This window comes from Mustelus asterias, unplaced genomic scaffold (assembly GCF_964213995.1).
Source record: "Mustelus asterias unplaced genomic scaffold, sMusAst1.hap1.1 HAP1_SCAFFOLD_2212, whole genome shotgun sequence".
Lineage (NCBI taxonomy): Eukaryota > Metazoa > Chordata > Chondrichthyes > Carcharhiniformes > Triakidae > Mustelus > Mustelus asterias.
In genome coordinates, this window is record NW_027592157.1 from 1 (window position 1) to 62,197 (window position 62,197).

The 62,197-nt window shown below is 60.2% G+C and overlaps 2 protein-coding genes across 2 annotated transcripts; one reads left to right on the forward strand and one right to left on the reverse strand.

Moving 5' to 3' along the window:
* Positions 1 to 1,388: 1,388 nt before the first annotated feature.
* Positions 1,389 to 45,521, reverse strand: LOC144489465 (solute carrier family 12 member 6-like; the record flags this gene model as incomplete). Its single annotated transcript, XM_078207328.1, has 3 exons — positions 45,039 to 45,521; positions 4,934 to 4,978; positions 1,389 to 1,516 (listed from the first exon to the last, which is right to left on the reverse strand). Coding segments are annotated over exons 1-3 (306 nt in total), but the record flags the coding sequence as incomplete, so codon positions are not given.
* A 190-nt stretch (positions 45,522 to 45,711) lies between these two features.
* Positions 45,712 to 55,284, forward strand: nop10 (NOP10 ribonucleoprotein homolog (yeast)). Its single transcript, XM_078207327.1, has 2 exons — positions 45,712 to 45,843; positions 55,008 to 55,284. The coding sequence occupies exons 1-2, from the start codon at positions 45,790 to 45,792 to the stop codon at positions 55,146 to 55,148; spliced, it is 195 nt and encodes a 64-aa protein (XP_078063453.1). The 5' UTR covers positions 45,712 to 45,789; the 3' UTR covers positions 55,149 to 55,284.
* Positions 55,285 to 62,197: the final 6,913 nt, after the last annotated feature.

The following is a 62,197-nucleotide window of genomic DNA, read 5'->3' on the forward strand; positions in this document are numbered from 1 at the left end:
CACAAAGGGTGGTGAGTGTCTGGAACGAGCTGCCAGAGGCAGTAGTAGAGGCGGGTACAATTTTGTCTTTTGAAAGCATTCAGACAGTTACATGGGTAAGATGGGTATAGAGGGATATGGGCCAAACGCGGGCAATTGGGATTAGTTTAGGGGTTTAAAAAAGAAGGGGGCAGCATGGACAAGTTGGGCTGAAGAGCCTGTTTCCATGCTGTAAACCTCTGACCCAGAGACCCCCCCCTCACTCCCAACCGAGAGACCCCCTTCATTCACAACACAGAGACCTCCTTCGGAGCCCCCTTCCCATACAACCCCAATCCCCCCCCCCGCAGACTGCTTCCCGAATGCCCCCATCCCCAACACCCTCTGCAGACCACCCTGCCCATGCAAGCCCACCCAGACCAGTGTGAGAGTCCGACCCCACCCCCCCCCCCCCGCCACCTCCCTCCCGCCAGCCCGGCACCCTCCCCTCCGCCCACCCCCCGCCACCTCCCTCCCGCCAGCCCGGCACCCTCCCCTCCCTCCCGCCAGCCCGGCACCCTCCCCTCCCCTCCCCCCCCCGCCACCTCCCTCCCACCAGCCCGGCACCCTCCCCTCCCTCCCACCACACCAGCCCGGCACCCTCCCCTCCCTCCCCCTGCACCACCCCCCCCCCCCCCCCCCGCCACCTCCCTCCCGCCAGCCCGGCACCCTCCCCTCCTCCCCCCCCCCCCCCCCCCCCGCCACCTCCCTCCCACCAGCCGGGCACTCCCCCCCCCCCCCCCCCCCCCCGCCACCTCCCTCCACCAGCCCGGCACCCTCCCCTCCCTCCCACCAGCCCGGCACCCTCCCCCCCCTCCCCCTGCACCCCCCCCCCCACCCCGCCACCTCCCTCCCGCCAGCCCGGCACCCTCCCCTCCCTCCCACCAGCCCGGCACCCTCCCCTCCCTCCCCCTGCACCCCCCACCCCGCCACCTCCCTCCCACCAGCCCGGCACCCTCCCCTCCCTCCCCCTGCACCCCCCACCCCCCCCCCCCCGCCACCTCCCTCCCGCCAGCCCGTCACCCTCCCCTCCCTCCCACCAGCCTGGCACCCTCCCCCCCCCCCCGCCACCTCCCTCCCGCCAGCCCGGCACCCTCCCCTCCCCCCCCCCCCCCCGCCACCTCCCTCCCACCAGCCCGGCACCCTCCCCTCCGCCCCCCCCGCCACCTCCCTCCCACCAGCCCGGCACCCTCCCCTCCCTCCCCCTGCACCCTGCACCCCCCCCCCCCCCCGCCACCTCCCTCCCGCCAGCCCGGCACCCTCCCCTCCCTCCCACCAGCCTAGCACCCTCCCCCTCCCTCCCCGCACCCCCCCCCCCCCCCCTCCTCCCACCAGCCCGGCACCCTCCCCTCCCTCTCCCCCCATTCCACCTCCCAGCGGCAGGGGTGCGGGACGGTCCCCAGACTTACCTCGAACAGCGCCAGGTTCCTGTCGCAGTAGTCATCGCCCTCGTAGTCTCCGCTGAAGAAGATGCTGTGTTCTTGCTTGTGTCCATCGCCTGGGGGAGGGAAGAGGCCGGGATTGCGGGGGTGAGGGTGGGGGTGGGGCAGGTGCAGAATGGGGGGGGTGGAAATACAACGGGAGAGACATAAGATCAGGAGAAGCTCATATTCTTGGCAGACAATTAATTGCCCTTCCCTCGTTGCCCCCCGTGGAGAAGGTGGCGGGGGAGCCGCCATCTTGAACCCGCTGCAGTCCCCGTGTGTGGTGTAGGTACACCCACGGCGCTGTTAGGGAGGGAGTTCTGGGATCCTGACCCCAGCCACAGTGAAGGAACGGCCGATATATTTCCAAGTCAGGGATGGTGAGTAACTCGGAGGGGGAACCTCCAGGTGGCGGGTGTCCCCCAGGTATCTGCTGCCCCCCCCTCCCCCCCCTTGGCTTTCTAGGTCTATGAAGAGGTGGAGTCTCCCCCTCACTGCCCTCCGTGTCCGTCCTGGCTGGTCCCTGCGTCCTTTCCTCGTTCAACAACATCCTCCTCGGATTCCCCGCTCTCTCTCCACCAACGGGGTGTTCTGGCCCTCACCCAACCCCCAGGATCCATTCTGATCTGTCCAATCACAGTAAGAAGTTTAACAACACCAGGTTAAAGTCCAACAGGTTTATTTGGTAGCAAAAGCCACACAAGCTTTCGGAGCTCTTGCTGGAGAAGGTGGCTTTTGCTACCAAATAAACCTGTTGGACTTTAACCTGGTGTTGTTAAACTTCTTACTGTGTTTACCCCAGTCCAACGCCGGCATCTCCACATCCTGTCCAATCATAGCCAGAGAAACACCAGTGATGGATTCCGTACCTGTTCCTGCACCCTTACCCCTGGGGAGGCCCCCTCCCCGCCGAGGATCCATCCCTCCCACCCCCCCCCCCGACCCCGAGGATTCATCTCCACCTCCACCCCCCCACCGAGGATCCATCCTCCTCCCCTCCCCACGCGGCCCCCCCACCCCGAGTATCCATCCCTCCCACCCCCCAACACCAAGGATCCATTTCCACCTCCCCCCCCCACCAAGGATCCATCCTCCTCCCACCCCGTCTTCCCCCCCCCAAAATAAATAAGAACAGTAGAACTAGGAGCAGGAGTGGGCCACCTGGCCCCTCGAGCCTGCTCCGCCATTCAATAAGATCATGGCTGATCTTTTCATGGACGCAGCTCCACTTACCCGCCCGCTCACCATAACCCTTAATTCCTTTACTGTTCAAAAATCTATCTATCCTTGCCTTAAAAACATTCAATGAGGTAGCCTCAACTGCTTCACTGGGCAGGGAATTCCACAGATTCACAACCCTTTGTGTGAAGAAGTTCCTCCTCAACTCAGTCCTAAATCTGCTCCCCCTTATTTTGAGGCCATGCCCCCTAGTTCTAGTTTCACCCGCCAGTGGAAACAACTTCCCTGCTTCTATCTTATCTATTCCCTTCAGAATCTTGTATGTTTCTATAAGATCTCCCCTCATTCTTCTGAATTCCAATGAGTATAGCCCCAGTCTACTCAGTCTCTCCTCATAAGCCAACCCTCTCAACTCTGGAATCAACCCAGTGAATCTCCTCTGCACCCCCTCCAGTGCCAGTATATCCTTTCTCAAGTAAAGAGACCAAAACTGTACACAGTACTCCAGGTGTGGCCTCACCAGCACCTTATACAGCTGCAACATAACCTCGCTGTTTTTAAACTCCATCCCTCTCGCAATGAAGGACAAAATTCCATTTGCCTTCTTAATTACCTGCTGCACCTGTAAACCAACTCCTTGAGATTCCTGCACAAGGACACCCAGGTCCCTCTGCACAGTCCCGAGGATCTATCCTCAGCCCCTCTCCTCTGAGGGCCTACCATCAGCCTCCCTCCCCTCCTATTTCTCATCCACACAAAGACCCTCTTCGACACCATCCGAGGGACAGCGCTAACTTTCACATGGACAAGTTGGGCCGTACCCGAACGACGGGGTGGCACAGTGGGTTAGCGCTGCTGCCTCACAGCTCCAGGGACCCGGGTTCGATTCCCGGCTTGGGTCACTCTCTGTGCGGAGTCTGCACAGTCTCCCCGTGTCTGCGAGGGTTTCCTCCGGGTGCTCCGATTTCCTCCCACAGTCCGAAAGACGTGCAGGTTAGGTGGATTGGCCGTGCTAAATTCTCCCTCAGTGTTACCCGAACAGGCGCCGGAGTGCGGCCACGAGGGGATTTTCACAGTAACTTCATTGCAGTGTTAATGTAAGCCTACTCGTGACACCAATAAACAAACGTTTTTCAAAAGGCTCAGCTCCAGCCTCACCCCTACCCCCTCCCGGGACCACCTCCCGCTCTCTATAAACTATCGGACCCCCAATCCCACCCTCACCAACAGGAATTCCCTCCCGTTGAATATCGGAAAGGCTGAAGCCATCGTACCTCGAACAGCTCCCAATCCCAATGGACCCAAACCCCTTCCCGTTCACTCCCACTGTACACAATCCCAATCCCCTTCCCGTTCACTCCCACTGTACACAATCCCAATCCCCTTCCCGATCACTCCCACTGTACACAATCCCAATGGACCCAAACCCCTTCCCGTTCACTCCCACTGTACACAATCCCAATCCCCTTCCCGATCACTCCCACTGTACACAATCCCAATCCCCTTCCCGATCACTCCCACTGTACACAATCCCAATGGACCCAATCCCCTTCCCGTTCACTCCCACTGTACACAATCCCAATCCCCTTCCCGTTCACTCCCACTGTACACAATCCCAATGCCCTTCCCGATCACTCCCACTGTACACAATCCCAATCCCCTTCCCGATCACTCCCACTGTACACAATCCCAATGGACCCAATCCCCTTCCCGTTCACTCCCACTGTACACAATCCCAATCCCCTTCCCGTTCACTCCCACTGTACACAATCCCAATCCCCTTCCCGTTCACTCCCACTGTACACAATCCCAATCCCCTTCCCGTTCACTCCCACTGTACACAATCCCAATGGACCCAATCCCCTTCCCGTTCACTCCCACTGTACACAATCCCAATCCCCTTCCCGATCACTCCCACTGTACACAATCCCAATGGACCCAATCCCCTTCCCGTTCACTCCCACTGTACACAATCCCAATCCCCTTCCCGATCACTCCCACTGTACACAATCCCAATCCCCTTCCCGATCACTCCCACTGTACACAATCCCAATGGACCCAATCCCCTTCCCGTTCACTCCCACTGTACACAATCCCAATACCCTTCCCGTTCACTCCCACTGTACACAATCCCAATCCCCTTCCCGATCACTCCCACTGTACACAATCCCAATCCCCTTCCCGATCACTCCCACTGTACACAATCCCAATGGACTCAAACCCCTTCCCGTTCACTCCCACTGTACACAATCCCAATCCCCTTCCCGATCACTCCCACTGTACACAATCCCAAAGGCCCTATTCTCTCATACCGAGTAGTTTGATGTGTTCACCAGTGATGGAGTTCTGATTTCTCTCTGTAACGAGAATAAACACAGGGTGAACAGAGAGAGATCAGGGGAAATTATCACTGGCAACAAGCCCAAAGCAACTGACTGCAATCTTTCCATCACTCTCTCAGGGAGATATCTGTACACTGACTGGTGTCTCTCAGTCCCCTCTCTCTCTCAGGGAGATATCTGTACACTGACTGGTGTCTCTCAGTCCCCTCTCTCTCTCTCAGGGAGATATCTGCACACTGACTGGTGTCTCTCAGTCCTCTCTCTCTCTCAGGGAGATATCTGTACACTGACTAGTGTCTCTCAGTCCCCTCTCTCTCTCACGGAGATATCTGTACACTGACTGGTGTCTCTCAGTCCCTCTCTCTCTCAGGGAGATATCTGTACACTGACTGGTGTCTCTCAGTCCCTCTCTCTCTCAGGGAGATATCTGTACACTGACTGGTGTCTCTCAGTCCCCCCTCTCTCTCAGGGAGATATCTGTACACTGGCTGGTGTCTCTCAGTCCCCTCTCTCTCTCTCTCAGGGAGATATCTGTTCACTGACTGGTGTCTCTCAGTCCCCCCTCTCTCTCTCACGGAGGTGTCTGTACACTGACTGGTGTCTCTCAGTCCCCTCTCTCTCTCTCTCAGTGAGATATCTGTTCACTGACTGGTGTCTCTCAGTCCCCCCTCTCTCTCTCAGGGAGATATCTGTACACTGACTGGTGTCTCTCAGTCCTCTCTCTCTCTCTCAGGGAGATATCTGTACACTGACTGGTGTCTCTCAGTCCTATCTCTCTCTCTCAGGGAGATATCTGTACACTGACTGGTGTCTCTCAGTCCCCTCTCTCTCTCTCTGGGAGATATCTGTACACTGACTGGTGTCTCTCAGTCCCCCTCTCTCTCTCTCAGGGAGATATCTGTACACTGACTGGTGTCTCTCAGTCCCCTCTCTCTCACTCAGGGAGATATCTGTACACTGACTGGTGTCTCTCAGTCCCCCCTCTCTCTCTCAGGGAGATATCTGTACACTGACTGGTGTCTCTCAGTCCTCTCTCTCTCTCAGGGAGATATCTGTACACTGACCGGTGTCTCTCAGACCCCTCTCTCTCTCTCTCACGGAGGTGTCTGGACACTGACTGGTGTCTCTCAGTCCCCTCTCTCTCTCTCTCAGGGAGGTGTCTGTACACTGACTGGTGTCTCTCAGTCCCCTCTCTCTCTCTCTCACGGAGGTGTCTGTACACTGACTGGTGTCTCTCAGTCCCCTCTCTCTCTCTCTCACGGAGGTGTCTGAACACTGGCTGGTGTCTCTCAGTCCTCTCTCTCTCTCTCTCACGGAGGTGTCTGTACACTGACTGGTGTCTCTCAGTCCCCTCTCTCTCTCTCTCTCTCACGGAGGTGTCTGAACACTGGCTGGTGTCTCTCAGTCCCCTCTCTCTCTCTCTCACGGAGGTGTCTGTACACTGACTGGTGTCTCTCAGTCCCCTCTCTCTCTCTCAGGGAGATATCTGTACACTGACTGGTGTCTCTCAGTCCTCTCTCTCTCTCTCTCTGGGAGATATCTGAACACTGACTGGTGTCTCTCAGTCCCCTCTCTCTCAGGGGGATATCTGTACACTGACTGGTGTCTCTCAGTCCCCTCTCTCTCTCTCTCTCAGGGAGATATCTGTACACTGACTGGTGTCTCTCAGTCCCCTCTCTCTCAGGGAGATATCTGTACACTGACTGGTGTCTCTCAGTCCCCTCTCTCTCAGGGAGATATCTGTACACTGACTGGTGTCTCTCAGTCCCCTCTCTCTCAGGGAGATATCTGTACACTGACTGGTGTCTCTCAGTCCCCTCTCTCTCTCTCTCAGGGAGATATCTGTACACTGACTGGTGTCTCTCAGTCCCCTCTCTCTCTCAGGGAGATATCTGTACACTGACTGGTGTCTCTCCGTCCCCTCTCTCTCTCAGGGAGATATCTGTACACTGACTGGTGTCTCTCAGTCCCCCCGCTCTCTCTCTCAGGGAGATATCTGGACACTGACTGGTGTCGCTCAGTCCTATCTCTCTCTCTCAGGGAGATATCTGTACACTGACTGGTGTCTCTCAGTCCGCTCTCTCACTCAGGGAGATATCTGTACACTGACTGGTGTCTCTCAGTCCCCTCTCTCTCTCAGGGAGATATCTGTACACTGACAGGTGTCTCTCAGTCCTCTCTCTCTCTCTCTCAGGGAGATATCTGTACACTGACTGGTGTCTCTCAGTCCCCTCTCTCTCAGGGAGATATCTGTACACTGACTGGTGTCTCTCAGTCCCCTCTCTCTCTCTCAGGGAGATATCTGTACACTGACCGGTGTCTCTCAGTCCCCTCTCTCTCTCTCTCACGGAGGTGTCTGTACACTGACTGGTGTCTCTCAGTCCTCTCTCTCTCTCAGGGAGATATCTGGACACTGACTGGTGTCTCTCAGTCCTCTCTCTCTCTCAGGGAGATATCTGTACACTGACTGGTGTCTCTCAGTCCCCTCTCTCTCTCTCAGGGAGATATCTGTACACTGACTGGTGTCTCTCAGTCCTCTCTCCCTCTCTCAGGGAGATATCTGTACACTGACTGGTGTCTCTCAGTCCCCCCTCACTCTCACGGAGGTGTCTGTACACTGACTGGTGTCTCTCAGTCCTCTCTCTCTCTCAGGGAGATATCTGTTCACTGACTGGTGTCTCTCAGTCCCCCTCTCTCTCTCTCAGGGAGATATCTGTACACTGACTGGTGTCTCTCAGTCCCCCTCTCTCTCTCTCAGGGAGATATCTGTACACTGACTGGTGTCTCTCAGTCCCCTCTCTCTCTCTCAGGGAGATATCTGTACACTGACTGGTGTCTCTCAGTCCTCTCTCTCTCTCAGGGAGATATCTGTTCACTGACTGGTGTCTCTCAGTCCCCCCTCTCTCTCTCAGGGAGATATCTGTACACTGACTGGTGTCTCTCAGTCCTCTCTCTCTCTCAGGGAGATATCTGTACACTGACCGGTGTCTCTCAGACCCCTCTCTCTCTCTCTCACGGAGGTGTCTGGACACTGACTGGTGTCTCTCAGTCCCCTCTCTCTCTCTCTCACGGAGGTGACTGTACACTGACTGGTGTCTCTCAGTCCCCTCTCTCTCTCTCTCAGGGAGGTGTCTGTACACTGACTGGTGTCTCTCAGTCCCCTCTCTCTCTCTCTCACGGAGGTGTCTGTGCACTGACTGGTGTCTCTCAGTCCCCTCTCTCTCTCTCTCAGGGAGGTGTCTGTACACTGACTGGTGTCTCTCAGTCCCCTCTCCCTCTCTCTCACGGAGGTGTCTGTACACTGACTGGTGTCTCTCAGTCCCCTCTCTCTCTCTCACGGAGGTGTCTGAACACTGGCTGGTGTCTCTCAGTCCTCTCTCTCTCTCTCTCAGGGAGATATCTGAACACTGACTGGTGTCTCTCAGTCCCCTCTCTCTCAGGGGGATATCTGTACACTGACTGGTGTCTCTCAGTCCCCTCTCTCTCTCTCTCTCAGGGAGATATCTGTACACTGACTGGTGTCTCTCAGTCCCCTCTCTCTCAGGGAGATATCTGTACACTGACTGGTGTCTCTCAGTCCCCTCTCTCTCAGGGAGATATCTGTACACTGACTGGTGTCTCTCAGTCCCCTCTCTCTCTCTCTCAGGGAGATATCTGTACACTGACTGGTGTCTCTCAGTCCCCTCTCTCTCTCTCTCAGGGAGATATCTGTACACTGACTGGTGTCTCTCAGTCCCCTCTCTCTCTCAGGGAGATATCTGTACACTGACTGGTGTCTCTCAGTCCCCTCTCTCTCTCAGGGAGATATCTGTACACTGACTGGTGTCTCTCAGTCCCCCCGCTCTCTCTCTCAGGGAGATATCTGTACACTGACTGGTGTCGCTCAGTCCTATCTCTCTCTCTCAGGGAGATATCTGGTCACTGACTGGTGTCTCTCAGTCCTCTCTCTCACTCAGGGAGATATCTGTACACTGACTGGTGTCTCTCAGTCCCCTCTCTCTCTCAGGGAGATATCTGTACACTGACTGGTGTCTCTCAGTCCTCTCTCTCTCTCTCTCAGGGAGATATCTGTACACTGACTGGTGTCTCTCAGTCCCCTCTCTCTCAGGGAGATATCTGTACACTGACTGGTGTCTCTCAGTCCCCTCTCTCTCTCAGGGAGATATCTGTACACTGACCGGTGTCTCTCAGTCCCCTCTCTCTCTCTCTCACGGAGGTGTCTGTACACTGACTGGTGTCTCTCAGTCCTCTCTCTCTCTCAGGGAGATATCTGTACACTGACTGGTGTCTCTCAGTCCCCTCTCTCTCTCTCAGGGAGATATCTGTACACTGACTGGTGTCTCTCAGTCCTCTCTCCCTCTCTCAGGGAGATATCTGTACACTGACTGGTGTCTCTCAGTCCCCCCTCACTCTCACGGAGGTGTCTGTACACTGACTGGTGTCTCTCAGTCCTCTCTCTCTCTCAGGGAGATATCTGTTCACTGACTGGTGTCTCTCAGTCCCCTCTCTCTCTCTCAGGGAGATATCTGTACACTGACTGGTGTCTCTCAGTCCTCTCTCTCTCTCTCACGGAGATATCTGTACACTGACTGGTGTCTCTCAGTCCCCTCTCTCTCTCTCAGGGAGATATCTGTACACTGACTGGTGTCTCTCAGTCCCCTCTCTCTCTCAGGGAGATATCTGTACACTGACTGGTGTCTCTCAGTCCCCTCTCTCTCTCTCTCAGGGAGATATCTGTACACTGACTGGTGTCTCTCAGTCCCCTCTCTCTCTCAGGGAGATATTTGTACACTGACTGGTGTCTCTCAGTCCCCTCTCTCTCTCTCAGGGAGATATCTGTACACTGACTGGTGTCTCTCAGTCCCCTCTCTCTCTCAGGGAGATATTTGTACACTGACTGGTGTCTCTCAGTCCTCTCTCTCTCTCAGGGAGATATCTGTACACTGACTGGTGTCTCTCAGTCCGCTCTCTCTCTCAGGGAGATATCTGTACACTGACTGGTGTCTCTCAGTCCCCTCTCTCTCAGGGAGATATCTGTACACTGACTGGTGTCTCTCAGTCCGCTCTCTCTCTCAGGGAGATATCTGTACACTGACTGGTGTCTCTCAGTCCTCTCTCTCTCTCAGGGAGATATCTGTTCACTGACTGGTGTCTCTCAGTCCCCTCTCTCTCTCTCAGGGAGATGTCTGTACACTGACTGGTGTCTCTCAGTCCTCTCTCTCTCTCTCTCTCACGGAGATATCTGTACACTGACTGGTGTCTCTCAGTCCCCTCTCTCTCTCTCAGGGAGATATCTGTACACTGACTGATGTCTCTCAGTCCCCTCTCTCTCTCAGGGAGATATCTGTACACTGACTGGTGTCTCTCAGTCCCCTCTCTCTCTCTCTCAGGGAGATATCTGTACACTGACTGGTGTCTCTCAGTCCTCTCTCTCTCTCTCTCAGGGAGATATTTGTACACTGACTGGTGTCTCTCAGTCCCCTCTCTCTCTCTCAGGGAGATATCTGTACACTGACTGGTGTCTCTCAGTCCCCTCTCTCTCTCAGGGAGATATTTGTACACTGACTGGTGTCTCTCAGTCCTCTCTCTCTCTCAGGGAGATATCTGTACACTGACTGGTGTCTCTCAGTCCCCTCTCTCTCTCAGGGAGATATCTGTACACTGACTGGTGTCTCTCAGTCCCCTCTCTCTCAGGGAGATATCTGTACACTGACTGGTGTCTCTCAGTCCCCTCTCTCTCTCAGGGAGATATCTGTACACTGACTGGTGTCTCTCAGTCCTCTCTCTCACTCAGGGAGATATCTGTACACTGACTGGTGTCTCTCAGTCCCCTCTCTCTCTCTCAGGGAGATATCTGTACACTGACTGGTGTCTCTCAGTCCCCTCTCTCTCTCTCTCAGGGAGATATCTGTACACTGACTGGTGTCTCTCAGTCCCCTCTCTCTCAGGGAGATATCTGTACACTGACTGGTGTCTTTCAGTCCTCTCTCTCTCTCAGGGAGATATCTGCACACTGACTGGTGTCTCTCAGTCCTCTCTCTCTCTCTCTCTCAGGGAGATATCTGTACACTGACTGGTGTCTCTCAGTCCCCTCTCTCTCTCTCAGGGAGATATCTGTACACTGACTGGTGTCTCTCAGTCCTCTCTCAGGGAGATATCTGTACACTGACTGGTGTCTCTCAGTCCCCTCTCTCTCTCACGGAGGTGTCTGTACACTGACTGATGTCTCTCAGTCCTCTCTCTCTCTCAGGGAGATATCTGTTCACTGACTGGTGTCTCTCAGTCCCCCCTCTCTCTCTCAGGGAGATATCTGTACACTGACTGGTGTCTCTCAGTCCTCTCTCTCTCTCTCACGGAGATATCTGTACACTGACTGGTGTCTCTCAGTCCCCTCTCTCTCTCTCAGGGAGATATCTGTACACTGACTGGTGTCTCTCAGTCCCCTCTCTCTCTCAGGGAGATATCTGTACACTGACTGGTGTCTCTCAGTCCCCTCTCTCTCTCTCTCAGGGAGATATTTGTACACTGACTGGTGTCGCTCAGTCCCCTCTCTCTCTCAGGGAGATATTTGTACACTAACTGGTGTCTCTCAGTCCCCTCTCTCTCTCTCAGGGAGATATCTGTACACTGACTGGGGTCTCTCAGTCCCCTCTCTCTCTCAGGGAGATATTTGTATACTGACTGGTGTCTCTCAGTCCTCTCTCTCTCTCAGGGAGATATCTGTACACTGACTGGTGTCTCTCAGTCCCCTCTCTCTCTCAGGGAGATATCAGTACACTGACTGGTGTCTCTCAGTCCCCCTCTCTCTCTCTCAGGGAGATATCTGTACACTGACTGGTGTCTCTCAGTCCCCTCTCTCTCACTCAGGGAGATATCTGTACACTGACTGGTGTCTCTCAGTCCCCCCTCTCTCTCTCAGGGAGATATCTGTACACTGACTGGTGTCTCTCAGTCCTCTCTCTCTCTCAGGGAGATATCTGTACACTGACCGGTGTCTCTCAGACCCCTCTCTCTCTCTCTCACGGAGGTGACTGTACACTGACTGGTGTCTCTCAGTCCCCTCTCTCTCTCTCTCAGGGAGGTGTCTGTACACTGACTGGTGTCTCTCAGTCCCCTCTCTCTCTCTCTCTCTCACGGAGGTGTCTGTACACTGACTGGTGTCTCTCAGTCCCCTCTCTCTCTCTCTCACGGAGGTGTCTGAACACTGGCTGGTGTCTCTCAGTCCTCTCTCTCTCTCTCTCTCAGGGAGGTGTCTGTACACTGACTGGTGTCTCTCAGTCCCCTCTCTCTCTCTCTCACGGAGGTGACTGTACACTGACTGGTGTCTCTCAGTCCCCTCTCTCTCTCTCTCAGGGAGGTGTCCGTACACTGACTGGTGTCTCTCAGTCCCCTCTCTCTCTCTCTCACGGAGGTGTCTGAACACTGACTGGTGTCTCTCAGTCCCCTCTCTCTCTCTCTCACGGAGGTGTCTGAACACTGGCTGGTGTCTCTCAGTCCTCTCTCGCTCTCTCTCTCAGGGAGATATCTGAACACTGACTGGTGTCTCTCAGTCCCCTCTCTCTCAGGGGGATATCTGTACACTGACTGGTGTCTCTCAGTCCCCTCTCTCTCTCTCTCTCTCTCTCTCAGGGAGATATCTGTACACTGACTGGTGTCTCTCAGTCCCCTCTCTCTCAGGGAGATATCTGTACACTGACTGGTGTCTCTCAGTCCCCTCTCTCTCAGGGAGATATCTGTACACTGACTGGTGTCTCTCAGTCCCCTCTCTCTCAGGGAGATATCTGTACACTGACTGGTGTCTCTCAGTCCCCTCTCTCTCTCTCTCTCTCAGGGAGATATCTGTACACTGACTGGTGTCTCTCAGTCCCCTCTCTCTCTCTCTCAGGGAGATATCTGTACACTGACTGGTGTCTCTCAGTCCCCTCTCTCTCTCAGGGAGATATCTGTACACTGACTGGTGTCTCTCAGTCCCCTCTCTCTCTCAGGGAGATATCTGTACACTGACTGGTGTCTCTCAGTCCTCTCTCTCACTCAGGGAGATATCTGTACACTGACTGGTGTCTCTCAGTCCCCTCTCTCTCTCAGGGAGATATCTGTACACTGACTGGTGTCTCTCAGTCCTCTCTCTCTCTCTCTCAGGGAGATATCTGTACACTGACTGGTGTCTCTCAGTCCCCTCTCTCTCAGGGAGATATCTGTACACTGACTGGTGTCTCTCAGTCCCCTCTCTCTCTCTCAGGGAGATATCTGTACACTGACCGGTGTCTCTCAGTCCCCTCTCTCTCTCTCTCACGGAGGTGTCTGTACACTGACTGGTGTCTCTCAGTCCTCTCTCTCTCTCAGGGAGATATCTGGACACTGACTGGTGTCTCTCAGTCCTCTCTCTCTCTCAGGGAGATATCTGTACACTGACTGGTGTCTCTCAGTCCCCTCTCTCTCTCAGGGAGATATCTGTACACTGACTGGTGTCTCTCAGTCCTCTCTCTCTCTCAGGGAGATATCTGTACACTGACTGGTGTCTCTCAGTCCCCTCTCTCTCAGGGAGATATCTGTACACTGACTGGTGTCTCTCAGTCCTCTCTCTCTCAGGGAGATATCTGTACACTGACTGGTGTCTCTCAGTCCCCTCTCTCTCTCAGGGTGATATTTGTACACTGACTGGTGTCTCTCAGTCCCCTCTCTCTCTCAGGGAGATATCTGAACACTGACTGGTGTCTCTCAGTCCCCTCTCTCTCTCAGGGAGATATCTGTACACTGACTGCTGTCTCTCAGTCCTCTCTCTCTCTCAGGGAGATATCTGGACACTGACTGGTGTCTCTCAGTCCCCTCTCTCTCTCAGGGAGATATCTGTACACTGACTGGTGCCTCTCAGTCCCCTCTCTCTCTCTCTCTCTCAGGGACATATCTGTACACTGGCTGGTGTCTCTCACTCCCCTCTCTCTCAGGGAGATATCTGTTCACTGACAGGTGTCTCTCAGTCCCCTCTCTCTCTCAGGGTGATATCTGTACACTGACTGGTGTCTCTCAGTCCCCTCTCTCTCTCAGGGAGATATCTGTACACTGACTGGTGTCTCTCAGTCCCCTCTCTCTCTCACGGAGGTGTCTGTACACTGACTGGTGTCTCTCAGTCCCCTCTCTCTCTCAGGGAGATATCTGTACACTGACAGGTGTCTCTCAGTCCCCTCTCTCTCTCAGGGAGACATCTGTACACTGACTGGTGTCTCTCAGTCCCCTCTCTCTCTCAGGGAGATATCTGTACACTGACTGATGTCTCTCAGTCCCCTCTCTCTCTCTCAGGGAGATATCTGTACACTGACTGGTGTCTCTCCATCTCCCCTCTCTCTCTCAGGGAGATATCTGTACACTGACTGATGTCTCTCAGTCCCCTCTCTCTCTCTCAGGGAGACATCTGTACACTGACTGATGTCTCTCAGTCCTCTCTCTCGCTCAGGGAGATATCTGTACACTGACTGGTGTCTCTCAGTCCCCCCTCTCTCTCTCAGGGAGATATCTGTACACTGACTGGTGTCTCTCAGTCCCCTCTCTCTCTCTCAGGGAGATATCTGTACACTGACTGGTGTCTCTCAGTCCTATCTCTCTCTCTCAGGGAGATATCTGTGCACTGACTGGTGTCTCTCAGTCCTCTCTCTCACTCAGGGAGATATCTGTACACTGACTGGTGTCTCTCAGTCCCCTCTCTCTCAGGGAGATATCTGTACACTGACTGGTGTCTCTCAGTCCCCTCTCTCTCTCTCAGGGAGATATCTGTACACTGACTGGTGTCTCTCAGTCCCCTCTCTCTCTCTCAGGGAGATATCTGTACACTGACTGGTGTCTCTCAGTCCCCCCTCTCTCTCTCAGGGAGATATCTGTACACTGACTGGTGTCTCTCAGTCCCCTCTCTCTCTCAGGGAGATATCTGTACACTGACTGGTTTCCCTCAGTCCCCTCTCTCTCTCAGGGAGATATCTGTACACTGACTGGTGTCTCTCAGTCCCCTCTCTCTCTCTCAGGGAGATATCTGTACACTGACTGGTGTCTCTCAGTCCCCTCTCTCTCTCAGGGTGATATCTGTACACTGACTGGTGTCTCTCAGTCCCCTCTCTCTCAGGGAGATATCTGTACACTGACTGGTGTCTCTCAGTCCCCTCTCTCTCAGGGTGATATCTGTACACTGACTGGTGTCTCTCAGTCCCCTCCTCCTACAAGGGTAGTTAAAACTGCAGTATACAGGTTAGTGGGGGCAGCTCAGTGAAAACAGTGCTGAAGGTGCGGATTGCCAAACAGCCGACTGTTCACAAGTGTAACTACTTCAGTCTGTGACCCCAGTGTGGAGCGATGCTTCATCCACTTCAAGGGGTCCGGTGGAAAATTTAAGAAGGTGATTTCTGTGCACCTCAAGCTCAAACCAATTCAAAGGGCGGCACGGTGGCACAGTGGATCAGCACTACTGCCTCACAGTGCCAGGGACCCGGGTTCGATTCCCGGCTCGGGTCACTGTCTGTGTGGAGTCTGCACGTTCTCCCCGTGTCTGCGTGGGTTTCCTCCGGGTGCTCCGGTTTCCTCCCACAGTCTGAAAGACGTGCTGGTTAGGGTGCAGTGGTCGTGCTAAATTCTCCCTCAGTGCAACCCGAACAGGCGTCGGGGTGTGGCGACTAGGGGAATGTCACAGTAACTTCATTGCAGTGTTAATGTAAGCCTTACTCGTGACACTAATCAATAGTCATAGTGGTTTACAGCACGGAAACAGGCCCTTCGGCCCAACTTGTCCATGCCGCCCTTTTTTTTAAACCCCTAAGCTAATCCCAATTGCCCACATTTGGCCCATATCTCTCTGTACCCAGCGTACCCATGTAACTGTCTAAACATTTTTTAAAAGACAAAATTGTACCCACCTCTACTACTACCTCTGGCAGCTTGTTCCAGACACTCACCACCCTCTGTGTGAAAACATTGCCCCTCTGGACACTTTTGTATCTCTCCCCTTAAACCTATCCCTCTAGTTTTAGACTCCCCTACCTTTGGGAAAAGATATTGACTATCTAGCTGATCTGTGCCCCTCATTATTTTATAGACCTCTATAAGATCACCCCTCAGCCTCCTACGCTCCAGAGAAAAAAGTCCCAGTCTATCCAGCCTCTCCTTATAACTCAATCCATCAAGTCCCGGTAGCATCCCAGTAAATCTTTTCTGCACTCTTTCTAGTTTAATAATATCCTTTCTATAATAGGGTGACCAGAACTGTGCACAGTATTCCAAGTGTGGCCTTACCAATGTCTTGTACAACTTCAACAAGACGTCCCAACTCCTGTATTCAATGTTCTGACCGATGAAACCAAGCATGCCGAATGCCTTCTTCACCACTCTGTCCACCTGTGACTCCACTTTCAAGGAGCTATGAACATGTACCCCTAGATCTCTTTGTTCTGTAACTCTCCCCAACACCCTACCATTAACTGAGTAAGTATGTTGAAGAGAAACTCAATGAGAACATTCCTGACAATGCTCCCGCCTTCCCCGGCCAAACCCTGGAGCTAGTGTTCAGGAGGAATCTCTCCAACACAGACACACTCCGTAACCAAACATTCACAGCTCAACAGAGAGGAAATAGCAAAGGTTCACAGTCTTTTCAGAGAACAAATACTCGCTGCCTCGGTCCGAGATCTCTGGCCCTGCTCGACCTGGAGCCCATACAGGAGGGTCAGTGCTGAGGGAGCGCCGCACTGTGGGAGGGTCAGTGCTGAGGGAGTGCCGCACTGTGGGAGGGTCGGTGCTGAGGGAGTGCCACACTGTGGGAGGGTCGGTGCTGAGGGAGTGCCGCACTGTGGGAGGGTCGGTGCTGAGGGAGTGCCGCACTGCGGGAGGGTCGGTGCTAAGGGAGCGCCGCACTGTGGGAGGGTCAGTGCTGAGGGAGCGCCGCACTGTGGGAGGGTCAGTGCTGAGGGAGCGCCGCACTGTGGGAGGGTCAGTGCTGAGGGAGCACCGCACTGTGGGAGGGTCAGTGCTGAGGGAGCGCCGCACTGTGGGAGGGTCAGTGCTGAGGGAGCGCCGCACTGCGGGAGAGTCGGTGCTGAGGGAGCGCCACACTGTGGGAGGGTCAGTGCTGAGGGAGCGCCGCACTGTGGGAGGGTCAGTGCTGAGGGAGCGCCGCACTGTGGGAGGGTCAGTGCTGAGGGAGCGCCGCACTGTGGGAGGGTCAGTGCTGAGGGAGCGCCGCACTGTGGGAGGGTCAGTGCTGAGGGAGCGCCGCACTGTGGAAGGGTCAGTGCTGAGGGAGCGCCGCACTGTGGGAGGGTCAGTGCTGAGGGAGCGCCCCACTGTGGGAGGGTCGGTGCTGAGGGAGCGCCGCACTGTGGGAGGGTCGGTGCTGAGGGAGCGCCGCACTGTGGGAGGGTCGGTGCTGAGGGAGCGCCGCACGGTGGGAGGGTCAGTGCTGAGGGAGCGCCGCACTGTGGGAGGGTCAGTGCTGAGGGAGCGCCGCACTGTGGGAGGGTCAGTGCTGAGGGAGCGCCGCACTGTGGGAGGGTCAGCGCTGAGGGAGCGCCGCACTGTGGGAGGGTCGGTGCTCAGGGAGCACCGCACTGTGGGAGGGTCAGTGCTGAGGGAGCGCCGCACTGTGGGAGGGTCAGTGCTGAGGGAGCGCCGCACTGTGGGAGGGTCAGTGCTGAGGGAGCGCCGCACTGTGGGAGGGTCAGTGCTGAGGGAGCGCCGCACTGTGGGAGGGTCAGTGCTGAGGGAGCGCCGCACTGTGGGAGGGTCATTGCTGAGGGAGCGCCGCACTGTGGGAGGGTCAGTGCTGAGGGAGCGCCGCACTGTGGGAGGGTCGGTGCTGAGAGAGTGCCGCACTGTGGGAGGGTCAGTGCTGAGGGAGCGCCGCACTGTGGGAGGGTCAGTGCTGAGGGAGCGCCGCACTGTGGGAGGGTCGGTGCTGAGGGAGTGCCGCACTGTGGGAGTGCCGCACTGTGGGAGGGTCTGTGCTGAGGGAGTGCCGCACTGTGGGAGGGTCAGTGCTGAGGGAGTGCCGCACTGTGGGAGGGTCAGTGCTGAGGGAGCGCCGCACTGTGGGAGGGTCAGTGCTGAGGGAGCGCCGCACTGTGGGAGGGTCGGTGCTGAGGGAGTGCCGCACTGTGGGAGGGTCGGTGCTGAGGGAGTGCCGCACTGTGGGAGGGTCAGTGCTGAGGGAGCGCCGCACTGTGGGAGGGTCAGTGCTGAGGGAGCGCCGCACTGTGGGAGGGTCAGTGCTGAGGGAGCGCCGCACTGTGGGAGGGTCGGTGCTGAGGGAGCGCCGCACTGTGGGAGTGCCGCACTGTGGGAGGGTCGGTGCTGAGGGAATGTGAAACATAGTACAATGAAAGGTGAATAAGGGAAACTCTCCGTGACCCGCATACGTATCACTCAAGCAGTGTCAGAAATACGTTCTTGTCTGGTCGACATCAGCGATTGGGTAGACCGGGCCTGTATTTACTGGAATTGAGGAGAATGAGGGGGAATCTTATTGAGATGTGTAAAATTCTAACGGGGCTGGACAGTCCGGATACAGGGAAGTTATTTCCTCTGGCTGGGAGGGTCTAGAACGAGGGGGGGGGTCAGTTTCAGGATACGGGACAGCTCATTGCAGATCAGAGATGAAGAGAAGGTTCTTCACTCTGAGTGGTGAACGTGTGGAATTCTCGACCACACAAAGCTGTACAGGCCAAGACACCGCATATATTAAAGAAGGAAATAGATGTTACAGAAGCAGGCCATTCAGCCCATCGAACCTGCACACACTCTCAGACAGAGAATCCCACCCAATCCCAATGCCTGGAATGTCATGTATTTACCCTGCTAATCCACCTGACATACACATCGTTGGACACTAAGGGACAATTTAGCATGGCCAATCCACCTAACCTACACATCTTTGGACACTAAGGGGCAATTTAGCACGGCCAATCCACCTAACCTGCACATCTTTGGACACTAAGGGACAATTTAGCACGGCCAATCCACCTAACCTACACATCTTTGGACACTAAGGGACAATTTAGCATGGCCAGTCCACCTAACCTACACATCTTTGGACAGTAAGGGACAATTTAGCATGGCCAATCCCCCTAACCTACACATCTTTGGACACTAAGGGACAATTTAGCATGGCCAATCCACCTAACCTACACATCTTTGGACACTAAGGGGCAATTTAGCATGGCCAATCCACCTAACCTACACATCTTTGGACACTAAGGGACAATGTAGCACGGCCAATCCACCTAACCTGCACATCTTTGGACACTAAGGGACAATTTAGCATGGCCAGTCCACCTAACCTACACATCTTTGGACACTAAGGGACAATTTAGCATGGCCAGTCCACCTAACCTACACATCTTTGGACAGTAAGGGACAATTTAGCATGGCCAATCCCCCTAACCTACACATCTTTGGACACTAAGGGGCAATTTAGCATGGCCAATCCACCTAACCTACACATCTTTGGACACTAAGGGGACAATTTAGCATGGCCAGTCCACCTAACCTACACATCTTTGGACACTAAGGGGACAATTTAGCATGGCCAATCCACCCTAACCTGCACATCTTTGGACACTAAGGGGACAATTTAGCATGGCCAGTCCACCTAACCTACACATCTTTGGACAGTAAGGGACAATTTAGCCTGGCCAATCCACCTAACCTACACACCTTTGGACACTAAGGGACAATTTAGCATGGCCAGTCCATCTAACCTACACATCTCTGGACACTGAGGGACAATTTAGCATGGCCAATCCACCTGACATACACATCTTTGGACACTAAGGGACAATTTAGCATGGCCAATGCACCCTAACCTACACATCTTTGGACACTAAGGGACAATTTAGCATGGCCAATCCAACTAACCTACACATCTTTGGACACTAAGGGACAATTTAGCATGGCCAATCCAACTAACCTGCACATCTTTGGACACTAAGGGACAATTTAGCATGGCCAATCCAACTAACCTGCACATCTTTGGACACTAAGGGGCAATTGAGCCTGAGCAGCCAGAGACGCAACCATTCTTTCATTGTGGATCCAGGTAAAAGGGACAAATGACCTTCTCCTGCTCTTAGATCCGATACAGTCAGTGGGAGATTGCAGTCCGCAAAGCTGTGTAGCCCGCTCCCCCGATCACAACACCACTGTCAGCGTTTCCTATCTGTACAACCGTACAGAGAGGCCCTGACAGAGTCACTCGGTTACTGAGTTGAGGAAGTGATAGTGGTTGAGGTCGGGATAATGGTAACACTTCCGGCTTTTCGGCACACACACGTCCACACTCAACAGGAAAGACAACGTCACTCAGTCACAAGGCAGCATTACAACATCTCACGGCACGGGAATGAATCCCAGTCCCAGCGAAACACACCCAGGACAGACAGAGTGTGTGGCAGCGGCACTCTGACCCAAGTAAACCCAGGAATCCACAGTGACAGACCCGTCCCCACCAGTACTGTACCCCAGTGTTATACAGTGACAGACCCGTCCCCACCAGTACTGTACCCCAGTCTTATACAGTGACAGACCCGTCCCCACCAGTACTGTACCCCAGTGTTATACAGTGACAGACTCATCCCCACCTGTACTGTACCCCAGTGTTATACAGTGACAGACCTGTCCCAACCAGCACTGTACCCCAGTGTTATACAGTGACAGACTCATCCCCACCAGTACTGTACCCCAGTGTTATACAGTGACAGACCCGTCCCCACCAGTACTGTACCCCAGTGTTACACAGTGACAGACCCGTCCGCACCAGTACTGTACCCCAGTGTTATACAGTGACAGACCTGTCCCAACCAGCACTGTACCCCAGTGTTATACAGTGACAGACCCGTCCCCACCAGTACTGTACCCCAGTATTATACAGTGACAGACCCATCCCCACCAGTACTGTACCCCAGTGTTATACAGTGACAGACCTGTCCCAACCAGTACTGTACCCCAGTGGTGTACAGTGACAGACCCGCCCCACCAGTACTGTACCCCAGTGTTATACAGTGACAGACCCGTCCCCACCAGTACTGTGCCCCAGTGTTACACAGTGACAGACCCGTCCCCACCAGTACTGTACCCCTGTATTATACAGCGACAGACCGTCCCCACCAGTACTGTACCCCAGTGTTATACAGTGACAGACCCATCCCCACCAGTACTGTATCCCAGTGTTATACAGTGACAGACCGTCCCCACCAGCACTGTACCCCAGTGTTACACAGCGACAGACCCGTCCCCACCAGTACTGTACCCCAGTGTTACACAGCGACAGACCCGTCCCCACCAGTACTGTACCCCAGTGTTACACAGTGACAGACCCGTCCCCACCAGTACTGTACCCCAGTGTTATACAGTGACAGACCGTCCCCACCAGTACTGTACCCCAGTGTTATACAGTGACAGACCCATCCCCACCAGTACTGTACCCCAGTGTTATACAGTGACAGACCCGTCCCCACCAGTACTGTACCCCAGTGTTATACAGTGACAGACCTGTCCCAACCAGTACTGTACCCCAGTGGTGTACAGTGACAGACCCGCCCCACCAGTACTGTACCCCAGTGTTATACAGTGACAGACCCGTCCCCACCAGTACTGTATCCCAGTGTTATACAGTGACAGACCCGTCCCCACCAGTACTGTACCCCAGTGTTATACAGTGACAGACCCGTCCCCACCAGTACTGTACCCCAGTGTTATACAGTGACAGACCTGTCCCCACCAGTACTGTACCCCAGTGTTACACAGCAACAGACCCGTCCCCACCAGTACTGTACCCCAGTGTTATACAGTGACAGACCCGTCCCCACCAGTACTGTACCCCAGTGTTATACAGTGACAGACCCGTCCCCACCAGTACTGTACCCCAGTGTTATACAGTGACAGACCCGTCCCCACCAGTACTGTACCCCAGTGTTATACAGTGACAGACCCGTCCCCACCAATACTGTACCCCAGTGTTATACAGTGACAGACCCGTCCCCACCAGTACTGTATCCCAGTGTTATACAGTGACAGACCCGTCCCCACCAGTACTGTGCCCCAGTGTTATACAGTGACAGACCCGTCCCCACCAGTACTGTACCCCAGTGTTATACAGTGACAGACCCGTCCCCACCAGTACTGTATCCCAGTGTTATACAGTGACAGACCTGTCCCCACCAGTACTGTGCCCCAGTGTTATACAGTGATAGACCCGTCCCCACCAGTACTGTACCCCAGTGTTATACAGTGACAGACCCGTCCCCACCAGTACTGTACCCCAGTGTTATACAGTGACAGACCCGTCCCCACCAGTACTGTATCCCAGTGTTATACAGTGACAGACCTGTCCCCACCAGTACTGTGCCCCAGTGTTATACAGTGATAGACCCGTCCCCACCAGTACTGTACCCCAGTGTTATACAGTGATAGACCCGTCCCCACCAGTACTGTACCCCAGTGTTACACAGCAACAGACCTGTCCCCACCAGTACTGTACCCCAGTGTTACACAGCAACAGACCCGTCCCCACCAGTACTGTACCCCAGTGTTATACAGTGACAGACCCGTCCCCACCAGTACTGTACCCCAGTGTTATACAGTGACAGACCCGTGCCCACCAGTACTGTACCCCAGTGTTATACAGTGACAGACCCGTGCCCACCAGTACTGTACCCCAGTGTTATACAGTGACAGACCCGTCCCCACCAGTACTGTACCCCAGTGTTATACAGTGACAGACCTGTCCCCACCAGTACTGTACCCCAGTGTTATACAGTGACAGACCCGTCCCCACCAGTACTGTACCCCAGTGGTGTACAGTGACAGACCCGTCCCCACCAGTACTGTACCCCAGTGTTACACAGTGACAGACCCGTCCCCACCAGTACTGTACCCCAGTGTTACACAGTGACAGACCCGTCCCCACCAGTACTGTACCCCAGTGTTACACAGTGACAGACCCGTCCCCACCAGTACTGTACCCCAGTGTTATACAGTGACAGACCCGTCCCCACCAGTACTGTACCCCAGTGTTACACAGTGACAGACCCGTCCCCACCAGTACTGTACCCCAGTGTTATACAGTGACAGACCCGTCCCCACCAGTACTGTACCCCAGTGTTACACAGTGACAGACCCGTCCCCACCAGTACTGTACCCCAGTGTTATACAGTGACAGACCCATCCCCACCAGTACTGTACCCCAGTGGTGTACAGTGACAGACCCGTCCCCACCAGTACTGTACCCCAGTGTTATACAGTGACAGACCCGTCCCCACCAGTACTGTACCCCAGTGTTATACAGTGACAGACCCGTCCCCACCAGTACTGTACCCCAGTGTTACACAGTGACAGACCCGTCCCCACCAGTACTGTACCCCAGTGTTATACAGTGACAGACCCATCCCCACCAGTACTGTACCCCAGTGGTGTACAGTGACAGACCTGTCACTAACAAGTGTATCACAACAGTTCTTGTTCGGACAGAGTACAGACATACTGTCCTCTCTATAAAATGCACTTTTAGTCAGAACAGCACGTGCTATTGCATTTTGCAATGTACAAATACTGATCCCAATGCTACTGCAAGTCGGAGTTACTTGCCATTGGAGGTCAGGAATGTTTTCTGGACATCCTCAGACTGTCGCAGTGAACCCCATCGCAAACTGGCCTTTCACCTCCCGATCCGATGTGTTACAGCCCTCCAGACTCAACATTGAGACTTCTATAACTTCACACTGTGACCTTTCCCCTCCGCCTTGACACCCTTGTCCCATAAGACCCCATGAGATAGGAGCAGAATGAGGCCACTCGGCCCATCGAGTCTGCTCCGCCATTCAATCATGGCTGATATTTTTCTCATCCCCTTTCTCCTGCCTTTTCCCCATAACCCAACGAAGCCCAATCCATCACGCAAACCAGCCTCCCAACCATTGACTCTGTCTGTACTTCCCGCTGCCTCGGCAAAGCAGCCAGCATAATTAAAGACCCCCATGCCGACACTATAGTTAAGAAAGCCCCACCAACGCCTCTACTTTCTCAGAAGACTAAGGAAATTTGGCATGTCAGCTACGACTCTCACCAACTTTTACAGATGCCCCATAGAAAGCATTCTTTCTGGTTGTATCACAGCTTGGTATGGGGCTCCTGCTCTGCCCAAGACCGCAAGGAACTACAAAAGGGTCGTGAATGTAGCCCAGTCCCATCACGCAAACCAGCCTCCCATCCATTGACTCTGTCTACACATCCCTCTGCCTCGGGGAAAAGCAGTCAGTATAATTAAGGACCCCCACGCACCCCGGACATTCTCTCTTCCACCTTCTTCCGTCGGGGAAAAAGATACAAAAGTCTGAGGTCACGTACCGACCGACTCAAGAACAGCTTCTTCCCTGCTGCTGCTGTCAGACTTTTGAATGGACCTACCTCGCATTAAGTTGATCTTTCTCTACACCCTAACAGTGACTGTAACACTACATTCTGCACCCTCTCTTTTCCTTCTCTATGAACGGTATGATTTGTGTGTTGAGCGCGCAAGAAACAATACTTTTCACTGTATGTTAATACATGTGACAATAATATATCAAATCAAACCAAACCCCTGATCCCCTTATTAATCAAGAACCTATCTATCTCTGTCTTAAAGACACTCAATGACCCGGCCTCCACAGCCTTCTGCGACAAAGAGTTCCACACATTCACCACTCTCTGGCTGAAGAAATTCCTCCTCATCTCTGTTTTAAAGGATCGTCCCTTTAGCCTGAGGTTGTGCCCTCTGGTGCTAGTTTTTCCCACCAGTGGAAACATCCTCTCCACGTCCACTCTATCCAGGCCTCGCAGTATCCTGTAAGTTTCAATAAGATCCCCCCGTCATCCTTCTAAACTCCCAACGAGTACAGACCCAGAGTCCTCAACCCGTTCCTCATACGACAAGCTCTTCATTCCAGGGATCATTCTTGTGAACCTCCTCTGGTCCCTTTCCAAGGCCCAGCACATCCTTCCTTAGATACGGGGCCCAGAACTGCCCACAATAATCCAAATGGGGTCTGACCAGAGACCATGAGACACAGGAGCAGAATGAGGCCACTCGGCCCATCGAGTCTGCTCCGCCATTCAATCATGGCTGATATTTTTCCCATCCCCATTCTCCTGCCTTTTCCCCATAACCCCTGATTAATCAAGGACCTATCTATCTCTGTCCAAGGCCAGCACATCCTTCCTTAGATACAGGGCCCAAAACTGCTGACAAATGGGGTCTGACCAGAGCCTTATACAGGTCTACAAGATTATGAGGGGCATGGACAGAGTGGATAGTCAGAAGCTTTTTCCCCCAGGGTGGAAGAGTCAATTACTCGGGGGGCACAGGTTTAAGGTGCGAGGGGCAAGGTTTAAAGGAGATGTACGAGGCAGATTTTTTACACAGAGGGTGGTGGGTGCCTGGAACCCGCTGCCGGGGGGAGGGAGTGGAAGCGGATACGGTAGTGAGTTTTAAGGGGTGTCTTGACAAATCCATGAATAGGATGGGAATAGAGGGATACGGTCCCCGGAAGGGGTGGGGGAGGGGGGTTTAGTTCAGTCGGGGGCAGCATGGTGGGTGCAGGCTTGGAGGGGCCGAAGGACCTGTTCCTGTGCTGTGATTATCTTTGTTCTACAGCCTCAGGAGTACATCCCTGCTCTTGTATTCTCGCCCTCTAGAATACAAGTCCCAATGCACAACTTGCCCTGCGCCGCCCCCCCCCCCCCTGCCACAGGGCCACACGTCACTTATCACTCTGTATTGTATCCCCACGCCAGCTCTGCTTTCTCCGAGCTCTGAGTAACACACTCTGCTTTCCCTCCTCGATGCCGCCATTATCACCACTCCAGCCCTTAATGCTCCCTCTGCCTCGCGTCTGTGGCATCTTTGTCCGCCTCTCCTTCACTCCGACCTCTCGATCCCCTGCCTCGACACCTCCTCTCCAATGTTAATATCCATCACGTCTCTATCCTCGGAGTCATGCAGACTCGACACGTTAACTCCATCTCTCTCTCTCTCAGTTGCTGCCAGACCCGGCTGAGTTTATCCAGCATGTTTTGTTTCCAGTTCAGGGGTTCCAGCACCCGCAGTATTTTATCCCTCCTCTGTTGCAATAACTGCCTTCAGTGTCATTGCAACCATCGCTGCCTCTGACGCGATAACCGCATCCCGTTTGGCGGTGAATGTCTGTTGCTCGACGCAAGGTACCAGGCACTCTCCACTTTATGCACTGCTGCGCACTGATCCCCATTATTGCAAGCAGCAGTTGGCCCCACTGGAAAGCTGTGCTCCAGTGCAAGAAAATACACTGCGCGCCTGTGCAGGCATTTAATTTAGACAAATGCGAGGTGACGCATTTTGGTCGATCGAACCAGGGCAGGACTTACTCAGTTAATGGTCGGGCGTTGGGGAGAGTTACAGAACAAAGAGATCTCGGGGTACAGGTTCATAGCTCCTTGAAAGTGGAGTCACAGGTGGACAGGGTGGTGAAGAAGGCATTCGGCATGCTTGGTTTCATCGGTCAGAACATTGAATACAGGAGTTGGGACGTCTTGTTGAAGTTGTACAAGACATTGGTAAGGCCACACTTGGAATACTGTGTACAGTTCTGGTCACCCGATTACAGAAAGGATATTATTAAACTAGAAAGAGTGCAGAAAAGATTTACTAGGATGCTACCGGGACTTGATGGTTTGAGTTATAAGGAGAGGCTGGACAGACTGGGACTTTTTTCTCTGGAGCGTAGGAGGCTGAGGGATGATCTTATAGAGGTCTATAAAATAATGAGGGGCACGGATCAGCTAGATAGTCAATATCTTTTCCCAAAGGTAGGGGAGTCTAAAACTAGAGGGCATAGGTTTAAGGTGAGAGGGGAGAGATACAAAAGGGTCCAGAGGGGCAATTTTTTGACACAGAGGGTGGTGAGTGTCTGGAACGAGCTGCCAGAGGCAGTAGTAGAGGCGGGTACAATGTCAACAAAACGAAGGAGATTGTCATCGACTTCAGGAAGTGTAAAGGAGAACATGCCCCTGTCTACATCAACGGGGACAAAGTAGAAAGGGTCGAGAGCTTCAGGTTTTTAGGTGTCCAGATCACCAACAACCTGTCCTGGTCCCCCCCATGCCGACACTATGGTTAAGAAAGCCCCACCAATGCCTCTACTTTCTCAGAAGACTAAGGAAATTCGGCATGTCAACTACGACTCTCACCAACTTTTACAGATGCACCACAGAAAGCATTCTTTCTGGTTGTATCACAGCTTGGTCTGGGCTCCTGCTCTGCCCAAGACCGCAAGGAACTACAAAAGATCGTGAATGTAGCCCAACGCATCACGCAAACCAGCCTCCCATCCATTGACTGTGTCCCACATTTCCCGCTGCCTCGGGGAAAAGCAGCCAGCATAATTAAGGACCCCCCCCACACACCCCGGACATTCTCTCTTCCACCTTCTTCCGTCGGGGAAAAAGATACAAAAGTCTGAGGTCACGTACCGACCGACTCAAGAACAGCTTCTTCCCTGCTGCTGCCGTCAGACTTTTGAATGGACCGACCTCGCATTAAGTTGATCTTTCTCTACACCCTCGCTGTGACTGTAACACTACATTCTGCACCCTCTCCTTTCCTTCTCTATGAACGGTATGCTTTGTCTGTATAGCGCACAAGAAACAATACTTTTCACTGTGTGTTAATACATGTGACAACAATAAATCAAATCAATATTGTCTTTTAAAAAGCATTTAGACAGTTACATGGGTACGATGGGTACAGAGGGATTTGGGCCAAACGCGGGCAATTGGGACTAGTATAGGGGTTTAAAAAAAAGGGCGGCATGGACAAGTTGGGCCGAAGGGCCTGTTTCCGTGCTGTAAACCTCTGTGACTGCGTGTTCATGATGTGCAATAATTCCATTGACCGTTATTGCAAAAAGCACCACTGCAGAGCTACACACACAGGCACCCGGCGCGCCCACAGGCACCCGGCGCGCACACACAGGCACCCGGCGCGCCCACAGGCACCCGGCGCGCACACACAGGCACCCGGCGCGCACACACAGGCACCCGGCGCGCACACACAGGCACCCGGCGCGCCCACAGGCACCCGGCGCGCACACACAGGCACCCGGCGCGCCCACACAGGCACCCGGCGCGCCCACAGGCACCCGGCGCGCACACACAGGCACCCGGCACGCACACACAGGCACCCGGCGCGCCCACAGGCACCCGGCGCGCACACACAGGCACCCGGCGCCTACACACAGGCACCCGGCGCGCACACACAGGCACCCGGCGCGCACACACAGGCACCCGGCGCGCACACACAGGCACCCGGCGCGCACACACAGGCACCCGGCGCGCACACACAGGCACCCGGCGCGCACACACAGGCACCCGGCGCGCACACACAGGCACCCGGCGCGCACACACAGGCACCCGGCGCGCCCACACAGGCACCCGGCGTGCACACACAGGCACCCGGCGCGCACACACAGGCACCCGGCACGCCCACACAGGCACCCGGCGCCTACACACAGGCACCCGGCGCGCACACACAGGCACCCGGCGCGCACACACAGGCACCCGGCGCGCACACACAGGCACCCGGCGCGCACACACAGGCACCCGGCGCCTACACACAGGCACCCGGCGCCTACACACAGGCACCCGGCACGCACACACAGGCACCCGGCGCGCACACACAGGCACCCGGCACGCACACACAGGCACCCGGCGCGCACACACAGGCACCCGGCACGCACACACAGGCACCCGGCGCCTACACACAGGCACCCGGCGCGCACACACAGGCACCCGGCGCGCACACACAGGCACCCGGCGTGCACACACAGGCACCCGGCGCCTACACACAGGCACCCGGCGCGCACACACAGGCACCCGGCGCGCACACACAGGCACCCGGCACGCACACACAGGCACCCGGCGCGCACACACAGGCACCCGGCGCGCACACACAGGCACCCGGCGCGCACACACAGGCACCCGGCACGCACACACAGGCACCCGGCACGCACACACAGGCACCCGGCGTGCACACACAGGCACCCGGCGCCTACACACAGGCACCCGGCGCGCACACACAGGCACCCGGCGCCTACACACAGGCACCCGGCGCGCACACACAGGCACCCGGCACGCACACACAGGCACCCGGCGTGCACACACAGGCACCCGGCGCGCACACACAGGCACCCGGCACGCACACACAGGCACCCGGCGTGCACACACAGGCACCCGGCGCGCACACACAGGCACCCGGCACGCACACACAGGCACCCGGCGCCTACACACAGGCACCCGGCGCCTACACACAGGCACCCGGCGCCTACACACAGGCACCCGGCGCGCACACACAGGCACCCGGCGCCTACACACAGGCACCCGGCGCCTACACACAGGCACCCGGCGCCTACACACAGGCACCCGGCGCGCACACACAGGCACCCGGCGCGCACACACAGGCACCCGGCGCCTACACACAGGCACCCGGCGCGCACACACAGGCACCCGGCGCCTACACACAGGCACCCGGCGCGCCCACACAGGCACCCGGCGCGCACACACAGGCACCCGGCGCGCACACACAGGCACCCGGCGCGCACACACAGGCACCCGGCGCGCACACACAGGCACCCGGCGCGCACACACAGGCACCCGGCACGCACACACAGGCACACGGCGCGCACACACAGGCACCCGGCACGCACACACAGGCACCCGGCGCCTACACACACAGGCACCCGGCGCGCACACACAGGCACCCGGCGTGCACACACAGGCACCCGGCGCGCACACACAGGCACCCGGCGCGCACACACAGGCACCCGGCGTGCACACACAGGCACCCGGCACGCACACACAGGCACCCGGCGCGCACACACAGGCACCCGGCGTGCACACACAGGCACCCGGCACGCACACACAGGCACCCGGCGCGCACACACAGGCACCCGGCACGCACACACAGGCACCCGGCGTGCACACACAGGCACCCGGCACGCACACACAGGCACCCGGCACGCACACACAGGCACCCGGCACGCACACACAGGCACCCGGCACGCCCACAGGCACCCGGCGCGCCCACACAGGCACCCGGCACGCACACACAGGCACCCGGCGCGCACACACAGGCACCCGGCACGCACACACAGGCACCCGGCGCGCACACACAGGCACCCGGCACGCACACACAGGCACCCGGCGCACACACACAGGCACCCGGCGCGCCCACACAGGCACCCGGCGCGCACACACAGGCACCCGGCACGCACACACAGGCACCCGGCACGCACACACAGGCACCCGGCACGCACACACAGGCACCCGGCACGCACACACAGGCACCCGGCGCACACACACAGGCACCCGGCGTGCACACACAGGCACCCAGCGTGCACACACAGGCACCCGGCGCGCACACACAGGCACCCGGCGCGCACACACAGGCACCCGGCGCGCACACACAGGCACCCGGCACGCACACACAGGCACCCGGCACGCACACACAGGCACCCGGCGCCTACACACAGGCACCCGGCGCGCACACACAGGCACCCGGCGCACACACACAGGCACCCGGCGTGCACACACAGGCACCCAGCGTGCACACACAGGCACCCGGCGCGCACACACAGGCACCCGGCGCGCACACACAGGCACCCGGCGCGCACACACAGGCACCCGGCACGCACACACAGGCACCCGGCGCGCACACACAGGCACCCGGCGTGCACACACAGGCACCCGGCGCGCACACACAGGCACCCGGCGCGCACACACAGGCACCCGGCGCGCACACACAGGCACCCGGCGCGCACACACAGGCACCCGGCGCGCACACACAGGCACCCGGCGCGCACACACAGGCACCCGGCGCGCACACACAGGCACCCGGCGCGCACACACAGGCACCCGGCGCGCACACACAGGCACCCGGCGCGCACACACAGGCACCCGGCGCCTACACACAGGCACCCGGCGCGCACACACAGGCACCCGGCGCGCACACACAGGCACCCGGCGTGCACACACAGGCACCCGGCGCCTACACACAGGCACCCGGCGCGCACACACAGGCACCCGGCGCCTACACACAGGCACCCGGCACCTACACACAGGCACCCGGCACCTACACACAGGCACCCGGCGCGCACACACAGGCACCCGGCGCCTACACACAGGCACCCGGCACGCACACACAGGCACCCGGCGCGCACACACAGGCACCCGGCGCGCACACACAGGCACCCGGCGCGCACACACAGGCACCCGGCGCGCACACACAGGCACCCGGCGCCTACACACAGGCACCCGGCGCGCACACACAGGCACCCGGCACGCACACACAGGCACCCGGCGCGCACACACAGGCACCCGGCACGCACACACAGGCACCCGGCGCGCACACACAGGCACCCGGCACGCACACACAGGCACCCGGCGTGCACACACAGGCACCCGGCGCGCACACACAGGCACCCGGCACGCACACACAGGCACCCGGCACCTACACACAGGCACCCGGCGCGCCCACACAGGCACCCGGCGTGCACACACAGGCACCCGGCGCGCACACACAGGCACCCGGCACGCACACACAGGCACCCGGCACCTACACACAGGCACCCGGCGCGCCCACACAGGCACCCGGCGCGCACACACAGGCACCCGGCGCGTACACACAGGCACCCGGCGCCTACACACAGGCACCCGGCGCGCACACACAGGCACCCGGCACGCACACACAGGCACCCGGCGCGCACACACAGGCACCCGGCACGCACACACAGGCACCCGGCGCGCACACACAGGCACCCGGCACGCACACACAGGCACCCGGCGTGCACACACAGGCACCCGGCGCGCACACACAGGCACCCGGCACGCACACACAGGCACCCGGCGTGCACACACAGGCACCCGGCGCGCACACACAGGCACCCGGCACGCACACACAGGCACCCGGCGCCTACACACAGGCACCCGGCACGCACACACAGGCACCCGGCGCGCACACACAGGCACCCGGCGCCTACACACAGGCACCCGGCGCCTACACACAGGCACCCGGCGCGCACACACAGGCACCCGGCGCCTACACACAGGCACCCGGCGCCTACACACAGGCACCCGGCGCCTACACACAGGCACCCGGCGCGCACACACAGGCACCCGGCGCGCACACACAGGCACCCGGCGCCTACACACAGGCACCCGGCGCGCACACACAGGCACCCGGCGCCTACACACAGGCACCCGGCGCGCCCACACAGGCACCCGGCGCGCACACACAGGCACCCGGCGCGCACACACAGGCACCCGGCGCGCACACACAGGCACCCGGCGCGCACACACAGGCACCCGGCGCGCACACACAGGCACCCGGCACGCACACACAGGCACACGGCGCGCACACACAGGCACCCGGCACGCACACACAGGCACCCGGCGCCTACACACAGGCACCCGGCGCGCACACACAGGCACCCGGCGCGCACACACAGGCACCCGGCGTGCACACACAGGCACCCGGCGCGCACACACAGGCACCCGGCGCGCACACACAGGCACCCGGCGTGCACACACAGGCACCCGGCACGCACACACAGGCACCCGGCGCGCACACACAGGCACCCGGCGTGCACACACAGGCACCCGGCACGCACACACAGGCACCCGGCGCGCACACACAGGCACCCGGCACGCACACACAGGCACCCGGCGTGCACACACAGGCACCCGGCACGCACACACAGGCACCCGGCACGCACACACAGGCACCCGGCACGCACACACAGGCACCCGGCACGCCCACAGGCACCCGGCGCGCCCACACAGGCACCCGGCACGCACACACAGGCACCCGGCGCGCACACACAGGCACCCGGCACGCACACACAGGCACCCGGCGCGCACACACAGGCACCCGGCACGCACACACAGGCACCCGGCGCACACACACAGGCACCCGGCGCGCCCACACAGGCACCCGGCGCGCACACACAGGCACCCGGCACGCACACACAGGCACCCGGCACGCACACACAGGCACCCGGCGCGCACACACAGGCACCCGGCACGCACACACAGGCACCCGGCACGCACACACAGGCACCCGGCACGCACACACAGGCACCCGGCGCACACACACAGGCACCCGGCGTGCACACACAGGCACCCAGCGTGCACACACAGGCACCCGGCGCGCACACACAGGCACCCGGCGCGCACACACAGGCACCCGGCGCGCACACACAGGCACCCGGCACGCACACACAGGCACCCGGCGCGCACACACAGGCACCCGGCGTGCACACACAGGCACCCGGCGCGCACACACAGGCACCCGGCGCGCACACACAGGCACCCGGCGCGCACACACAGGCACCCGGCACGCACACACAGGCACCCGGCGCGCACACACAGGCACCCGGCGCCTACACACAGGCACCCGGCGCGCACACACAGGCACCCGGCGCGCACACACAGGCACCCGGCGTGCACACACAGGCACCCGGCGCCTACACACAGGCACCCGGCGCGCACACACAGGCACCCGGCGCCTACACACAGGCACCCGGCACCTACACACAGGCACCCGGCACCTACACACAGGCACCCGGCGCGCACACACAGGCACCCGGCGCCTACACACAGGCACCCGGCACGCACACACAGGCACCCGGCGCGCACACACAGGCACCCGGCGCGCCCACACAGGCACCCGGCGCGCACACACAGGCACCCGGCGCGTACACACAGGCACCCGGCGCCTACACACAGGCACCCGGCGCGCACACACAGGCACCCGGCACGCACACACAGGCACCCGGCGCGCACACACAGGCACCCGGCACGCACACACAGGCACCCGGCGCGCACACACAGGCACCCGGCGCGCACACACAGGCACCCGGCGTGCACACACAGGCACCCGGCGCCTACACACAGGCACCCGGCGCCTACACACAGGCACCCGGCACGCACACACAGGCACCCGGCGCCTACACACAGGCACCCGGCGCGCACACACAGGCACCCGGCGCGCACACACAGGCACCCGGCGCGCACACACAGGCACCCGGCGCGCCCACACAGGCACCCGGCGCGCACACACAGGCACCCGGCGCGCACACACAGGCACCCGGCACGCACACACAGGCACCCGGCACGCACACACAGGCACCCGGCGCGCACACACAGGCACCCGGCGCGCACACACAGGCACCCGGCGCGCACACACAGGCACCCGGCACGCACACACAGGCACCCGGCGCGCACACACAGGCACCCGGCGCGCACACACAGGCACCCGGCGCGCACACACAGGCACCCGGCGCGCACACACAGGCACCCGGCGCGCACACACAGGCACCCGGCGCGCACACACAGGCACCCGGCGCGCCCACACAGGCACCCGGCGCGCACACACAGGCACCCGGCACGCACACACAGGCACCCGGCGTGCACACACAGGCACCCGGCGCGCACACACAGGCACCCGGCGCGCCCACACAGGCACCCGGCGCGCACACACAGGCACCCGGCGCCTACACACAGGCACCCGGCACGCACACACAGGCACCCGGCGCGCACACACAGGCACCCGGCACGCACACACAGGCACCCGGCGCGCACACACAGGCACCCGGCGCCTACACACAGGCACCCAGCGCGCACACACAGGCACCCGGCACGTACACACAGGCACCCGGCGCGCACACACAGGCACCCGGCGCCTACACACAGGCACCCGGCACCTACACACAGGCACCCGGCGCGCACACACAGGCACCCGGCACGCACACACAGGCACCCGGCGCGCACACACAGGCACCCGGCGCGCACACACAGGCACCCGGCGCGCACACACAGGCACCCGGCGCGCACACACAGGCACCCGGCGCGCACACACAGGCACCCGGCGCGCACACACAGGCACCCGGCGCGCACACACAGGCACCCGGCACGCACACACAGGCACCCGGCGCACACACACAGGCACCCGGCGCGCACACACAGGCACCCGGCGCGCACACACAGGCACCCGGCGTGCACACACAGGCACCCGGCGCCTACACACAGGCACCCAGCGCGCACACACAGGCACCCGGCACGTACACACAGGCACCCGGCGCGCCCACACAGGCACCCGGCGCCTACACACAGGCACCCGGCGCGCACACACAGGCACCCGGCGCGCACACACAGGCACCCGGCACGCACACACAGGCACCCGGCGTGCACACACAGGCACCCGGCGCGCACACACAGGCACCCGGCACGCACACACAGGCACCCGGCGCGCACACACAGGCACCCGGCGCGCACACACAGGCACCCGGCGCCTACACACAGGCACCCGGCGCGCACACACAGGCACCCGGCGCGCACACACAGGCACCCGGCGCCTACACACAGGCACCCGGCGCGCCCACACAGGCACCCGGCGCCCCCACACAGGCACCCGGCGCGCACACACAGGCACCCGGCGCGCACACACAGGCACCCGGCGCGCACACACAGGCACCCGGCGCGCACACACAGGCACCCGGCACGCACACACAGGCACACGGCGCGCACACACAGGCACCCGGCACGCACACACAGGCACCCGGCGCGCACACACAGGCACCCGGCGTGCACACACAGGCACCCGGCACGCACACACAGGCACCCGGCGCGCACACACAGGCACCCGGCGTGCACACACAGGCACCCGGCACGCACACACAGGCACCCGGCGCGCACACACAGGCACCCGGCACGCACACACAGGCACCCGGCGTGCACACACAGGCACCCGGCACGCACACACAGGCACCCGGCACGCACACACAGGCACCCGGCACGCACACACAGGCACCCGGCGCGCCCACACAGGCACCCGGCACGCACACACAGGCACCCGGCGCGCACACACAGGCACCCGGCACGCACACACAGGCACCCGGCGCGCACACACAGGCACCCGGCACGCACACACAGGCACCCGGCGCACACACACAGGCACCCGGCGCGCACACACAGGCACCCGGCACGCACACACAGGCACCCGGCACGCACACACAGGCACCCGGCACGCACACACAGGCACCCGGCGCACACACACAGGCACCCGGCGCGCCCACACAGGCACCCGGCGCCTACACACAGGCACCCGGCGCGCACACACAGGCACCCGGCGCGCACACACAGGCACCCGGCGTGCACACACAGGCACCCGGCGCCTACACACAGGCACCCGGCGCGCACACACAGGCACCCGGCGTGCACACACAGGCACCCGGCGCCTACACACAGGCACCCGGCACGCACACACAGGCACCCGGCGCCTACACACAGGCACCCGGCACGCACACACAGGCACCCGGCGCCTACACACAGGCACCCGGCGCGCACACACAGGCACCCGGCGCGCACACACAGGCACCCGGCGCGCACACACAGGCACCCGGCGCGCCCACACAGGCACCCGGCGCGCACACACAGGCACCCGGCGCGCACACACAGGCACCCGGCGCGCACACACAGGCACCCGGCGCGCACACACAGGCACCCGGCGCGCACACACAGGCACCCGGCACGCACACACAGGCACCCGGCGCACACACACAGGCACCCGGCGCGCACACACAGGCACCCGGCGCGCACACACAGGCACCCGGCGCCTACACACAGGCACCCAGCGCGCACACACAGGCACCCGGCACGTACACACAGGCACCCGGCGCGCACACACAGGCACCCGGCGCCTACACACAGGCACCCGGCACCTACACACAGGCACCCGGCGCGCACACACAGGCACCCGGCACGCACACACAGGCACCCGGCGCGCACACACAGGCACCCGGCGCGCACACACAGGCACCCGGCGCGCACACACAGGCACCCGGCGCGCCCACACAGGCACCCGGCGTGCACACACAGGCACCCGGCGCGCACACACAGGCACCCGGCGCCTACACACAGGCACCCAGCGCGCACACACAGGCACCCGGCACGTACACACAGGCACCCGGCGCGCACACACAGGCACCCGGCGCCTACACACAGGCACCCGGCACCTACACACAGGCACCCGGCGCGCACACACAGGCACCCGGCGCGCACACACAGGCACCCGGCGCGCACACACAGGCACCCGGCGCGCACACACAGGCACCCGGCGCGCACACACAGGCACCCGGCGCGCCCACACAGGCACCCGGCGCGCACACACAGGCACCCGGCGCGCACACACAGGCACCCGGCGCGCACACACAGGCACCCGGCGCGCACACACAGGCACCCGGCGCGCACACACAGGCACCCGGCGCGCACACACAGGCACCCGGCGCGCACACACAGGCACCCGGCGCGCACACACAGGCACCCGGCGCCTACACACAGGCACCCAGCGCGCACACACAGGCACCCGGCGCGCACACACAGGCACCCGGCACGCACACACAGGCACCCGGCGCGCACACACAGGCACCCGGCGCCTACACACAGGCACCCAGCGCGCACACACAGGCACCCGGCACGTACACACAGGCACCCGGCGCGCACACACAGGCACCCGGCGCCTACACACAGGCACCCGGCACCTACACACAGGCACCCGGCGCGCACACACAGGCACCCGGCACGCACACACAGGCACCCGGCGCGCACACACAGGCACCCGGCGCGCACACACAGGCACCCGGCGCGCACACACAGGCACCCGGCGCGCACACACAGGCACCCGGCGCGCACACACAGGCACCCGGCGCGCACACACAGGCACCCGGCGCGCACACACAGGCACCCGGCACGCACACACAGGCACCCGGCGCACACACACAGGCACCCGGCGCGCACACACAGGCACCCGGCGTGCACACACAGGCACCCGGCGCCTACACACAGGCACCCAGCGCACACACACAGGCACCCAGCACGCACACACAGGCACCCGGCGCGCACACACAGGCACCCGGCACGCACACACAGGCACCCGGCGCGCACACACAGGCACCCAGCACGCACACACAGGCACCCGGCGCGCACACACAGGCACCCGGCACGCACACACAGGCACCCGGCGCGCACACACAGGCACCCGGCACGTACACACAGGCACCCGGCGCGCACACACAGGCACCCGGCGCCTACACACAGGCACCCGGCGCGCACACACAGGCACCCGGCGCGCCCACACAGGCACCCGGCGCGCACACACAGGCACCCGGCGCGCACACACAGGCACCCGGCGCGCACACACAGGCACCCGGCACGCACACACAGGCACCCGGCGTGCACACACAGGCACCCGGCGCGCACACACAGGCACCCGGCACGCACACACAGGCACCCGGCGCGCACACACAGGCACCCGGCGCGCACACACAGGCACCCGGCGCCTACACACAGGCACCCGGCGCGCACACACAGGCACCCGGCGCGCACACACAGGCACCCGGCGCCTACACACAGGCACCCGGCGTGCACACACAGGCACCCGGCGCACACACACAGGCACCCGGCGCGCACACACAGGCACCCGGCGCGCCCACACAGGCACCCGGCGCGCACACACAGGCACCCGGCGCGCACACACAGGCACCCGGCGCGCACACACAGGCACCCGGCGCGCACACACAGGCACCCGGCGCGCACACACAGGCACCCGGCGCGCACACACAGGCACCCGGCGTGCACACACAGGCACCCGGCGCGCACACACAGGCACCCGGCGCGCACACACAGGCACCCGGCACGCACACACAGGCACCCGGCGCCTACACACAGGCACCCGGCGCGCACACACAGGCACCCGGCGCGCACACACAGGCACCCGGCGTGCACACACAGGCACCCGGCGCGCACACACAGGCACCCGGCGCGCACACACAGGCACCCGGCGTGCACACACAGGCACCCGGCACGCACACACAGGCACCCGGCGCGCACACACAGGCACCCGGCGTGCACACACAGGCACCCGGCACGCACACACAGGCACCCGGCGCGCACACACAGGCACCCGGCACGCACACACAGGCACCCGGCGTGCACACACAGGCACCCGGCACGCACACACAGGCACCCGGCACGCACACACAGGCACCCGGCACGCACACACAGGCACCCGGCGCGCCCACACAGGCACCCGGCACGCACACACAGGCACCCGGCGCGCACACACAGGCACCCGGCACGCACACACAGGCACCCGGCGCGCACACACAGGCACCCGGCACGCACACACAGGCACCCGGCGCACACACACAGGCACCCGGCGCGCACACACAGGCACCCGGCACGCACACACAGGCACCCGGCACGCACACACAGGCACCCGGCACGCACACACAGGCACCCGGCGCACACACACAGGCACCCGGCGTGCACACACAGGCACCCAGCGTGCACACACAGGCACCCGGCGCGCACACACAGGCACCCGGCGCGCACACACAGGCACCCGGCGCGCACACACAGGCACCCGGCACGCACACACAGGCACCCGGCGCGCACACACAGGCACCCGGCGTGCACACACAGGCACCCGGCGCGCACACACAGGCACCCGGCGCGCACACACAGGCACCCGGCGCGCACACACAGGCACCCGGCACGCACACACAGGCACCCGGCGCGCACACACAGGCACCCGGCGCCTACACACAGGCACCCGGCGCGCACACACAGGCACCCGGCGCGCACACACAGGCACCCGGCGTGCACACACAGGCACCCGGCGCCTACACACAGGCACCCGGCGCGCACACACAGGCACCCGGCGTGCACACACAGGCACCCGGCGCCTACACACAGGCACCCGGCACGCACACACAGGCACCCGGCGCCTACACACAGGCACCCGGCACGCACACACAGGCACCCGGCGCCTACACACAGGCACCCGGCGCGCACACACAGGCACCCGGCGCGCACACACAGGCACCCGGCGCGCACACACAGGCACCCGGCGCGCCCACACAGGCACCCGGCGCGCACACACAGGCACCCGGCGCGCACACACAGGCACCCGGCGCGCACACACAGGCACCCGGCGCGCACACACAGGCACCCGGCGCGCACACACAGGCACCCGGCACGCACACACAGGCACCCGGCGCACACACACAGGCACCCGGCGCGCACACACAGGCACCCGGCGCGCACACACAGGCACCCGGCGCCTACACACAGGCACCCAGCGCGCACACACAGGCACCCGGCACGTACACACAGGCACCCGGCGCGCACACACAGGCACCCGGCGCCTACACACAGGCACCCGGCACCTACACACAGGCACCCGGCGCGCACACACAGGCACCCGGCACGCACACACAGGCACCCGGCGCGCACACACAGGCACCCGGCGCGCACACACAGGCACCCGGCGCGCACACACAGGCACCCGGCGCGCCCACACAGGCACCCGGCGTGCACACACAGGCACCCGGCGCGCACACACAGGCACCCGGCGCCTACACACAGGCACCCAGCGCGCACACACAGGCACCCGGCGCGCACACACAGGCACCCGGCGCGCACACACAGGCACCCGGCGCGCACACACAGGCACCCGGCGCCTACACACAGGCACCCGGCACGCACACACAGGCACCCGGCGCGCACACACAGGCACCCGGCGCGTACACACAGGCACCCGGCGCGCACACACAGGCACCCAGCGCGCACACACAGGCACCCGGCGCGCACACACAGGCACCCGGCGCGCACACACAGGCACCCGGCGCGCACACACAGGCACCCGGCGCCTACACACAGGCACCCGGCACGCACACACAGGCACCCGGCGCGCACACACAGGCACCCGGCGCGTACACACAGGCACCCGGCGCGCACACACAGGCACCCGGCGCGTACACACAGGCACCCGGCGCGCACACACAGGCACCCGGCGCCTACACACAGGCACCCGGCACCTACACACAGGCACCCGGCGCGCACACACAGGCACCCGGCGCGCACACACAGGCACCCGGCGCGCACACACAGGCACCCGGCGCGCACACACAGGCACCCGGCGCGCACACACAGGCACCCGGCGCGCCCACACAGGCACCCGGCGCGCACACACAGGCACCCGGCGCGCACACACAGGCACCCGGCGCGCACACACAGGCACCCGGCGCGCACACACAGGCACCCGGCGCGCACACACAGGCACCCGGCACGCACACACAGGCACCCGGCGCACACACACAGGCACCCGGCGCGCACACACAGGCACCCGGCGCGCACACACAGGCACCCGGCGCGCACACACAGGCACCCGGCGCCTACACACAGGCACCCAGCGCGCACACACAGGCACCCGGCACGTACACACAGGCACCCGGCGCGCACACACAGGCACCCGGCGCCTACACACAGGCACCCGGCACCTACACACAGGCACCCGGCGCGCACACACAGGCACCCGGCGCGCACACACAGGCACCCGGCGCGCACACACAGGCACCCGGCGTGCACACACAGGCACCCGGCGCCTACACACAGGCACCCAGCGCGCACACACAGGCACCCGGCGTGCACACACAGGCACCCGGCGCCTACACACAGGCACCCGGCGCGTACACACAGGCACCCGGCGCGCACACACAGGCACCCGGCGCCTACACACAGGCACCCGGCACCTACACACAGGCACCCGGCGCGCACACACAGGCACCCGGCGCGCACACACAGGCACCCGGCGCGCACACACAGGCACCCGGCGCGCACACACAGGCACCCGGCGCCTACACACAGGCACCCGGCACCTACACACAGGCACCCGGCGCGCACACACAGGCACCCGGCGCCTACACACAGGCACCCGGCGTGCACACACAGGCACCCGGCACGCACACACAGGCACCCGGCGCGTACACACAGGCACCCGGCGCGCACACACAGGCACCCGGCACGCACACACAGGCACCCGGCACGCACACACAGGCACCCGGCACGCACACACAGGCACCCGGCGCCTACACACAGGCACCCGGCGCGCACACACAGGCACCCGGCGCGCACACACAGGCACCCGGCGTGCACACACAGGCACCCGGCGCGCACACACAGGCACCCGGCGCGCACACACAGGCACCCGGCGCGCACACACAGGCACCCGGCGCGCACACACAGGCACCCGGCGCGCACACACAGGCACCCGGCGCGCACACACAGGCACCCGGCGCGCACACACAGGCACCCGGCGCCTACACACAGGCACCCGGCGCGCACACACAGGCACCCGGCGCCTACACACAGGCACCCGGCGCGCACACACAGGCACCCGGCGCACACACAGGCACCCGGCGCAACCCTGAGCGCCAATGCGAACTTGGACAAAGCAATAATGCAGTGCAAGTCATTACAACTAGCACTGGGTACCAACACAACAGTATAATACTGTGCACCAATACAACCCACTGTGCCAATACAACCCACTGTGCACCAATACAACCCACTGTGCCAATACAACCCACTGTGCACCAATACAACCCAGTGCACCAATACAACCCACTGTGCACCAATACAACCCAGTGCACCAATACAACCCACTGTGCCAATACAACCCACTGTGCACCAATACAACCCACTGTGCACCAATACAACCCAGTGCACCAATACAACCCACTGTGCCAATACAACCCACTGTGCACCAATACAACCCACTGTGCCAATACAACCCACTGTGCACCAATACAACCCACTGTGCACCAATACAACCCAGTGCACCAATACAACCCACTGTGCCAATACAACCCACTGTGCACCAATACAACCCACTGTGCACCAATACAACCCACTGTGCACCAATACAACCCAGTGCACCAATACAACCCACTGTGCCAATACAACCCACTGTGCCAATACAACCCACTGTGCACCAATACAACCCACTGTGCACCAATACAACCCACTGTGCACCAATACAACCCACTGTGCCAATACAACCCACTGTGCACCAATACAACCCACTGTGCACCAATACAACCCACTGTGCACCAATACAACCCACTGTGCCAATACAACCCACTGTGCCAATACAACCCAGTGCACCAATACAACCCACTGTGCCAATACAACCCACTGTGCCAATACAACCCACTGTGCCAATACAACCCACTGTGCCAATACAACCCACTGTGCACCAATACAACCCACTGTGCCAATACAACCCACTGTGCCAATACAACCCACTGTGCACCAATACAACCCACTGTGCACCAATACAACCCACTGTGCACCAATACAACCCACTGTGCACCAATACAACCCACTGTGCCAATACAACCCACTGTGCACCAATACAACCCAGTGCACCAATACAACCCACTGTGCCAATACAACCCACTGTGCACCAATACAACCCACTGTGCACCAATACAACCCACTGTGCACCAATACAACCCACTGTGCACCAATACAACCCACTGTGCCAATACAACCCACTGTGCCAATACAACCCACTGTGCCAATACAACCCACTGTGCCAATACAACCCACTGTGCCAATACAACCCAGTGCACCAATACAACCCACTGTGCCAATACAACCCACTGTGCCAATACAACCCACTGTGCCAATACAACCCACTGTGCCAATACAACCCACTGTGCCAATACAACCCACTGTGCCAATACAACCCACTGTGCCAATACAACCCACTGTGCCAATACAACCCACTGTGCCAATACAACCCACTGTGCCAATACAACCCTTGCTATTCCCCACCCCACTCTGGGATCTTGCTGTGCCCCCCTGCAGTGTAGGATCTTGTTGTGCCCCCCCTCCCCCCTACAGTGTGGGATCTTGCTGTGCCCCCCTCCCCACTATAGTGTGGGATCTTGCTGTGCCCCCCCTCCCCACTACAGTGTGGGATCTTGCTGTGCCCCCCTCCCCCACTGCAATGTGGGATCTTGCTGTGTCCCCCTCCCGGCAGTGTGGGATCTTGCTGTGCCCCCTCCCCCCTGTAGTGTAGGATCTTGCTGTGCTCCCTCCCCCACTGAAGTGTGGGATCTTGCTGTGCCTCCCTCACACTGCAGTGTGGGATCTTGCTGTGCCTCCCTCACACTGCAATGTGGGATCTTGCTGTGCCCCCCTCCCGGCAGTGTGGGATCTTGCTGTGCCCCCTCCCCCCCTGTAGTGTAGGATCTTGCTGTGCTCCCTCCCCCACTGAAGTGTGGGATCTTGCTGTGCCTCCCTCACACTGCAGTGTGGGATCTTGCTGTGCCCCCTCCCCGTCCCTCCCTGCAGCGTGGGATCTTGCTGTGCCCCCCCTCCCTGCAGTGTGGGATCTTGCTGTGCCCCCCTCCCCCCTGCAGTGTGGGATCTTGCTGTGCCTCCCCCCCCCCCCCTGCAGTGTGGGATCTTGCTGTGCCCCCTCCCCGTCCCTCCCTGCAGTGTGGGATTTTGCTGTGCCCCCTCCCTGCAGTGTGGGATCTTGCTGTGCCCCCTTCCCCATCCCCCCCTGCAGTGTGGGATCTTGCTGTGCCCCCTCCCCGTCCCTCCCTGCAGTGTGGGATCTTGCTGTGCCCCCTTCCCCGTCCCCCCCTGCAGTGTGGGATCTTGCTGTGCCCCCTCCCCGTCCCTCCCTGCAGTGTGTGATCTTGCTGTGCCCCCTTCCACGCCCCTCCCTGCAGTGTGGGATCTTGCTGTGCCCCCTCCACGCCCCTCCCTGCAGTGTGGGATCTTGCTGTGCCCCCTCCCCCCTGCAGTGTGGGATCTTCTTGTGCCCCCTCCCTGCAGTGTGGGATCCTCCTGTGCTCCCCCTCCCTGCAGTGTGGGATCCTCCTGTGCTTCCTCCCCGTCCCTCCCTGCATTGTGGGATCTTGCTGTGCCCCCTCCCCCGTCCCTCCCTGCAGTGTGGGATCCTCCTGTGCCCCCCTCCCTCCCTGCAGTGTGGGATCCTCCTGTGCCCCCCCTCCCTGCAGTGTGGGATCCTCCTGTGCCCCCCTCCCTCCCTGCAGTGTGGGATCCTCCTGTGCCCCCCCCCTCCCCCTCCCCGCAGTGTGGGATCTTGCTGTGCTCTCACCCTCGCCGCTCTCTCCGGCCGCCGGGCTCTGGTTCTCGCCGGGCGCCGTTCCCGCTCCGCCCGATTCTCCGCTCCCGCCCAGACCCGGCAGGTCCTCGGCGCGGGTCGGCGTCACCGTGAATCGCACCGACATCTCGGCCGGCCTCCCGACTAGTCGCCGATTAGCGGGGCCCGGGGGCTGATGGAGGCGGCAGGGGCAGCGGCAGCATCCCCGGGATGCAGCGAATCTCCCGATTAGTGGCCGATACTTGCTGAGGGGGACAACGAAGGGGGGAAGGTGGCGCTGAGTGGCGGGGGGGGGGGGGGGGGTGTCCAATCGATCGGTCAATCGGCCGATTCCGGCTGCCCGCCGGCCCCCTCAGCCCTCTCCCGCTCTCCCCGGCCGCCAACGGGCGGATAATCGGCCACTAATCGGCCGCCGATACCTCCGATTAGTCAGACAGGCGCCTGCGCGCAGGGGGCGCCCACCAACCGCCAAAGCGCGAGCACACCGGCTGGACGGAACTGCGCAGGCGCCGCTGAGGCGGCCGGCCGGCTGGGCGGGGCTGCGCAGGCGCGGCGGAGGCGAGCTGGGCCAGACTGCGCGGGCGCCGCTGGGGCGGCCGGCCGGCTGGGCGGGGACTGCGCAGGCGCGGCTCAGGTAAGGCGGTGACGCTGGCGGCCGGATGTGACGGTGGGAGCCGGAAGTCATTCCCTACCCGGAAGCGGCTGGTGGAGCTTCACGTGTGTCTGGAGGGACAGCAGCAGCACCATGTTCCTGCATTACTACCTGGACAGCAATGGCGACAGGGTTTACACCCTGAAGGTGGGGCAGCCTGGGGGAGGGGAGGCCTAATGTACTGGGGGATGGGGGGGTGAATGTGATGGGGGGAATGGGGGAGGGCCTAATGTGATGGGGGGGTTAATGTACTGGGGGGGACGGGGGGGGGGTTAATGTACTGGGGGGGACGGGGGGGGGGTTAATGTACTGGGGGGGACGGGGGGGGTTAATGTACTGGGGGGGACGGGGGGGGTTAATGTACTGGGGGGGACGGGGGGGGTTAATGTACTGGGGGGGACGGGGGGGGGGGTTAATGTACTGGGGGGGACGGGGGGGGGGTTAATGTACTGGGGGGGACGGGGGGGGGGTTAATGTACTGGGGGGGGACGGGGGGGGGTTAATGTACTGGGGGGGACGGGGGGGGGTTAATGTACTGGGGGGACGGGGGGGGGTTAATGTACTGGGGGGGACGGGGGGGGGGTTAATGTACTGGGGGGGACGGGGGGGGGGTTAATGTACTGGGGGGACGGGGGGGGTTAATGTACTGGGGGGACGGGGGGGGTTAATGTACTGGGGGGGACGGGGGGGTTAATGTACTGGGGGGGACGGGGGGGTTAATGTACTGGGGGGAGGGGGGGGTTAATGTACTGGGGGGACGGGGGGTTAATGTACTGGGGGACGGGGGGGTTAATGTACTGGGGGGGACGGGGGGTGTTAATGTACTGGGGGGGGACGGGGGGGGTTAATGTACTGGGGGGGACGGGGGGGGTTAATGTACTGGGGGGGACGGGGGGGGTTAATGTACTGGGGGGGACGGGGGGGGTTAATGTACTGGGGGGGACGGGGGGGGTTAATGTACTGGGGGGGGACGGGGGGGGTTTAATGTACTGGGGGGGACGGGGGGGGTTAATGTACTGGGGGGGACGGGGGGGGTTAATGTACTGGGGGGGACGGGGGGGGGGTTAATGTACTGGGGGGGACGGGGGGGGGGTTAATGTACTGGGGGGGACGGGGGGGGGTTAATGTACTGGGGGACGGGGGGGGGTAATGTACTGGGGGACGGGGGGGGGTTAATGTACTGGGGGGACGGGGGGGTTAATGTACTGGGGGGGGACGGGGGGGGGGTTAATGTACTGGGGGGGGACGGGGGGGGGTTAATGTACTGGGGGGGACGGGGGGGGGGTTAATGTACTGGGGGGGACGGGGGGGGGGTTAATGTACTGGGGGGGACGGGGGGGGGGTTAATGTACTGGGGGGGACGGGGGGGGGTTAATGTACTGGGGGGACGGGGGGGGGTTAATGTACTGGGGGGGACGGGGGGGTTAATGTACTGGGGGGGACGGGGGGGGGTTAATGTACTGGGGGGGACGGGGGGGGTTAATGTACTGGGGGGGACGGGGGGGGGTTAATGTACTGGGGGGGACGGGGGGGGGGGTTAATGTACTGGGGGGGACGGGGGGGGTTAATGTACTGGGGGGGACGGGGGGTTAATGTACTGGGGGGGACGGGGGGGGGGTTAATGTACTGGGGGGGACGGGGGGGGTTAATGTACTGGGGGGACGGGGGGTTAATGTACTGGGGGGGACGGGGGGGTTAATGTACTGGGGGGGACGGGGGGGGGTTAATGTACTGGGGGGGACGGGGGGGGGTTAATGTACTGGGGGGGACGGGGGGGGGGGGTTAATGTACTGGGGGGGACGGGGGGGGTTAATGTACTGGGGGGGACGGGGGGGGGGGGTTAATGTACTGGGGGGGACGGGGGGGGGGTTAATGTACTGGGGGGGACGGGGGGGGGGTTAATGTACTGGGGGGACGGGGGGGGGTTAATGTACTGGGGGGACGGGGGGGGTTAATGTACTGGGGGGGACGGGGGGGGGGGTTAATGTACTGGGGGGGACGGGGGGGGGGTTAATGTACTGGGGGGGACGGGGGGGGGGTTAATGTACTGGGGGGACGGGGGGGGGGGTTAATGTACTGGGGGGACGGGGGGGGGGTTAATGTACTGGGGGGGACGGGGGGGGGTTATGTACTGGGGGGGACGGGGGGGGGGGTTAATGTACTGGGGGGGACGGGGGGGTTAATGTACTGGGGGGGACGGGGGGGGGGGGTTAATGTACTGGGGGGGACGGGGGGGGGGGTTTAATGTACTGGGGGGGACGGGGGGGGTTAATGTACTGGGGGGGACGGGGGGGGGGGTTAATGTACTGGGGGGGACGGGGGGGGGGTTAATGTACTGGGGGGGACGGGGGGGGGTTAATGTACTGGGGGGGACGGGGGGGGGTTTAATGTACTGGGGGGGACGGGGGGGGGGTTAATGTACTGGGGGGGACGGGGGGGGGGGTTAATGTACTGGGGGGGACGGGGGGGGGGTTAATGTACTGGGGGGGACGGGGGGGGGTTAATGTACTGGGGGGACGGGGGGGTTAGTGTACTGGGGGGGACGGGGGGGGGTTAATGTACTGGGGGGGACGGGGGGGGGGTTAATGTACTGGGGGGGACGGGGGGGGGGTTAATGTACTGGGGGGGACGGGGGGGGGGTTAATGTACTGGGGGGGACGGGGGGGGGGGGTTAATGTACTGGGGGGGACGGGGCGGTTAATGTACTGGGGGGGACGGGGGTGTTAATGTACTGGGGGGACGGGGGGGGTTAATGTATTGGGGGGGACGGGGGGGTAATGTACTGGGGGGGACGGGGGGGTTAATGTACTGGGGGGGACGGGGGGGTTAATGTACTGGGGGGACGGGGGGGTTAATGTACTGGGGGGGACGGGGGGGGGTTAATGTACTGGGGGGGACGGGGGGGATAATGTACTGGGGGGGACGGGGGGGGGTTAATGTACTGGGGGGGACGGGGGGGGTTAATGTACTGGGGGGGACGGGGGGGGTTAATGTACTGGGGGGGACGGGGGGGGTTAATGTACTGGGGGGGACGGGGGGGGGGTTAATGTACTGGGGGGGACGGGGGGGGTTAATGTACTGGGGGGGACGGGGGGGTTAATGTACTGGGGGGGACGGGGGGGGGGTTAATGTACTGGGGGGGACGGGGGGAGGGTTAATGTACTGGGGGGACGGGGGGGTTAATGTACTGGGGGGGACGGGGGGGGGGGTTAATGTACTGGGGGGGACGGGGGGGGGGTTAATGTACTGGGGAGGACGGGGGGGGTTAATGTACTGGGGGGGACGGGGGGGGTTAATGTACTGGGGGGGGACGGGGGGGGTTAATGTACTGGGGGGGGACGGGGGGGGTTAATGTACTGGGGGGACGGGGGGGGTTAATGTACTGGGGGGGACGGGGGGGAGTTAATGTACTGGGGGGACGGGGGGTTAATGTACTGGGGGGGACGGGGGGGGTTAATGTACTGGGGGGGGGACGGGGGGGGTTAATGTACTGGGGGGGACGGGGGGGGTTAATGTACTGGGGGGGGACGGGGGGGGTTAATGTACTGGGGGGGGACGGGGGGGGTTAATGGACGGGGGGGGTTAATGGACGGGGGGGGTTAATGGACGGGGGGGGTTAATGTACTGGGGGGGGACGGGGGGGGGTTAATGTACTGGGGGGGACGGGGGGGGGGGTTAATGTACTGGGGGGGACGGGGGGGGGTTAATGTACTGGGGGGACGGGGGGTTAATGTACTGGGGGGGACGGGGGGGGTTAATGTACTGGGGGGGGACGGGGGGGTTAATGTACTGGGGGGGACGGGGGGGGTTAATGTACTGGGGGGGACGGGGGGTTAATGTACTGGGGGGGGACGGGGGGGGTTAATGTACTGGGGGGGACGGGGGGGGTTAATGTACTGGGGGGGACGGGGGGGGTTAATGTACTGAGGGGACGGGGGGGTTAATGTACTGGGGGGGACGGGGGGGGTTAATGTACTGGGGGGGACGGGGGGGGTTAATGTACTGGGGGGGACGGGGGGGGTTAATGTACTGAGGGGACGGGGGGGTTAATGTACTGGGGGGGACGGGGGGGGTTAATGTACTGGGGGGCCGGGGGGGTTAGTGGACGGGGGGGGTTAATGTACTGGGGGGGACGGGGGGTTAATGTACTGGGGGGGACGGGGGGGTTAATGTACTGGGGGGGACGGGGGGGGGGTTAATGTACTGGGGGGACGGGGGGTTAATGTACTGGGGGGGACGGGGGGGGTTAATGTACTGGGGGGGGACGGGGGGGTTAATGTACTGGGGGGGACGGGGGGGGTTAATGTACTGGGGGGGACGGGGGGGGTTAATGTACTGGGGGGGGACGGGGGGGGTTAATGTACTGGGGGGGACGGGGGGGGTTAATGTACTGGGGGGGACGGGGGGGGTTAATGTACTGAGGGGACGGGGGGGTTAATGTACTGGGGGGGACGGGGGGGGTTAATGTACTGGGGGGGACGGGGGGGGTTAATGTACTGGGGGGGGACGGGGGGGGTTAATGGACGGGGGGGGTTAATGTACTGGGGGGGACGGGGGGGGTTAATGTACTGGGGGGGACGGGGGGGGGTTAATGTACTGAGGGGACGGGGGGGTTAATGTACTGGGGGGGACGGGGGGGGTTAATGTACTGGGGGGCCGGGGGGGTTAGTGGACGGGGGGGTAATGTACTGGGGGGGACGGGGGGTTAATGTACTGGGGGGGACGGGGGGGTTTAATGTACTGGGGTGGACGGGGGGGGGGTTAATGTACTGGGGGGGGACGGGGGGGTTAATGTACTGGGGGGGACGGGGGGGGTTAATGTACTGGGGGGACGGGGGGGTTAATGTACTGGGGGGGACAGGGGGGGTTAATGTACTGGGGGGACGGGGGGGGTTAGTGTACTGGGGGGGACGGGGGGGGGTTAATGCGATGGGGGGTTAATGTACTGGGGGGGACAGGGGGGGTTAATGTACTGGGGGGGACGGGGGGGGTTAGTGTACTGGGGGAGACGGGGGGGTTAATGTACTGGGGGAGACGGGGGGGGGTTAATGCGATGGGGGGTTAATGTACTGGGGGGGACGGGGGGGTTAATGTACTGGGGGACGGGGGGGGTTAATGTACTGGGGGGACGGGGGGGTTAATGTACTGGGGGGACGGGGGGGGTTAATGTACTGGGGGGGACGGGGGGGGTTAATGTACTGGGGGGGACGGGGGGGGTTAATGTACTGGGGGGGACGGGGGGGTTAATGTACTGGGGGGGACGGGGGGGGTTAATGTACTGGGGGGACGGGGGGGTTAATGTACTGGGGGGGACGGGGGGGTTAATGTACTGGGGGGACGGGGGGGGTTAATGTACTGGGGGGACGGGGGGGTTAATGTACTGGGGGGGACGGGGGGGTTAATGTACTGGGGGGACGGGGGGGGTTAATGTACTGGGGGGGACGGGGGGGGTTAATGTACTGGGGGGGGACGGGGGGGGTTAATGTACTGGGGGGACGGGGGGGGTTAATGTACTGGGGGGGGACGGGGGGGGTTAATGTACTGGGGGGGACGGGGGGGTTAATGTACTGGGGGGGACGGGGGGGGTTAATGTACTGGGGGGGACGGGGGGGGTTAAAGTACTGGGGGGGACGGGGGGGTTAATGTACTGGGGGGGACGGGGGGGGTTAATGTACTGGGGGGGACGGGGGGGGTTAATGTACTGGGGGGGACGGGGGGGTTAATGTACTGGGGGGGGACGGGGGGGCTTAATGTACTGGGGGGGACGGGGGGGGTTAATGTACTGGGGGGGGACGGGGGGGCTTAATGTACTGGGGGGGACGGGGGGGGGTTAATGTACTGGGGGGGACGGGGGGGTTAGTGGACGGGGGGGTTAATGTACTGGGGGGACGGGGGGGTTAATGTACTGGGGGGACGGGGGGGTTAATGTACTGGGGGGACGGGGGGGGTTAATGTACTGGGGGGGACGGGGGGGGTTAATGTACTGGGGGGGACGGGGGGTTAATGTACTGGGGGGGAAGGGGGGGGTTAATGTACTGGGGGGAAGGGGGGGGTTAATGTACTGGGGGGGACGGGGGGGTTAATGTACTGGGGGGACGGGGGGGTTAATGTACTGGGGGGACGGGGGGGGTTAATGTACTGGGGGGACGGGGGGGTTAATGTACTGGGGGGACGGGGGGGGTTAATGTACTGGGGGGACGGGGGGGGTTAATGTACTGGGGGGGACGGGGGGGTTAGTGGACGGGGGGGTTAATGTACTGGGGGGACGGGGGGGTTAATGTACTGGGGGGACGGGGGGGGTTAATGTACTGGGGGGACGGGGGGGGTTAATGTACTGGGGGGGACGGGGGGGTTAGTGGACGGGGGGGTTAATGTACTGGGGGGGCGGGGGGGTTAATGTACTGGGGGACGGGGGGGGTTAATGTACTGGGGGGACGGGGGGGGTTAATGTACTGGGGGGGACGGGGGGGTTAGTGGACGGGGGGGTTAATGTACTGGGGGGACGGGGGGGTTAATGTACTGGGGGGGGGGCGGGGGGGGTTAATGTACTGGGGGGGAGGGGGGGGTTAATGTACTGGGGGGACGGGGGGGGTTAATGTACTGGGGGGGGGCGGGGGGGGTTAATGTACTTGGGGGGGGGCGGGGGGGGTTAATGTACTGGGGGGGACGGGGGGGGGTTAATGTACTGGGGGGGACGGGGGGGGTTAATGTACTGGGGGGGACGGGGGGGTTAATGTACTGGGGGGGACGGGGGGGTTAATGTACTGGGGGGGACGGGGGGGGTTAATGTACTGGGGGGACGGGGGGGGTTAATGTACTGGGGGGGACGGGGGGGTTAATGTACTGGGGGGGAGGGGGGGGGGTTAATGTACTGGGGGGGACGGGGGGGTTAATGTACTGGGGGGGGACGGGGGGGGTTAATGTACTGGGGGGACGGGGTGTTAATGTACCGGGGGGGGTTAATGTACTGGGGGGGACGGGGGGTTAATGTACTGGGGGCGACGGGGGGGGTTAATGTCCTGGGGGCACGGGGGGTTTAATGTACTGGGGGGGAGGGGGGGGTTAATGTACTGGGGGGGACGGGGGGTGTTAATGTACTGGGGGGGACGGGGGGGGTTAATGTACTGGGGGGACGGGGGGGTTAATGTACTGGGGGGGGACGGGGGGGGTTAATGTCCTGGGGGCACGGGAGGTTTAATGTACTGGGGGGGAGGGGGGGGTTAATGTACTGGGGGGGACGGGGGGGGTTAATGTACTGGGGGGGACGGGGGGGTTAATGTACTGGGGGGGACGGGGGGGGTTAATGTACTGGGGGGGACGGGGGGGGTTAATGTACTGGGGGGGACGGGGGGGGGGTTAATGTACTGGGGGGGACGGGGGGGGTTAATGTACTGGGGGGGACGGGGGGGTGAATGTACTGGGGGGACGGGGGGGTGAATGTACTGGGGGGGACGGGGGGGGTTAATGTACTGGGGGGGACGGGGGGGGGTTAATGTACTGGGGGGGACGGGGGGGGTTAATGTACTGGGGGGGACGGGGGGGTTAATGTACTGGGGGGGACGGGGGGGGTTAATGTACTGGGGGGGACGGGGCGGTTAATGTACTGGGGGGGACGGGGGGGTTAATGTCCTGGGGGCACGGGGGGTTTAATGTACTGGGGGGAGGGGGGGGTTAATGTACTGGGGGGACGGGGGGGTGAATGTACTGGGGGGGACGGGGGGGTTAATGTACTGGGGGGGACGGGGGGGGTTAATGTACTGGGGGGGACGGGGGGGTTAATGTACTGGGGGGGACGGGGGGCTTAATGTACTGGGGGGGACGGGGGGGTGAATGTACTGGGGGGGACGGGGGGGTGAATGTACTGGGGGGGACGGGGGGGTGAATGTACTGGGGGGGACGGGGGGGTGAATGTACTGGGGGGGACGGGGGGGTTAATGTACTGGGGGGGACGGGGGGTTAATGTACTGGGGGGGAGAGGGCCCAATATACTTGAGGGGAGGGGCTGATATACTGGGGGGCGGTGCCTCCTGTCCCTGTGTAACAGACTTGGGAAGAGTGGCTGAATGGCCTCCTCCTGTTCCTGTGTAACAGGCTCGGGGAGAGGGGCTGAATGGCCTCCTCCTGTTCCTGTGTAACAGGCTCGGGGAGAGGGGCTGAATGGCCTCCTCCTGTTCCTGTGTAACAGGCTTGGGAAGAGGGGCTGAATGGCCTCCTCCTGTCCCTGTGTAACAGGCTCGGGGAGAGGGGCTGAATGGCCTTCTCCTGTTCCTGTGCAACAGGCTGGAGAGAGAGGGGCTGAATGGCCTCCTCCTGTTCCTGTGTAACAGGCTTGGGAAGAGTGGCTGAATGGCCTCCTCCTGTTCCTGTGTAACAGACTTGGGGAGAGGGGCTGAATGGCCTCCTCCTGTTCCTGTGTAACAGGCTCGGGGAGAGGGGCTGAATGGCCTCCTCCTGTTCCTGTGTAACAGGCTCGGGGAGAGGGGCTGAATGGCCTCCTCCTGTTCCTGTGTAACAGGCTTGGGAAGAGGGGCTGAATGGCCTCCTCCTGTCCCTGTGTAACAGGCTCGGGAGAGGGGCTGAATGGCCTTCTCCTGTTCCTGTGCAACAGGCTGGAGAGAGAGGGGCTGAATGGCCTCCTCCTGTTCCTGTGTAACAGACTCGGGGAGAGTGGCTGAATGGCCTCCTCCTGTTCCTGTGTAACAGACTTGGGGAGAGGGGCTGAATGGCCTCCTCCTGTTCCTGTGTAACAGGCTCGGGGAGAGTGGCTGAATGGCCTCCTCCTGTTCCTGTGTAACAGACTTGGGGAGAGGGGCTGAATGGCCTCCTCCTGTTCCTGTGTAACAGGCTCGGGGAGAGGGGCTGAATGGCCTCCTCCTGTTCCTGTGTAACAGGCTTGGGAAGAGGGGCTGAATGGCCTCCTCCTGTCCCTGTGTAACAGGCTCGGGGCGAGGGGCTGAATGGCCTTCTCCTGTTCCTGTGCAACAGGCTGGAGAGAGAGGGGCTGAATGGCCTCCTCCTGTTCCTGTGTAACAGGCTCGGGGAGAGGGGCTGAATGGCCTCTTCCTGTTCCTGTGGACCAGGCTCTGTATGGGCTGAATGGCCTGTTCCTGTGTACCAGGCTGGGGGAGAGGGGCTGAATGGCCTGTTCCTGTGTACCAGGCTGGGGGAGAGGGGCTGAATGGCCTGTTCCTGTGTACCAGGCTGGGGGAGAGAGGCTGAATGGCCTGTTCCTGTGTACCAGGCTGGGGGAGAGGGGTTGAATGGCCCCCTGTCTCACTCTGGTTTTTCTTCTGTCTCTCCGGCCCTCCCAGAAAGTGGATCCAAGCGGAAGTACCACGTCCAGCGCCCATCCCGCCCGCTTCTCCCCGGATGACAAGTATTCCCGCCACCGAGTGACCATCAAGAGACGCTTCAACCTGCTCATGACCCAGCAGCCACCTCCCATCCTCTGATCCTCGACCTACGACCCCACGTTGCGACCTCGGGGGAGCTGTAGATCGGGAAGGAGCCTTCCAGCCTGGGAGAATGAAGGATGTTCCTGTCCAAATCTCGAATGTTTTCTGAATAAACCATTCTTGTTTGAACCCCCATCTGTCTCTCCGTGTCTCTCTCTCTCTCTCTACAACACATCTCCTCCAACTCTGTTTTAAATTTCCTGCCCCTTATCCTGAGACTCTGACCTCTCGTTCTAGAATGTCCCACCAGAGGAAGCACCCACTCCACGTCTACCTTCTCCACACCTTTTATCATCTTGTGTGCCTCGATCTGATCTCCCCTCATTCTTCTCGATTCCAGAGAGTAGCAGCCTCAACTGTTCAATCTCTCCTCATACGACAAACCCCTCATCTCTGGAATCAATCCAGTGAACCTCCTCTCAGCTGCCTCCAATGCCACTACATCTTTCCATCAGACATAGGAGCAGAATGAGGCCACTCGGCCCATCGAGTCTGCTCCGCCATTCAATCATGGCTGATCCTTTTCCCATCCCCATTCTCCTGCCTTTTCCCCATAACCCCTGATCCCCTTATTAATCAAGAACCGATCTATCTCTGTCTTAAAGACACTCAATGACCCGGCCTCCACAGCCTTCTGCGGCAAAGAGTTCCACACATTCACCACTCTCTGGCTGAAGAAATTCCTCCTCATCTCTGTTTTAAAGGATCGTCCCTTTAGCCTGAGGTTGTGCCCTCTGGTTCTAGTTTTTCCCACCAGTGGAAACATCCTCTCCACGTCCAGTCTATCCAGACCTCGCAGTATCCTGTAAGTTTCAATAAGATCCCCCCCTCATCCTTCTAAACTCCAACGAGTACAGACCCAGAGTCCTCAACCGTTCCTCATACGACAAGCTCTTCATTCCAGGGATCATTCTTGTGAACCTCCTCTGGACCCTTTCCAAGGCCCAGCACATCCTTCCTTAGATACGGGGCCCAAAACTGCTCACAATACTCCAAATGGTGTCTGACCAGAGCCTTATACAGCCTCAGAAGTCCATCCCTGCTCTTGTATTCTAGCCCTCTCGACATGAATGCTAACATTACATTACCTTCCTAACGGCCGACTGAACCTGCACGTTAACCTTAAGAGAATCTTGAACAATGACTCCCAAGTCCCTTTGTGTTTCTGATTTCCGAGGCACTTTCCCATTTAGGAAATAACCTATGCCTCCTTCCAAAGTGCATAACCTCACACTTTCCCACATTGTATTATCTGCCACTTCTTTGTCCACTCTCCGAACCTGTCCAAGTCCTTCTGCAGCCCCCCTGCTTCCTCAATACTACCTGTCCCTCTACATTGGGACACTCTCTTGCCTTCGTTGCCCCCTCGGTCTGTTCTTGGCGGCCTTGTGACTCCGTGGGTAGTGCCCCCTCTCTCTCGGATCAGGAATGGGGGGGGGGGGGGGGGGCGGCTTGGGAGCTGGGAGGCAAGAGAAGGGAGGTCATTCAGCCGTTTGGGTCTCCTCAACCCAGCCATTCAACAACAGTCAACTGAGTGTGTTCCGTCACGCACCCCGGACATTCTTCCACCTTCTTCCGTCGAGGAAAAAGATAGAAAGGTCTGAGGTCACGTACCGACCGACTCAAGAACAGCTTCTTCCCTGCTGCTGCTGTCAGACTTTTGAATGGACCTACCTCGCGCTAAGTTGATCTTTCTCTACACCCCTAGCTGTGACTGTAACACTACATTCTGCACTCTCTCCTTTCCTTCTCTATGAACAGTATGCTTTGTATAGCGTGCAAGAAACGATACTTTTCACTGTATGCTAATACACGTGACAATAAATCAAATCAGAACTGCGTGGTCACACAGTGTAGGAAAGGCCATTCGGCCCATCAAGTCTGCACAACTAGCACCAAAAGAAAACGCTGGAAAATCTCAGCAGGTCTGGAAGCATCTGTGAGGAGAGAAAAGAGCTGAGGTTTCAAGTCCAGATGGTCCTTTGTCAAAGCTCAAGGTTTGAAGTTGCGCTAATCCCATCTTCCTGCTCTTGTCCTCGAATGTTCTGATATTTCAAGTGCTTATCCAAATATTTTTTAAAGGTTGTGAGGGTTCCGGCCTCCACGATCTTCCCAGGCCGCGCATTCCGGGTTCCCACCACCGTCTGAGTGTTTTGATTTATTATTAGAACAAGCAAAGAGAATTCCAGCACAGGAACAGGCCTTTCGGCCCTCCAAGCCTGCACCGACCATGCTGCCCCGACTGAACTAAAACCCCCGACCCTTCCGGGGACCATATCCCTCTATTCCCATCCTATTCATGGATTTGTCAAGACGCCCCTTAAAACTCACTATCGTATCCGCTTCCACTCCCTCCCCCGGCAGCGAGTTCCAGGCACCCACCACCCTCTGTGTAAAAAATCTGCCTCGTACATCTCCTTTAAACCTTGCCCCTCGCACCTTAAACCTGTGCCCCCGAGTAATTGACTCTTCCACCCTGGGGAAAAAGCTTCTGACTATCCACTCTGTCCATGCCCCTCATAATCTTGTAGACTTCTATCAGGTCTCCCCTCAACCTCCGTCGCTCCAGTGAGAACAAACCAAGTTTCTCCAACCTCTCCTCATAGCTAATGCCCTCCATACCAGGCAACATCCTGGTAAATCTTTCCTGTACCCTCTCCAAAGCCTCCACATCCTTCTGGTAGTGTGGCGACCAGAATTGAACACTATATTCCAAGTGCGGCCTCACTAAGGTTCTATAAAGCTGCAACATGACTTGCCAATTTTTAAACTCAATGCCCCGGCCGATGAAGGCAAGCATGCCGTATGCATTCTTGACTACCTTCTCCACCTGCATTGCCACTTTCAGTGACCTGTGTACCTGTACACCCAGATCCCTCTGCCTATCAATACTCTTAAGGGTTCTGCCATTTACTGTATATTTCCTATCTGTGTTAGACCTTCCAAAATGCATTCCCTCACATAGTGTCACGTGTATATTAATACATCCAGAAAGAATGCTTTCTATGGGGCATCTGTAAAGGTTGGTGAGAGTCGTAGCTGACATGCCAAATTTCCTTAGTCTTCTGAGAAAGTCGAGGCGTTGGTGGGGCTTTCTTAACTATAGTGTCAGTAAGTTTGCAGACGACACAAAGATAAGTGAATCGTGTGGAGGGCGTAGAAGGTCTGCAGAGAGATTTGGACAGGCTGAGTGAGTGGGCGAGAGTCTGGCAGATGGAGTATAACGTTAACAAATGCGAGGTTATTCACTTTGGAAGAAATAATAGCAAATTGGATTATTATCTAAATGCAAAGAAATTACAACATGCTGCTGTGCAGAGGGACCTGGGGGTCCTTGTGCATGAGACGCAAAAACCCAGTCTGCAGGTGCAACGGGTAATCAAGAAGGTAAATGAGATGTTGGCCTATATCGCAAGGGGGATAGAATATAAAAGCAGAGATGTCTTGCTGCATCTGTACAGGGCATTGGTGAGGCCGCAGCTGGAATACTGTGTGCAGTATTGGTCCCCTTATTTACGGAAGGATATATTGGCCTTGGAGGGAGTGCAGAGAAGGTTCACCAGGTTGATACCAGAGATGGATCGATGGATCCAGAGCGCGGATGGATGGATTCCTGAGCGGTAAGGGAATTAAGGGTTATGGGGATCAGGCGGGTAAGTGGTACTGATCCACGTCAGATCAGCCATGATCTTATTGAATGGCGTGGCAGGCTCGAGGGGCTAGATGGCCTACTCCTGCTCCTATTTCTTATGTTCTTATGAGGGGTGTTGATTATGAGGAGAGACTGAGCAGATTGGGTTTGTACTCGTTGGAGTTCAGAAGGCTGAGGGGGGATCTTATAGAGACCTATAAGATAATGAAGGGGCTGGATAGGGTAGAGGTGGAGACATTCTTTCCACTTAGAAAGGAAGCTAGAACTAGAGGGCACAGCCTCAAAATAAAGGGGGGTCAGTTTAGGACAGAGTTGAGGAGGAACTTCTTCTCTCAGAGGGTGGTGAATCTCTGGAATTCTCTGTCCACTGAAGTGGTGGAGGCTACCTCGTTGAATATGTTTAAATCACGGATAGGTGGATTCCTGATCGGTAAGGGAATTAGGGGTTATAGGGATCAGGCGGGTAAGTGGAACTGATCCACTTCAGATCAGCCAAGATCTTATTGAATGGTGGGGCAAGCTCGAGGGGCCAGATGGCCTACTCCTGCTCCTATTTCTTATGTTCTTATTGGGGGGACCAGGACAGGTTGTTGGTGATCTGGACACCTAAAAACTTGAAGCTCTCGACCCTTTCTACTTTGTCCCCGTTGATGTAGACAGGGGCATGTTCTCCTCTGCGCTTCCTGGAGGATGAGGAACTTCAGAAACGTGGGGAGATTGGAGGAAGTCGGGGCTGATCACCTTGGGGGAGTGAAGATCAGATCGAGATGCTCAGAATCATGAGGGGGCTATATAGTTGAGGGGGGGGGGAAACTGTCCCCCACTCGTGAAAGGGTCACGAACAAGAGGGCACAGAGTTCAAATTTTAACGGAAGCAAAAAATGATAGAGAATCACAGAATGTTACAGCACAGAAGAGGCCCTTCGGCCCATCGAGTCTGCACCAATGCATAAAAGGCCCTGACCTGCCCACCTGGTCCCACTTGGCCCATAGCCCTGAATGTTCTGATGAGCCAAGTGTTCATCCAGGTACTTTTTAAAGGATGTGAGTCAACCCGCCTCCACCACCCTCCCGGGCAGCGCATTCCAGACCCTCACCACCCTCTGGGTCAAAAAGCTTTTCCTCAAATCCCCCCCTGAACCTCCCACCCCCTCACCTTGAACCTGTGTCCCCCTCGTGACTGACCCTTCAACTCAGGGGAACAGCTGCTCCTTATCCACCCTGTCCGTGCCCCTCATAATCCTGTACACCTCGATCAGGTCGCCCCTCAGTCTTCTCTGCTCCAGAGAAAACAGCCCAAACCTATCCAAAAGCAAAGGAGAAAGCGCTGGAAAATCTGGCAGCATCTATAAGTCATGATGTGGAGATGCCGGCGTTGGACTGGGGTAAACACAGTAAGAAGTTTAACAACACCAGGTTAAAGTCCAACAGGTTTATTTGGTAGCAAAAGCCACACAAGCTTTCGAAAGCTTGTGTGGCTTTTGCTACCAAATAAACCTGTTGGACTTTAACCTGGTGTTGTTAAACTTCTTACAGCATCTATAAGAACAAAGAACAATACAGCACAGGAACAGGCCCTTCGGCCCTCCAAGCCCGCGCCGCTCATGTGCCCAACTAGACCATTCGTTCGTATCCCTCTATTCCCAGTCTGTTCATGTGGCTATCTAGATAAGTCTTAAACGATCCCAGCGTGTCCGCCTCAATCATCTTGCTTGGCAGCGCATTCCAGGCACCCACCACCCTCTGTGTAAAATACGTCCCCCTGACATCTGTGTTGAACCTTGCCCCCCTCACCTTGAACCCGTGACCCCTTGTGTTCGTCACCTCCGACCTGGGAAAAAGCTTCCCACCGTTCACCCTATCTATGCCCTTCATAATTTTATACACCTCTATTAGGTCATCCCTCATCCTCCGTCTTTCCAGTGAGAACAACCCCAGTTTACCCAATCTCTCCTCATAACTAAGACCCTCCATACCAGGCAACATCCTGGTAAACCTCCTCTGTACTCTCTCCAAAGCCTCCACGTCCTTCTGGTAGTGTGGCGACCAGAACTGGACGCAGTATTCCAAATGCGGCCTAACCAACGTTCTAAACAACTGCAACATCAGACCCCAACTTTTATATTCTAAGCCCCGTCCGACAAAGGCAAGCATACCATATGCCTTCTTCACCACCTTCTCCACCTGTGACATCACCTTTAAGGATCTGTGGACTTGCACACCCAGGTCCCTCTGTGTGTCTATACTCCTGATGGTTCTGCCATTTATTGTATAGCTCCCCCTTACATTAGATCTACCGAAATGCATCACTTCGCATTTATCTGGGTTAAATTCCATCTGCCATTTCTCCGCCCAATGTTCCAGCCTATCTACATCCTGCTGTATTCTCTGACAATGTTCATCACTATCCGCAACTCCAGCAACTGTATCTAACCCCGTGCTGTACCTGTCCTGGGAGTGTTTGATGGGGACAGTGCAGAGGGAGCTTTACTCTGTATCTAACCCCGTGCTGTACCTGTCCTGGGAGTGTTTGATGGGGGACAGTGTAGAGGGAGCTTTACTCTGAATCTAACCCCGTGCTGTACCTGTCCTGGGAGTGTTTGATGGGGGACAGTGTAGAGGGAGCTTTACTCTGTATCTAACCCCGTGCTGTACCTGTACTGGGTGTGTTTGATGGGGACAGTGTAGAGGGAGCTTTACTCTGTATCTAACCCCGTGCTGTACCTGTCCTGGGAGTGTTTGATGGGGACAGTGTAGAGGGAGCTTTACTCTGTATCTAACCCCGTGCTGTACCTGTCCTGGGTGTGTTTGATGGGGACAGTGTAGAGGGAGCTTTACTCTGTATCTAACCCCGTGCTGTACCTGTCCTGGGAGTGTTTGATGGGGGACAGTGTAGAGGGAGCTTTACTCTGTATCTAACCCCGTGCTGTACCTGTACTGGGAGTGTTTGATGGGGACAGTGTAGAGGGAGCTTTACTCTGTATCTAACCCCGTGCTGTACCTGTCCTGGGTGTGTTTGATGGGGACAGTGTAGAGGGAGCTTTACTCTGTATCTAACCCCGTGCTGTACCTGTCCTGGGAGTGTTTGATGGGGGACAGTGTAGAGGGAGCTTTACTCTGTATCTAACCCCGTGCTGTACCTGTCCTGGGAGTGTTTGATGGGGGACAGTGTAGAGGGAGCTTTACTCTGTATCTAACCCCGTGCTGTACCTGTCCTGGGAGTGTTTGATGGGGGACAGTGTAGAGGGAGCTTTACTCTGTATCTAACCCCGTGCTGTACCTGTCCTGGGAGTGTTTGATGGGGGACAGTGTAGAGGGAGCTTTACTCTGTAATCTAACCCCGTGCTGTACCTGTCCTGGGAGTGTTTGATGGGGGGACAGTGTAGAGGGAGCT

Excerpts from the sequence above, each read along its gene's own strand:
- nop10 (XM_078207327.1), top strand. The coding sequence starts at position 45,790 with ATGTTCCTGCATTACTACCTGGACAGCAATGGCGACAGGGTTTACACC. Across the intron at positions 45,844-55,007 it reads ACAGGGTTTACACCCTGAAG|AAAGTGGATCCAAGCGGAAG; the intron begins GTGGGGCAGCCT and ends CGGCCCTCCCAG.